Source organism: Physcomitrium patens, chromosome 22 (assembly GCF_059467195.1).
Source record: "Physcomitrium patens ecotype Gransden chromosome 22, ASM5946719v1, whole genome shotgun sequence".
Classification (NCBI taxonomy): Eukaryota; Viridiplantae; Streptophyta; class Bryopsida; order Funariales; family Funariaceae; genus Physcomitrium; species Physcomitrium patens.
In genome coordinates, this window is record NC_143431.1 from 3,282,984 (window position 1) to 3,355,072 (window position 72,089).

The 72,089-nt window shown below is 34.5% G+C and overlaps 4 protein-coding genes and 1 long non-coding RNA gene across 7 annotated transcripts; 1 reads left to right on the plus strand and 4 right to left on the minus strand.

Annotated features, from left to right (window-relative positions):
• The first annotated feature begins 23,800 nt into the window (after window positions 1–23,800).
• On the plus strand, window positions 23,801–25,941 carry LOC149986607 (uncharacterized). The gene is made up of 2 exons (XR_016500021.1): window positions 23,801–24,112; window positions 24,232–25,941. It is a non-coding gene; the product is annotated as an uncharacterized LOC149986607 (long non-coding RNA).
• On the minus strand, window positions 25,637–31,178 carry LOC112274802 (uncharacterized). Its single transcript, XM_024504570.3, has 6 exons — window positions 29,476–31,178; window positions 28,467–28,809; window positions 28,198–28,254; window positions 27,932–27,967; window positions 26,496–27,632; window positions 25,637–26,307 (listed from the first exon to the last, which is right to left on the minus strand). The coding sequence occupies exons 1-6, from the start codon at window positions 30,405–30,407 to the stop codon at window positions 25,711–25,713; spliced, it is 3,102 nt and encodes a 1,033-aa protein (XP_024360338.1). The 5' UTR covers window positions 30,408–31,178; the 3' UTR covers window positions 25,637–25,710.
• Window positions 31,179–44,251: 13,073 nt separating this feature from the next.
• On the minus strand, window positions 44,252–46,852 carry LOC112275373 (uncharacterized). Of its 3 annotated transcripts, none has more exons than XM_090246186.1 (4): window positions 46,775–46,852; window positions 46,107–46,306; window positions 45,197–45,823; window positions 44,252–44,687 (listed from the first exon to the last, which is right to left on the minus strand). In XM_090246186.1, exons 2-4 carry the CDS (start codon window positions 46,296–46,298, stop codon window positions 44,592–44,594), a joined length of 915 nt encoding a protein of 304 aa, XP_090102312.1. In that variant the 5' UTR covers window positions 46,299–46,306; window positions 46,775–46,852; the 3' UTR covers window positions 44,252–44,591. The 3 variants fall into 3 exon arrangements, with proteins under 3 accessions (XP_090102312.1, XP_090102313.1, XP_024361471.2); XM_090246187.1 differs by having other exon boundaries at window positions 46,662–46,852; XM_024505703.3 differs by having other exon boundaries at window positions 46,622–46,852.
• Window positions 46,853–47,672: 820 nt separating this feature from the next.
• On the minus strand, window positions 47,673–50,984 carry LOC112274839 (high-affinity nitrate transporter 2.1). The gene is made up of 4 exons (XM_024504640.3): window positions 50,038–50,984; window positions 49,470–49,788; window positions 49,143–49,308; window positions 47,673–48,994 (listed from the first exon to the last, which is right to left on the minus strand). The coding sequence occupies exons 1-4, from the start codon at window positions 50,294–50,296 to the stop codon at window positions 48,185–48,187; spliced, it is 1,554 nt and encodes a 517-aa protein (XP_024360408.1). The 5' UTR covers window positions 50,297–50,984; the 3' UTR covers window positions 47,673–48,184.
• A 141-nt stretch (window positions 50,985–51,125) lies between these two features.
• LOC112274840 (uncharacterized) lies at window positions 51,126–54,169 on the minus strand. Its single transcript, XM_024504641.3, has 5 exons — window positions 53,776–54,169; window positions 53,291–53,381; window positions 52,735–52,918; window positions 52,341–52,467; window positions 51,126–52,014 (listed from the first exon to the last, which is right to left on the minus strand). Exons 1-5 carry the CDS (start codon window positions 54,046–54,048, stop codon window positions 51,247–51,249), a joined length of 1,443 nt encoding a protein of 480 aa, XP_024360409.1. The 5' UTR covers window positions 54,049–54,169; the 3' UTR covers window positions 51,126–51,246.
• Window positions 54,170–72,089: the final 17,920 nt, after the last annotated feature.

Consider the following 72,089-nt stretch of genomic DNA (forward strand, 5'->3'; position numbering starts at 1 on the left):
TGAAGCACAATTTTATCATTACCTTTCCGAATTGTCAATGTACCACGGCCCAGTCATTTCGAGCTTTAGCTTGATATAACCATGGTCGCCCCAATAAAATTGGGTATGACAATATAGAGCTTTGCAATTAAAAAATAATATAATCAATTTTGTAGATAATCCCCACAATTATTGTATCAATATTTTATAAAATATCCATAGGTTTAACTCGATTGGAGTCAGTCATTCTCAAAACTACTGTAGTAGGTAATAAGTGATCCAAATCCAGTTCCTCCATTGTAGCAACATTCATAAGATTTACACTAGATCCTCTGTTTACTTGCACTCCCAATAATAACAGTCCATCAATTGAGACATCAATCGTAGGTGTATTCGGATCGGGATTCAAACTTACTTCTTGGATTTCTTTATTTCGAGATCTGTGACAAATTAATGAGAAATTCAAGATAGTTTGGCACTCAGGTGCTACCACCAATAGTTGCTTCATAGAGATCATGGGTTGTATGGTGTCCAAATCTTTTAGAATATCATATGGTTCTATATTAGTGGTAATTCCCAATGTCTGTTTCTTCTTCCTAGTCCTAGACACCGATGTAGGTAAATTGATTTTCTCTATATTGAAAATTGGTAGAGCTATTGGAATTGAATTTGACGGAGCCTATAAAATCGGTTCTTTCAACAGGTAAGATTGTTCTTCCAATAGAGCTGATATTGATTCCTTGGAATTCATGCCTCTTAGAGGATCTTTCAACGGAAAGGACGTTTTCCAAAATTATGTAGAGAATGAAATAGCTTGACACGGAACCAAAGCCTCCGTAATTGGTACCTCATTAGGGTGCACAATCGATTCAAGTCTTATAATGAGCAAGGAACCCATGTTAGGACCTGGATTGGATGTCTCTATAATTGGATCCAATTGGCCCTTCGCTTCAAGATCATTCAAATGTTGAATTGGTCCTTTCTCCTTTTGCTGACTTCTTGTAAGGATAGCTTGGACTACTTCTACCCGATGAACTGGTGAATCTTGAGGACCTTGATTTATCTCCTCCATTTTTCTTTGGCTTTGGATCTGCTGATCTTGATTATTGAAATTGAACGGAGCATTATATTGCTGATAAGTATGCCCCAACTGCTTGCAATTAGCACATACTAGCGCATAATCATCAATGGCTTTGGGATTGGGACATTCACTGGCATAATGACCAATCTGTCTGCAACAGAAACAACGAAGTGGTCTTCTTGTACCTCCATCCGACATATTGGGTGTCTCTACCAGTATATACCTATTAGGCTTGTTCCATGTAGGGTTAGAAAATGATCCTGATTGTCCCGTTTATATGGAGGGTACTTGGTTCGGTGACGCCAGTGGAGCATATTGCTGATACCTCTGCTGTTCCTTCCCATAGTTCTGGAGGTTTGATACAGACCCTTGATTAAAATTGGAACTTTGAAAATTATTGAATGTTTAATTTTATTGATTAGATCGATTTCCATTCCATCCATACGTATTTTTCATTTGAATTTGATTGACTTTCCATTGAGTTGGTGGAATCATAGTCTGATTATTGAATTATTGTTGCCTTTGTAAATGCCAGCAGTTTTGGATAGGGTGCTTTCCTCCGCAAAATGTACATTGAACACTCGTTTGTTTGGGTGATGGATATTCTGTATCAAAATGACCTTGTTCCTTACAATTATTACACCATACATTAGGTCTCGTATTAGAAGGCTTATGTCGTTTCTCCTTATCTTTAGCCAAATTCACGGCCAATTCTTCCATCTTCTTTGTTAGATTTAATAACAAGGCTTTATTTAGATCTTTAACAGTCGCATTTGTGAGCAACTCTGATTGTTGATAGGTTGGCAATGTAAAATAAGGTGTCATCATTATTGGCGCTATTACTTGAAGTGGTGTAACATTAATTGGTTGTTGTAACATAACATTCTTCACATTGGAGGTAGCTATTTGTGGATAATTATCCATCGACACATTTTCCGGTTGTATTTGTTGGCATCCTGAACTTGGAATCATCGTGGCCTCCACTGTTAACAATTGGTCATAATAACATTCTTTTCATACCCTTGCTCGTGCCAACGATGCTTCTACCGTAGCTGGTCGAGCCTCTTTTACAAACATTTCCAATTCTAATGGATGCAAATCGTTAATTAATATCAACAGTATAAACGCATGTGGCATTTGATTATTTGACTATTTACAAAGTATATCCACAATCCGGCCATAATAGGACTCTACCGATTTCTCCGCAAACATCTTGTTATTCATAAAACTTTCTCGAAGTCGATCTTCAAATCCAATTGGTCTAAAATGGGTTAGGAAGGCGTTCCTCAAGGCCTTCTAATTGGAAAATCTACCCACTAGTTGTCAAATATACCATTCAAAAGCTGTATCTTTTAAAGTTGCTGACAACCATTTGAACCAAATATCTTCTATTTTACCATTATTAGCTACGTAGGCTGTCAAGAATTGAGATATATGATGATCGAGATCAGAGCCTGGCCAACCACTAAAAGTAGGTAACGGTACCATACTTGTAGTTCGGTCTCTTATTGCTCCCATTTGTACTGTAATTGGTACTTTTGGCATTCCTACGGCCATTGGTGTTATCACTAGTCTCCTTACTATTTGAATCTGAATTTTTCTTCCTTTGGTTTTTCTTAGACCTGTAATTCTTTTTTTTTGTTCTCGTAGGCTATTTCTTATGTGTAATCACTCTTGTCTTTCTTTTGCTTGTCGATTAATTCTTTGATAATCCTCCTTCCCATGATTATCACTCATAATCTTTCATTCTTCTTTACAAAATTAATATTGCCTTGAATTATAACTCACATATTTGTAACCCTAAAATAGGTTCTTCTCACGTTTTCATTCAATATATGATTCCATCTTCCATACAATCAATTTCTAACATTTCATATTGTTATCATTTCTTCGATAGCGGTGCCAAAATGTTTTTCTTATTGTGTTCAAGCTTCAATAGACCAAAGCAATTGAACTAATAGAGGTGGGTTCGAATACGGGAAAAGACTAGTTATATGAATTGGGTCTGTTAGTGTTACAATTGACTGTACTCTGACTATCTGAAATCAATTATCAAACTACAAAACACCGAGGCTTACTATTTCGGTCTTAATTCAATCCATAATCTATTCTATGATTATCAATTCAACAATACTTCTCTCAATCACAATTCTTCATAAGCAAATAATAAAGAAAACAAAGAGGTAGCACCAAGCTTACCTCAGTTTATGACTCTCACAGTCTGGCTCTCGGCTTACGACTTTCACAGTCTAGCTCTCGGCTTACAACTCTCACAGTTTGAATCTCGGCTTATGACTCTCACAGTTTGACTCTCGGCTTATGACTCTCACAGTCTGGTTCTCACCTTATGACTCTCACAATCTGCCTCTCGATTTCTCTTTCCTCAACCTATTTATCCTACCAAAAGATGATCTGTCAGCTAGCGGATTCCAAAGGTTATGACCCTTTGAATTCTTAACCATTTATTCCACTAACAACCTACTGTTATCAGCTAAACTGCCTAGCCATCAGTCTCATTCTCAAGGTTGTCAATAACCAACCAGTAACTTACCACAAAGTTTATTTATCTATTCTACAATATGTAATTCTCATTAATTGAAAGATTGAATTTAATAAATAAGCATTGATTTTATAATCACAAGTTATTAGAAAATTATGTTGTAATGGAATATTTAAAATATAACAATAAATGATAACACAAGAAGTCTTATGTAATAAACTATGCTCAATAGAAAGATTTTGCAAAGTTATAAGGTTTAATAAAAATATTATTTTTATTTTACAAACTACTAAAAAAATGAAAGAATTATAAAAATTCCTATAAATTTTATTTTTTATTTTGATGTTATTTTTTAGCATTTATTTCTTTGTTTTAGGCATGTATTTTTTAATTTATCAACTTTTTTTTCGTCTATTTATAATTGAAAGTTGTACTTACTTAATTTATTTTAAAATTATAATTATTTTTTTTTGATAATTACATAAGTCTCTCTCTCTCTCTTTCTCTCTCTCTCTCTAAATATATATATATATATATATATATAGTTCAAATGTTGGTTTTATATTAACATGTTTTTTTTTTTTTTTTTTTTTTTTTTGTAATTAAACCAAAACTTGTAGATAGAGAATTAAATAAAATATTTCTAAAATATTATTATAATATTAATTTTCATGTGTTTAGTATGTTGATAAGATTATTAATGAAGAAATTCAGTAAGAAAAAAAATATCAACAGATGACTGAATTGTAACCAATTCATAAATTACATGTTTACATAAATTTTAGAAATTTATATATTAGAAAAATCTATATATTTTCAAGTATAAAATATTTCAACTTGCATTGAAATAATGTTACTTATGATGATTCTTAAACCCAATATATTTTATATTTATAACTGTATTTATTCTTACTTAAGTATTGAGATATTATTATTTATTTGATTGTCATATATTATAAGAGTGCATTTTTTAGTGTTTATTCAATTAATTTTCTTCTATTTATATATAATTATGATAGAGTGATAAATATCAAGAATTAGCTTGATGTAATTTGGTAATAATTATAATATTATTTTTGTCTTTTTAGAGCATAATTTTTTTATTTATATATCTCAATATTTGATTTTTTAAAAAATAAAATCCTTAACTCTAGTTTTAAGTTAAAATAATATATCATTTGAATAATTATATTTTAGAATTAAATATCTTTTGCAAAAAAAAAGCCATATAAATTTTCATGTATAATATTTTGTTTCTACTCAAAATACTTGCAATAACATAGCTATGTCTTTTAAAAATATAACATGCATAATAATTATTTAAGTAAAAAAATATATAAGTTTTATTTGTAATTTTATTAATAAATTTTATAATTTATATTTCATATTCTTTCTAATTTTATGTATGATAATTTTATTTTTATTTTACATATTTAGAAAATATGCTACAACATATAAATTATAAATTATTCTAAAAACATTGATTTTTATTTTAATTTATAATTATAATATTATGTAATATTTAAAATTAACATATATAGTTTTTATATAATAAACCTTTATATATATATATATATTAATAAACATCTATGTTGCTAGCTACAAAAAAGGTATAAAAGTTTAATTTACAATTGTTAAGTCTGCAATTGATCACTTCTAAAAACTTATTGACCAAGAAATATATATATATATATATATATATATATATATATAATAGAATTTTTTTATTTTTATTTTAATTAGTAAATATAATTTTAATTTATTAAAAAATTAAAATAGCTAAATCAAAAGAACTTCAAAATAATTTATATTTATAATGGTATTTTTTTCTTTATTATTTTGAAGATATAGGATCTTTATCATATTTGGAGAAGTGCATTGTGAAAGAGCAACATACAATTATCTATGTTCAAATGTTAAGATTCAAAGATCTATTCCTACGTTCTTTAATATTTATCTTTGAGATTTGTTAATAGTAATTATAAATTCTATTTTTATTGGAAATTTTCTTTGGTAAAATTTGAATAGAATCTTTATAGATGATGGACATAATATAATTCTTGGAAGAAAAGCCAATTATTCCTTGTAGTCTTGTCAAGGACATGAATCTCGAAGAAAGAAAATTCTCAATGTACTCTTGTGTCACTGAAAAGAATTAAAAAGTCACTCAAAGATGATATATTATTGAACTAGAATGGCTATTACCAAAGACAAGAAGACTAGAAAGTCTTGGAATAAGACTAAGGACTAGAAAGTCATTGATAAGAGTGAAGAAGGCTTCACTCTTGCCTCCATATATACTCTTAACTAGGAGTTACATGACGATATCCTATAGGACCTCTAAAACGTGTTGACTTTGCTAGCCACATGTCTTAACTTGCAAAGCAAGTTATCTATGTATGCACCACATATTTAGCTTGTTCTACAAGCTACTACATGGAATTAACTTATTGGCTAAGTTTCTATCCTATAACTACATCTAAAGTTAAAACTGCATCTATGAAGCTTTTAGGAAGCTTCTCTAAAAGACTTTATGAAATTAATCTATATTTATCTACTTCTACCTAATTATATAAGTAACTATTGAGATAAATGTATTTGTCCATGACATTATTTTCTTTTCTAGAGACGAGTTCTACAAACAATGATCTTCATATGTTGGGGAAGTCTAAGATGCGACGAATTATAAATACCACATATTCGATCTTTACTTTCTTTGAAGATAATTGATAGGCCTTTTAGCCATCCATAGTGTTCCCTACTAGGACAAGAAGACTACCCTATTATTTGGTTGTTGTTGAGGCCTTTGTAACTTCCTTCAAATAAAATATTTAAAATACCATGAAGAGTTGTTCCTACCTCTAATAAAATCACCAAACAACGAAAGTCTCTTCTAAGGTCGTGATACCAAACAAGTTGTATCTTGCCATCTATTCAAAGAAGGATATGTCATTCTTGAAGATCTTCATCTTAATTTTGTCAACTTGAAGGTTGTGACAATCGCAATATCTCATCTCGTAAGTCTGCAAATGAAAGTTCCTGAGTTAAAGCTACTAGTTGTTGATTCTCCATCTGCTTAGTATTACAAATACACATAAGCTACAAAAAAATATAAAAGGTAGAATGTTATCTTCCTTAATCTTATTTCTTTTATAGCAAAGATTTTCTATTCTTCATCTTAGTTTTGATGGATTTTGTTGATAAAAAGCTTCAACTGTCTTTGTTCCATTTGTAAGATTCTTTGATGGCTCTCATGTACATTTAGTAATATCATATTCTTACTAGTGAATAAGATATTTTAACCTATTTTGGCACTACCTTAAGTCTAAGACTTCTTCTACCTCGAACTCTTGATTATTACCCACTTCTGCAAGAGAAAGTGGCATTTGTCTTCTTTCAAAAATATTCATTGTCTTATACGACTCAAGAAGGGACACACAAAACATAGGGTGGATCTTCATAGGCTCTAGTAGATGTAACCAATAAGCAACAAGATTGATTTGTTCACAAATAAAAAAAGGTTCCAATCTACGATAGTCCAACTTATCACAAGGACAAGTAGTCTTAATATTGCGACAAAATAACCATACCTTATCACCTATATTGAATTATAGTTGCTCCTTGAAATAAGCATCCATATTGGTCTTTTGTCATCTTTGAGCTTCTTTTAATTGTATCTTCATTGTTGCATGTAGATTTGACAAATGATTTGTTAAATCTTCCGCCGCAGGATTACGAACTTTTAAAAAGTCTAAAGTATCAAGTCATGGATGATAACCATAATTGGTAAAGAAAGGTATTTGTTGAGTAGAAGAATGTAGTAAATTATTGTATGTAAACTTTGCTAATGGCAAAACAATTGTCCAATCATCTTGATGATAATTGATGGTATACCTCAAATACTGCTCTAAAGCATGATTCACCTCTTTCGTTTGTCCATTAGTTTGAGGATAAAAAGCTAAAAAAAGCTTTATATCCACTTTTAGAATCTTGAATAGGATTTTCTAAAATCTTAATATAAATTAAGTCATCTTATCTGATATAATATCTTTTGGCAATCCATGATAGCGATAGATATTGTCAATAAAAAGCTTAGCTATTTCTTCACCTGAAATAGATTTTATACATGATATAAAATATACCATTTTGGTGAAGTGATCTATGATTATAAATATAGAGATATATAAACCTGAGATTGAAAGATCCGTAATAAAATCCATAGAAACAAAAGATCATGTTTGTTATGAAATTGATAATGGTTGAAGAAGTCCATAAGGTTGATGGTGAGGAATTTTGGATCTTTAACAAGTATCACATCATTGTACAAATTCTTTGACTGCCTTTTATATTTGAGGCCACCAAAAATCTCTTGATATTAGCTCCAAAGTCTTGTTATATCCAAAATGTCTGATTGCTAGAAAATCATGATGAGCTTCAAAGATATGTAATCATGCCTTGCTTTCTAGAATATATAAGCAATCTTTGAAATATAATAGGTTATTCTTGAACTCAAACTTTGAAGTGTCATAGGACTTAGAGAAAGTATTCTTGATATCATAAATAAAAGAATCAGAGGACATATTTGATTGAATTTGCTTGATAAAGGTTGAATCAACAATCAATGTTGATTTTATTGCTCAAAGATGAAAATGCTCAAACTTCGAAAAAATCATTCTTTGTTGATCAAAAGATGCATCTTATTCTTTTGGTACAAAATAAGAATGACTAAAAAAGGCATCTAATAGACCTTATTATTTTTTGGATCGATAAATAATCTTGAAATTGAATCTTGATAATAACATGCTCCAAAAAGCTTCATGACAATTCAAAACATATACTGACATGAAGTACTCGAGGTTCTTATGATCTATATATATGATAATTGGACTTAAAGCACCTTCTAGATATGATGCCATTCTTGAAATGAATCAATGATTGCAAAGAGATTTTTGTCATGGATCTCATAATTAATCTTGATTGTTTAAAATTTCTTAGAATAGAAAGCTATTAAGTGGAGTTTTATTACATGTTTCTATTTGTGACAACACGGCACTTATAGCAAAGTCTGATGTGTTTGTTTTCACAAAAAATATCTTGGAGAAGTTGACACAATGTAAGATTGGTGTAAAAATGAACTCCCTCTTTAAAGCATTAAATGATGTTTGTGCTTCTTTATTCCACTGAAGTTTTTCTTTATAAGTCAAACGTGTAAGAGGAGCTACACCTTAAAAAAAGTTCTTGATAAAGATTTGATAGTAATTAGCAAAGTCCAAAAAGCATTGCACATCTTGTACTATTTTTGAATCTTCTAATCTATGATAGTTTGGATATTCTTGGGATCCATTATAAGGCCTTTGTTGGAAATGATGTACCCTAAAAAATCAACTTGAGTAGTGTAGAATACACACTTTTCTAACTTGGCATATAATCTTGCATCTTTAAGTTTTTGTAACATATAATGAATATGAAGTTCATATTCTTCTGTATTCTTAGAATAGATAAGAATTTCATATAAATAGTAAACAATAAAATCATCTAGAAATTCACAAAAATATCATTCATAAGATGTTGAAAAGCAGCTGGTGCATTCTTGAGTTTTAAAGAGATGACATTTTATTCAAAATATCCATACATAGTTTAAAAAGCAATCTTTCCTTCATCTTTTTTTTTTATATAAAAATTAAGTTATATACAAAAAAGCAATCTTTCCTTCATCTATTTTAGTATAGATCTTTCTTTGATTGAGTTGGTTAAAAAGTCCTAAAATCAAAGGCAAAGGATACCTATTTTTGATTGTGATCTTATTGAGTCATCGATAATCTACACATATCCGTAGAGATTTATCTTTCTTCTTCTCAAATAAAATAGGAGCCGCAGTTAGAGATTTAGAATGGCATATGAAGTTCTTTGCCAAGTTTCTATCAATATACTCTTTTAATGTAACCAACTCATTTCGCAATAAGCTATAGATTGGTAGGAATGGTAGTTGAGGTCTTTTTTGTAGATCAATTGAATAATTATAAGATTGATGCTTTAGAAGAATATTTGTATTCTTCTTTCCAAAAATGTCTTGGAATTCTTGACATTGGCTAAGAGTACTACTTAACAATTTTTTATCATTAGAAATGAGCGTAGTATAAATAAGAACAGATGATCTTTCTGTTGCAGCATGCATGAAAGCTCTTGCACCTACAAGTAAAGATTTAGATATACTAGACTTATGTACTTCTACTTCTTTAATTCAATCTTGGATTATACTATTAGAAAAGTTAAGGTTACGAGAAATCCAATTTATTTGAGAGTTATATTTTTCTAATCACTATAATCCTAAAATAACTAGATTAGAGGGAGATCTTATTACATTAAATACTACTATGCTGTTATGATCTTTAATTGTTACATCTAAAGGAACAATCTTATGGATAACATTTCCAAAAGACAATGAATGATCATCTATGACTTCTACAAGTACAGATTTAGTTTTTTTGACTAAAGATATTTTTCGATTTTTGATAAAATCTTTGTTTATAAAACATGCTGAGGCTCCTAAATTTAATAAGAAAAAAACTTTGTGATTTTTAGGTCCTAAATATACATCTATTATAAAATAAGGTAAAAGATCTAAGGAGAAAATAAGACCTTTACTAGGTATTCCTTGTGATTCGAGCCACACAGTCCCTATTGTAGCTGAAAAAACTTGTTTTCCAACACATTATCTTCTTTGATAATTGTGCACCTCATTTTGTAATTGCGTTGTTTTTTTGGACAATGTTGAGCACTCTACTTAGCTTCTCCATAATATAAATACAAATCCTCTTGTCGACGTCGAGTCTTTTCTTGCTCCATGAGAGGTTTAAAATGTATCATATTAATTTGCATTAGTTTTGGCCTTAATGAATATCTTTCATAAAACTTAAAAATTGCCGCCATTACTTGATTTGTTCCTCTCTAGCCAAGTATTTATTCTTGATGCCTTTCAAATAATTGATTATCATATACAATGGCTTGAGCAATAAATTGTTTCAAAGATTTTGCTTTTGACATTGTTAATAACAAATCTTTGATGCTATCCTTCAATCCATATCAAAATTGATTGATAAGTGCTTGTCATTCTAGTCCACTTTGCAAGCAAGGTTTTGGAATACAATAGCATATGTGGTGGTTGATTGTGATCCTTGTTGTAAAGATAAGAGTTTGATTTCTACTATTCATTCTTAATCACTTTCTCCAAATGTAGCTGTAAATACTTTTAAGAATGAATTTAAATCATAAAAAAGTAGTGAATCCTTTTCCATCAAAGGTGCAAACTAAAAAAGAGCACATCTAAATAGAAGTGCACCTATAAAGCCAACTTGAGCAAATCCATTTGCATATTGGAAAGGATGTAATCTTAAGTAGAGTTTATCTTGTTGTAAAAAATCCTCAAAATTTTGATCTTATTCTATCAAACTTCTCAGGCATAGTAATTCTTACTTCTCTTGAACTTATAGATGCAAGACCACTTGAATTTGGTTGTGAGGCTAATTGACTTGTTTCTTTCAATTTCTTAACTTCTTGATGTAGACTTTAGACTTCTTCCATAAGTATAGAAGTAGTACTTTCTTAATTGACATTGGTGATGGGTGAAGTTTCTACCTTAAGAATATTGAAAAGCTCGTGAAGATTTGCAATAGTTATAAATCTATTCTCGCTTCCACTAGGAGTAGCATCCTTGATCTTTCCTTCCATGGAGAACTCAAAAAAATTCCAAAAGTTAAATTAGAGGAGGGTAATCCGCAACCTTTAATAAAAATTTCTACCAAGAGGGATAATCTACTCTCTTTAAGGAAAAGATCAGTGTTAGAAAACAAGATTTTTTATTTAAAGGTGGATAGTTTGTAACTTTCAAAATACAATAATAGAAGTAGAATAATTCACTCACTTCTAAAACAAGATAAAAATAATATGTTAGTACTCTTATCAAAATGTCAAGGATATAAATCTCAAAGAAACAAAATTTTCAATGCACTCTTGTATCAGTGAAAAGAATTAGAAAGTCATTCAAAGATGATATATTATTGAACTAGAATGGCTATTTCCAAGGACAAGAATACTAGAAAGTCTTGGAATAAGATTAAGGACTAGAAAGGCATTGAAAAGAGTGAAGAAGGCTTCACTCTTGCCTCCATATATACTCTTAATTAGGAGTTATGTGGCGATGTCCTATAGGACCTCCAAAACGTATTGACTTTGCTAGCCACATGTCTTAACTTGCAAGGCAAGTTATCTATGTATGCATCACATAGTTAGCTTCTTCCACCCACTACTACATGGAGTTAACTTGTCCCACAAGCTACCAACATGTGATTAACTTGTTTGCTAAGTTTCTATCCTATAAATACATCTAAAGTCAAAACCACATTTATGAAGCTTCTATGAAGTTTTTCTAGAAGACTTTATGAAATTAATCTATATTTATCTACTTCTACCTAATTATATAAGTAACGATTGGGATAAATATATATATATATATATATCCATGATAAGTCTCTACATAAAAATCTTGCTTCTATAATTTAGTCACTAAGTTGTGTAATAATTTCGTATATTTTTTATAAAATTCTTGACATAGAGCAATATTTTGCAACAACATAATAAGACATTTGATCTTTAGCTCCAGGCAAAATGGTGGCTATATAGATAGATTTAAGTTATTCAAATACTTAATTAGATAATAATTACCATATTGAAACCCTCTTCTATATTTTTTATAATTGCATTCAAATAGATATACAAAACTTTAGAAAATTTCTCCATTGCATGTTTGTTTAGATCATCAACATTATAATTTTGTATAAATAAAAGTAACTTTTTGGTGAAATATTCATCTTCAAGGTTTTTATCTTCATCTAATTATAAATAGATAGCTTAAATTAATTCATTTGATATTAAACCTATATTCATATGTTTTAGAAGAAACATCATCATTTTTAATTGATCTATAATTATTGATCCATTTCTACTCTACAAATTAAAAATATTCTTAAATATATTATATAATAATATTGTATTATAAAAAAAATCTAAAAATAAATAGTCTTATATAATACATATCTTTAAGAGATTTTAGTAAATAAATGATTTTTATTTGATACACCTTCTAAACACATATTTTTGGTCAATTTATATACTTTAATATTAGTCCGAATTTTTATCATTACAAAGAAGCATCAAAAATTTCTTTTCTTAAGCCTTCATTGATAATAAGAAGAATTTACTAAATTTATCTACCAAAGACTATAATAATTCTTCCAAATAACTTATTAGTACTATTTATATCTTAAAGAGTTTTATTGATTGCTTTAACATAATAGCAATGTTGCATTGGTATCTTATTCTAAATGATAAAAACTATCTTTTTTAGTACATTTGAATATGGTGCATTCTTTGTAATATTACAAATGAAATCTTAAACAAGATGGAGAAAATTTTTCAACATAAAGTATGTAGTTTGTCCAACACTTAAAATTTATATTACAATTTTAGAAGAAATAATATATAAAATATTTTTTTCATTACTTCAATACTTCATTGCTACTATATTGTACACAAATGTTTTCTCACAATTTATTGATTCTTCCAAAAAATAAAGCTTCTTAAGATTGTGATCTACAAAAGTAAGAATATCTAAATATATAGTATGTTGTAAGTCCCACAAATTAATCTTAATTGGTGGATTAATTAAAAACATAGTTTTAAGTCATTTAATTATAAAAATATTAAGATTAGAAAGTATTTTTGACTATCCAAGTATTTATTATAATTTAAAAGTATTTATAAGTTACAAAAGTCTTATTAGAAGGAAAGTTATAAAAATAGAGTCTTAGTAAGTCTTTGAGGCAATTATCTTAGTTAGTTTAGTATTTTTTTATTGTTAAGTATTAAGAATTAATTATTGAGATCAATATCTTCATTGGCTCTCTATCTACATGTATTACTTATAAAATCCTATCAATAATTAGTTAGTAGTTAGAAGAAGCATGAAAAAGAACTTCATATCTTTTTAAATAATTATATAGAAAATAGGATTTTTAGTGGATTTAAATTAATTTTATTACTATAAAAAATAAAAAATATAGAAAAATATAGTCTTATATGGATATAATTATAATAGAAATATTATAGGATTTATTTAGAATTTACTTAGAATTTTTTATGAATTTTTAGAGAAAATTTTAAGACTTTGTGAAAATTGAGTTTTACCACCCTGAAAGCCTTTATGAAGAAATGAAGTAAGATTTGGAGGCTATGCAAGGTGTCTAGACTAATTGGATTTTTTTTGAACACCATGGTGAAGTCAAAAATCCAAAAAAATTAATTTTACTAGTAGAAAATATGAGGATTAGCAGCTAGTGTAGTCCTTATAGGAAGAGAGGTACACAATTCCCATATGGGTTGTAGCACCTTGGATGTAGGTAGGAAGATAAGACTAAGGCCTCAAAGCCTCTTTAGACAATCCATATACACTACTTATAAGCCTTGGTGAGGCTCGAACTCATGATTTCTTAAGCAAGTTATCTTTGAAGTAAAAACTATTCACTAAACTTTTTTATTATTTACATTCTATCTTTAATCTATTATAATTTATTCATAGTAACTTGGAATTACATAATTTTTATATCATTGGAAAGATTAAAAAAAAATCTATTTAAAAATATATTTTTTATTTTTTACATTTATTTTTTAATAGGTAAAAATCCAATGAATAGATTGTGACTTAGTATTGGATGTTTTAATTACTTGATTTTTTTTCTTTTATTTGTATTGTGGCTTTTCTTCTTTGGTTTTTTGCCAATTTCTTACTTCACTTTATACCACCAATTACAAAGAACTCTTAATTGATGCTATCTTGTAATTAGGGTTGAGAAGTGAAATTTACACTCACATGTGTTTTTCATCATTCAACTTTGCTACATGTTCTTCTACTATTTATTTTAGCTTGTCACAATTCCATGCCATATACTCTATAATTATTTGATTTGTAATATTTTTATTCTAGTTCTTTTATTTTAATTTCATAAAGAAGATATTATCTATAATATAATATCTATCTTTTTATTGGCCTTTCAATTCTATAATTTTGAATCAATTGATAATTCACATTATTATATATATTTTTTTAAACTTATCCCATAGCTCTTCTAGATGTATAGATAAACATTAAAGAAGAATAATAGCAAACAATGTTCTTAATTACTTCCTTGTTTTCATTATGAAAGCCTCTTCCAAGCAAGTTTCTATTCTTTGTCATCCTCAAACAATTCCATTTCTAAGCATGCATTCTTAAAACTTGGTTGCAACATTTTATTTGTAGTATTTAAATCTTCAAATAAACATGGTCTATTTACCACCATTAGAAAGAATTGAAGATAGAATCAACAAAATATAACCTTCTAATTACAAATCTAAATTGACTTATTATCTATTTCTTTGAGGTCTTTTTTGTATAAAATATTGTAGAAACTCTTGAGACTTGTATTGCCAAGCAACCTCCAAAGTTTCATATATTTCAAAAAATATTAAAAAATTTGTTGTTGTTTATTTTTCTTTCTTTTTTTTCTTTTTGCATCATTATTTGGATCAAAAAGTACTTAATGCATTTCAAGAAAATATAATATTAATTAAATCACATTTATAATTTCTTCATGTATTTTTATTCCAAATAAATGTTACTCTATCTCTAGAGCTCTAATATATTATATATTAATATATATTACTTAACCTTATTCTTATCATTTCTAATTTGTATTTTTGTACAATCATGTCCTTTATAGATATACTTGTGAATATATTTCACAATATAGACTAAAGTACAAACTTCAATATTGATATGATAATTATATATTTTTCTTCAGAATAAGATTGTATGAAACAACATCTTGGTTGTCTACAACATGATTGCTAATATTGAAAGTTCCATCATTATTTCTATGATATTTGAGATAGATATTATCACCTATTAATGTTACTTTTTTATATCTTTTGAATAATTCTTTTGGCATATTTCATCTTTTATATATAGAACTTATATATTTCAAGGTTCACATGAATCATAAATCATATAAGTACTAATTGCCTCAAATAATAATGGATTTTTTTTTTTAATAGGAAACTTTACACAAACAATTCTATCAATATTGGCCAAATCTTTTATTTTATTTTTTTGTTCAAAAAAGACAGAAGTGCATATATGGAAGACTTTACTTTTGTAACTTAATAGTATCCTTTCTTGCAAGTACATGTCCTAAAATGTGATGTTATAAATAAATTCAATTAATGGACAAGACTTGAGTTTAAATACTCTTGCTATAAAGTTGAGACAATTTTCTAGATTTTATCTTGGAAAGAATGTACTTGAGATTTATGGCCATTGCAAATTTGTAACCATTGTACCAAATATATTTGGATATTGAAAGTACCAAGTAATAGCCATAGAATCTTAAAAAATCTCAAATTGGTTTCTTCTACTTTTAATATGAGATGATGAAAGAATTATCTTTTGTCCTAAATTTTGCATGTTAATTTTTTGATTTTACACATTTTCAAAAATATGTGGTAATCCTTGATATATATATATCTACATATAATCTATCTTCATTTATATTAAAGCATCTCAATCAATTTTATTCTATTGATGTGCAAGCATCTACAATAAATTTTTATAATAACTTTCTATGTCATAAGATAGTCAAGTATTCATTATATTGTAGAAATACTTAATATGAATAAAATTTTATTTGAATAATATATGCAATGTATATTTTTTTATTTTTATATTTATTGGAATTTATATCTCTATATTTCATTTGGTTATGCCATCCATGTTCTTTGCATGAAAAAATAACATAGTAGAATAGCAAGTATGCAAAACACCATTCATGAATTTGTTGCAATATACTTCTTTTCTATTAAACAACTATATCTCTCATTCCTTCTACCTTTGTTCTATTGCACAGCATAATAATTGCAACCTCATTAGAAGTTGAAAGTTTATAATATCTTTTCTTGATTTCTTTATTAAAATAAAGATATATGTATATATCATCACCGTTCACTCTTCTTTTTCTTGCTTTGGACAATGTTTCATAAGTTTGTCAATAAAATAGAATAAAATATATGATGTTCTTTTAAATATTCTTAAAACTATTATATTGTTTTAAGTAACAAATTGCCATTACGTGCCATCTTTGCTTCATATGCATATCAAGATCATAAATGTAAAGTTGCATATAACTTACTTCTATACCTTGTTCTAATATAAGAGTATCCATTTGATGCCAATGCTCTCCAAATATACAAAAGCTATATAGACCATATCCTTATAATTTAGTATTATTGACTTTTATACTAAGAGCAATAAATGCATATACAACATTATATTGTCAAATAAGCTTTTGAAACTCCTTACTTTATTCATCTTGCCCATCAAGTATTTATCTAATTAACAATAGAAGATCTTCAAGAAACAGAAGTTCAACAAGTTCAACAACCAGAAGTTCAACTTTTCTAAGAAGACAACATGTATTAGATTGTAGATTTAATTTTGTTGATGGCATAGTTTGCTCATCCATCTAATAGAATACCATTCAATGTGGATATTGAACGTCCATATTTTTAACATTACAACAACCTTCCAATCTTTTTCTTTCATTATGATGTTAATGAAAAAATTGATCTACTTGTTTACTAGTTTTTATAATTACTTTAAGCTCTTTCTTGATTTTTTTTGACGTTTTTGGACAAGTCCTCTGAGATAAACTATTTCGGCTCTTCTTTATGCTCAATCACGTTTCCTATGCTATTATTGAGCAATTTTTATTTAATTAGTTTTGATCATTGTCAAAGTTAGACCACTAACAACAATACAAGTTCAACCACATAGACTGAGTAAATTTGTTACAAAAAATAAAAAAAACAAACTTGTAAGCCTCAAAATTGTTTTCCAATAAAATTCCCATAAAACCACATTGCTCAAGTATTTGAACAAGATTATATAATACCTGTAAAATAAAAAAATAAGCACATACAACTTAATTAATTAAATTATAATGCCACAATGCTTTGACAATATGTTATAACAATACAAAAATAAAGATCTTATATCTATGTATCCATATTAATCATGTTTAAACATCTTTTTACAATGACTTATTATAAAAAACAGGTTAATTTTTTCAAAACATTATATTTTACAAACCAAAATGAATAAAAAAAATAAAGAAATATTTAGTTTTTTTTATTGAAAATTATTTATTGCTTTATATATACAAACAAATATATGTATGTATTTACACATATAAAGTTGAATATAGAAAATTTTACATGAAAGCTGGAAATGAAATTCCAACAATTAGGTTTTTTTTATAACAGTTGTTGCTGTGGTTGAAAATACTTTTGAAATTCCAATAATACCATATTTCTCAAGATTACATAGTATCTGTCAAACAAAAATGATAGTAGTTAGAACTTGAAAAATATTTACTACTTTACACACACAAACAAATATATGTATATATTTACATGTATGAAGTTGAACATAGAAAATTTCACATGAAAGTTGGAAATGAAATTCTTAAAATTAGGTTTTCTTACAACAATTATTCCTCTAGTTGATAATATTTTAAAAATTCCAATAAAAAACCACGTTGCTCAAGAATATTGGTGAAAATTCAAAGGTGCTTTTCAATCACTAAAGCATCACATTGAAGTAGCAAAATCAAAGCAGATTTTATTGCATGAATTCCATAAGCTCAACACGGATTTGTTCTGTACAACACATGCTCAATAAGTTCTTCAATAAAAACCTAATTATAAATAAAAATGAGTGCATGAAATGACTGAAAGTTATAAATAGAGACCAATGCAAAATAGTTTTTTGAAAATATCGTCTCAAAAAATTCTTGAAGATGCTAGCATGTTTTGGTCTACCTAGTGATAGATGTAGTGATATTGAAAACACAGTGAAGACACCAACATGTTTTGGTCCACCCAATAATAGCTATGATAGCTGAAAATTCGTATACCCTTTCAATGAGCTTGGGGATGCAATCTATGAAAGTAAAGCACAAAAACCATAGAAGAAATAATTGTATTTTATATTATCAATAGATGATTCTTTATTAGTATTAACCTAGTGTTGTATATCTTATTATTTTAAGTTGAAATAATATTATATAATATTATCATACTATTATATTAATATATAATACTTAATTCTATTATATAATGTTACTATTCTATTAAACAATAATTTTTGATAATATACAGCTAATTGTGATTATGGTTATTATTATAATAACTATGATTACAGTTATTACATTTATTATAATTGATCATTATATCAATTCAATTATACAGATCAATTATATCAATTATATTGTATACATAATTCTCTATTAGTAGTGTAAAATCGATATTATTATCACACGGTATTTAATATTTTATAAAAATTCGATAATACAAAGCTTCAAATAATAAAATATTTTTATTATTAGTAGTAATATTTTTATTATTAGTAGTAATATTTTAATATAATAATATTATTAATATTCAGCTAGTAACGGCTGACCTAGTGTTGTGTTTATTCTTAATGCATTCGTGAGTTGCGTAAGGTACATACGTAGAGCTTCAACAAAGATGAAGAATGACAATTAGCTCCACATATTCGAGCTGAGCTGAAATCTTTATGGTGAAGAGTTTATCTTAAGCTTGCAAGGAAGCAAGCTGCCATAGCATAGAACACTCGTGTAAAACTCCAGCTACCGCACATCGTAATCTATGGAATGATGGAACTCGATAATTGCATAAACCGATACAAGTTGAGTCTGTCAGCTCCAGTTACAGTCGCTATTGCACCAAAACAAATCTTGAGCACTCGTGCAGTTTCACCGAAAACTATTTTTTGATGTCGTCAAATTCTTGGTTGAAGAAATTGATTTTGAGGTAGCTAACAAGCTTGATCTTCACAGTCCTGGCGACGACGCTTGCTATTGTCAAGTTATAATGTAAGCTCAATATTTTGATATTGAGGCGCGGTTCTCCTTTTTTTAAATATTCAGAATTGAGAGTAAGTGTATCATGAATGCTGATGCTTTCTTATTGCTGGATATTACAGAAAAAAAAACGTTACTATTTCTCATGTGCTTTCCCAGCTTTTATCGTTGTTTCAGCTTGGATTGAATAATATTTTCCCTCACTCGCAGGATCTAGGTACAGAAGAATTCAAATAAGATACTTTTTGTCGACTGACGAAATGGAGAGATCATCTGAGAAGGAAAGTTCAAGCCGGAGTTGGCCCTCAAAAAGGAAGTCGAACGATTTGAGGATCACATGATCAGCGGTTAGATTGGTGTAACGCATGCTGTAAGACTTTAATTCAGATCTTGCACAACAAAAAATTGGACTACGCAGTGAAAAATCAATATAGTTTATGATCCAATAGTGATTTATACAACAATCATAAACATTCCTAAACAAATGAGGACAAAACAGGCTTTTAGACACCCTCACTAAATCCCAGTTTGAAGAACCTGCCCAGTCTGTTGAATTGCTGATTACTATTCCACATTGCGGATTCTTACTTTTCGCTGAGGTTCTCAGAGATTCTCAACCTTTCCAGATTATCTAGGGTCATTTCTGTGCAAGGGAGCTCTAGTTTCTCCTCACAATGCATTGACGAACAGACGAAGAATGTAGACGCCGCTCAGTCCGGGAAAGTCCCAAATGAGCTGTCTTTGTTGTGACAGTCGTAAATGGGTGCAGCAGATATCTGAAGTAGTCTTGTCTCGATTTAAATTAGCTTAGCAATTGCTTGTTCCGTGAGTACGGTTGAGGGAATGTGCATTCCGCGCACCTCCGAGCCTCGCCAAAGTGTTCAGGTTCAGATTTGAAATTTTGGCTCTACATCAAACCGTCTTCGTGTTCTCACTTGCGCTCACTTGCGCTCACAGTGCTCCTCACTTGCGCCTCGTGTTCGATCACAATGGATTCCATTGCCCTTGCTCGCCGTGGATCGGATTTCTCCCTTGGATTGACGGCACTCTCGAGGTCGACTGCGCTTGGTTTTCATGCATCAGTCGTCGCTGGATGCTCGACCAAGTTGCTGATGCGTCTGAGGAAATGCAGTTTCTGAGGTGCTGTTCTGCATGAAACAACACCGAAACCTTCGCCAACCGCGATGCAATGTCGTCTAGGACTAAGCAACACTTCGATGCAGGAGTGAATTTTCCGATGTGGTTGTGTTGTACGAATTGATGCAGTTCAGGGTGTTGATTAACGGCCTTTATTGGAAGCGTCAAGGGACACTTTTGGGGTCACACAGAAGCCTCTTGTTCACCTGAAACTTAGTTGACATTGAAGTAAGGTTCCATAGCTTCGAGTACATCTCTCGGTTTAACATATAATATCACTCCTAATTCCTGGCCGAAGTACTATTAAGCAGTCTCAGCAGTGAGGGCCGGTTCTTCTCAAGTCGTACACCCATTGCTGTTGAGTAGAAGGATTCAAAATTCAACACAACAAAGCGTGATGTATGACTTACATACCCCTCATTCATTCACTGTCGCACATTGATTACCATGAAGATGATGAGTGAATGATAAACATTGATACCCATTCTATTCAAAACTATAAATGAGATAACACAATTCTAGCTAGCAAGTATAGAGTTTGTATTCTCTCTTCCAAGGAGATATTACAGAAGTTGAATGTGCAGAGCGAACAACAAACCTATTGTAGCAAATATTGTAAAACTCTGCTATCAAAGCAACTCCAATATTAGATTATACACATTATAGTTGCAAATGATTAAGTCTTAAGTATAAGCATTTTTAAGAATAAATAAAAGGTTGTAAAAAAGAAGTGAACTTGCTTGTACAACATGGAGAATCATTTGCCACAATCAAAATTGGGAGACTTGTGAGAACGTTTAGAATCAATGTAAAAGGGCACTTTGAATACACGAAAGACTGGTTACAACCATTTAAAAACGAAAAAATAAAAAATGATTAATAAAGAAAATTTAGTGATCAATGAAAAATAAATTTAAGAATATAATGTAAGTATCAAGAATCAATCAATTCAGATTGCATATTGCTCTGGGTTGAGGACTTAAAAGGCATTTGGAGAACACTTGAGAAGAGTTTAGTGACATCAACTTACTTTTTTGAATCCGTATCTTCATTATCTGCATACAGTGATTGAAAAATGAGAAAGAATTATAAACAATCAAACATGTCATTGCATAGCTATGCCCTGTATTTGAGGTGAACTGGGTAGATGCAACTTGTAGCCTAACAGGGCACAAAGAATAAACATACACAGCCATTTTCACTACATGAGTACTTTAAAAGGTTGAATGATAGCCAAAATAAACATGAGAGTCAGAACTTTTCGTATTATTTCAGAGATCTTGTAATTTTATGCAAAAGGCCAAACGAAGTCTGCCTGTGTTGGTCTCAGATCACGAAGCAATTAACGTAGTTAACACAGCCTTTGAGCGGTGGTTGGAAGCATTGGAAAAGGCTAACTATTCTTACAATTCTCTTCCTCTTAACAGCCACACCCTTAAGTGAACCGCCATTGAGAATCAATACGATTCACCAGTAGCAGAAACAAGTTTGAAGCATATATGAAAGATAGAATATTCTGAGTATTATTATCCACATACCTTCGCAACACTCTGAATGCAGAATGATGAAGAAGATGCGCAAATAACGATTGCATCCACTCCACCTCACCTCCACATCCAGGTTAACTAATCTTAACTGATCAAAGCAAATTACGATGGCATAGATGAGGATTAATTGGAAACATTCACATAACACCATAATACAGTACTCGTTCCGTTGTCAACAACTTGTAATATTGAAGCATAACTCTCACAATACGACGATGAAATCCAACATCAACCTAGATTAATATACAAGACAAGCAAGTACGCTGAGAACAAGCACACGGTGTAACTCAAATGGTGTAAATTTTGTCAAACCAAATAGCATACTAACAAAGGAAAAATTGTCTCTGCGTTCTATAGGAAGCTGATCTACAAAAACTAGCATGTTACACGAGCGCAAGGGGTACGAACTGCAGCTTTGGTGCTTTGTTCTGCACCAATTGGTGTCGAATCCCCCTTGAACGTCCATATTTGGACAAATTAATTCTTTAGATACAATAAGCCTAAAGTAGGCTGTAAAGGACGATGATGTTGCAAGATGTGCTAAGCACAATCGTTCCTTCAGAATTCGGAACTCTAAGAGAAGTCAAGAAAGATGCGAGATCATCCTTTAAGACCTGTTCTCGGGTATACTGGAGGCGCGGATTTGTACAGGGATCGGTCTTCCAGTGCCTGAGCCACCGCAGCTACTACAAGTCATCTTCCCGGAGCCGCTACATGTACTGCATCCGACGTCGTTGTCCGACCACCTTGTGCACATACACGGCACTTTTCGAGTTCCATTACAAGTTGCGCACTGCCTACCGCCGGCCATAGGTTTCTGCTCGTCAGCATCCAAGATTGATTTGATCATCCACGCGCCGGCCAAAATCGACGCACCTTGGACCACCTGCACCACCGCTCCGGGAGACATCCTGCTGTCCTTGTCGTTCCAACAACAAATTTGATGTCGCTTCTCCTCGTTGGTGATACTTGTCTGTCTTCCAAATTTCGCAGCAAAACTACTTTACACAATATTCTTCCGAAACAAATATCCTGCACAGTAGGTGCGTACTCCGTAAACTGGTGCACTCAAATTGCGAACAACAGAACTATAGATGAATTGCTGTTCGAAAAAGAGAAGAAATCGTAAGATCAACACTCACTACAACAACACGTCTCCCCTGTTTTCTCCAACGACTTAAGCCACTATTACTCTGCCCTCCATCTACGCTTCCAAATCACCAATCTCTCAGAGAGGATCTGAAGGATTCTCCAAAACGGCGTTTCGTGAATCAATGACTACCGCAATCGTAGGCACACACACAAAAACCTCTGTACAGCAATCTAAGCAACCAAGATATACTTAAAATAGCTCATATTCTACACAAAATTCGCCGCGGAAGGTCCAAGCTCCCTCTTGCCACAGTATCTTTATACACGCAAAGTTGAATTTAGAATGCAAACGATAGAATCGGAATGATAGTCGCTATTCGCAGACACCAGGGGTTAATATCTGGGCAGCCCCTGACACTTTCCAAGTTCTGAAAGCTAACCCTGACCAATGGCTTCCGCCGTCGATCTTTGGTGATTTTGCCCGTCGGATCGCACCCTCCAGAAGCCGATAGATATGTCTCCTCGACAGGATCTCAACGGTGGTAGTGGAAATTTGTTGAAAGCCGTCAGATGCTGGAGGTAGCTGCCTCCGAAATGGAACGAGGAAGAAACTGCCCCAGATTGAACGATACCCCTGGATTTTCATCCCAAGCGCCAACACGTCAAGCGATTGTGAAACGTGGTGGTGAATGCAGCGGCCCTCGTGAGCCGTGGACCACAGCGCCAACGCCTGGAAATTTCACCTGTGAGTAATGCTTACTGGAAAAGAAATTAGGTCTTAGAGTGAAGCCGAGGTATGTTTCTAATTGAGATAATTTGAACTAGGAGCGGTCGATTTAGGTTTTTCTCTTTTTGAGTTGGCAGATCGACAGGAACACGGGCATGCATTGAGTTTGTGGAAAAGATTCAGCGACCAATCTGTGCGGAGGGCGAGTGGAAAGTAGCCAGAGCAGCAGGGGTACTCCAAAAGGCGAAGCTAACCTGGCGCTTGATGAAAAAGGGTAGGGAGATTTGTGAACGCAGAAGAGGAGGCGAGCGGGCTTAGGCGGTCCAGCAACAGGGGCGCCGCGTGCACGCCGCAGCAGAGAGAACTCAAACAGAGTGGCGAGCTCCCGCGTTCTGATGGTGGCACGAGGCGGCTTCTGCTTGTCACACTCGTCGATTCCATCAAAACAAACATCGGAAATCTGAAGAATAATAATGAGAACATGAATTCAGGATACAGTGAAACTAATATTGATCTATGATTCGTGCACCTTTCTAGTGTTGAGCTATTCCATCTAGGCACCCTCGTTACTAACTATGCAGAAAATTCTCATTAACTCCGCCGTCTTCGATTCCGGTTGTACTTAATACATACCTTGAAAGTTCCGTATAGTTCCTGTAACAACAAAAGGATTAAGTAGATGAACCATAGTCAAGCATCTTGTTAGCGTTGGAGGAGACATTCACGGTAAAGAAAAGCGGTAAATAGATTTTGTGGTTGACTACAAAGAAAGATCAAAAGGGTTGCAGCACAAAGAAAAAAGAAAAGGGTATTGAAAACGCGGTTGCCACCAGCTCAAAGGCAAACAGGTACGGCTTCACTGAGAACCCTGGAATCACTTCCAAAAAAGTGTGTAGCTGATAGCCAAAAGTGGAAAAAGCACCCAAATATAGAGCTGATTTGGCCCTCAGTGAGAGCTTGAAGCAACATAAAAAAACATTGTTTACACAAGGTTATGAAAAACTGAAGTTTGTGTACAGGACAAATTTTAGTTACGAGAATAACGAGAGATTTACATATGATTGGTGGCAAATAAAGCATAAATTGTATCAAGTGTCAAATCTACTAGTTCTGCCTAAACGGATAATGGAACCTGCCCAAGTTGTATATTACCCTAAATGATAGAGTCCAAACACTACTTTCGTAGGTTACAGAAAGCGTGCATACGAATTCGCTCAAGAACCTCAAATCTTTGAAATTAGAATTTAGTAACCCAAATATTACAAAACCAGAAAATGGGTCATGTTTTGTATGCTGGCCCTGAAAACGCTCGTCAAAAGGCTCAGGACAGATCATGTCATGACCCAACTCCAAGGGAAAGCCTCATCATGTGATCCAACTGCTGAGAGGCTACTCGGAATCCTTACATTGACCCATCCCCCTTGGACAGGATATCAGAGGAATTGATTTACATCAATCTAGTTGCTATACTAGAGAAAGACAAGACATAGAAGGTTAACTGAACGAATGAGCTGTACAATCATAAGTGAAAACACAGGAGAGTGAAAAAAAATTATAAGTAATTCTTTTTTGAACTTAGATGTTCCTACCCAACCAACATGAAATCGTGTCTAAAACTACAAGAAAAGAAAGTGACAACATTTCCTGATCTGCGATTCCACAGGCGAATACACAAGGTTCCAGAGATTAGAACCAAGTACAAGCACAATATCTCGAACGCGTGCAAAAGGGAAAAGCCCTGCCAGAGTCGGTAAGACCAACACTATTACCACATGGAAACATAAGCGGCGCAGCCATGGCTTCACGTAATAAGGCTGTTGGTGACTTCGGCTAGTGGCACTGAGAGGGGCTCCATTCAAAAATCGATACAAGGTTGACGTGAAGCACGCTGCAGATGTGTGCACAAGGCAGAATGTTTCCCACACGAGTAGCCAATGATAACCTGAACCACCCAAGCTATCCACAGCAAATTTTCCTGCCACCCCACAAATGCCGCCTAAAACGACAATGAGAATGGTTGCGGGCATTGCCTGGCTGCTGCTGCTTACACTCTTGCGGAGTAACGAGACTGCAACGACAGAGATGACTCCCAACCCCAAGAACATCCGGGCTGCCACTGTGACCTCACACACGAGCATGAGAAGTTGCGAAGTCATGAGGTTGAGTAAGTTGACAATCATGCTCAATCCAGGAACATACGAGTTGCTGGGCTCCTGCAAAGATATCACAACTTGATCATATGTAAAAAAAATTTTCTTTGAAACATGATTTTTTCCTTCTGGTGATGCAACAATCCATTAAGAGTGCTCGAAGAGCTCCATTAGCAATCTCAAAGTTGACTTATCATCCAACAGATATGAGCAAACGGGGCAATATTGCAACAGGGTTCCTGGATACTTACATAAACAATGGGTTGACAGACCGACACCACATTAATAAGATGATCATAGGAATATCTCCACGCGCCAAAGAAGAGAGCACAGAGCATTACACACAACCCTGCCACCATTTCATCGGCACATCTCCTTGAAAAGTCCGCGTAAGCAGTTGACAACTTCCGATACTGAAACTCTGTTTCTTTGAGGTCAATCTTGTTACGGCTTAGACCCACATCCTCTCTCATGAGACTATTGGTCTCAGATGCAAGGTGCAAATTGGCCTCCTTCAAGTGGAGATCCCGAAACTTGTAAGTAAGCTCCATCTTTCTCAGATGCATCTCCTGTCGCCTCAGCAGCACCTTCTCCTGCTGATATTGAGTTGCGCCTAAGTGCGAAAGGCCCGTCTCAGACGCACCAGCAAGCTGTCCAGGTAGCGGATCTCCAAACGGCTGCATTGCAAGTCGTTGATCAATACATGCACTTCCTTCGTGGTCTCTGCTGTTTTGCTGACTCGCTGATTGAGAAGCTACATCCTCTATACCCCATATATTTGCGAGTTGCTCTAATCCACCCCTCCCCCATTTACTCCTAGCACCATTTTCATGCACCTCAGATCCCCCATAATTTTGTTTGCGTTCTACTGTGTCGTGTTCTGATAACCCTGCAGATGTATATCTCAGACTAGAACTCACATCGCCGAATTCCCCAGATATGTCCTGATTAAGAGGGCTGGAATATTCACATAAAAAGGGCCTATTCTTGGAAGGATATCCTGGTGAGACTCTGCCAGTATGCATGATCTTGGCCACCTTTTCAGGTTTTTTGGATGAGACACTCAACTTACTGAACTGCTCTGTAAGTTGTGTTGCAGAGTCAGCACTTCCACGTCCAAAAGAATCAGACCCAAATATTGGATCCATATATGCCTCTCTGGAAAAACTTGTTAAGCTGCTACTGTCATCCTCCTCATCATCTGTTCGTCGAAATAAACCCCTGGAGGGTGCGTCAGTAAGCCATAGAGGAAGACTCCAACTCTGATTTAGTGAAGGACGTGCATGACTTCTGCTGGAAGCGTTACGAACAGTTCGAAGAAGTCGATAGGTACTGTTAAAAGACTGCTTGAATTGCTCCACGAATCCTGGGCATCCACTGCCCATTACCTGTATGTGAATGACCCAGAAATTGGTAAGTACAGCACAGCAACTACGTGCCACGCGTGGTGAAAAGCTTTCATCACATTGCATTTCCGTAAACATAAACCAGTACTAATCGCCAGCTTTAACATTTTACACAATTTCTCTACCTGGATAAATAACAACGTATTCAATAAACTTCATGTTTAAGACATTCGGCGTGCTTGTCCGTGGTATTGTGTGCTCTACAAGCAAGAAATATTAAGTTTATGGAATATGAGAAAAGATAAAATGAACCTGTAGAAATCTGAGCATGGATGCTTTACCGGCAAAAGTGATTCGGTCATTGCCGCCTCAAGTAGCTGGACAAGAAGACGAATCAAAGTGAGAATTAAACTCACATGGCCATTTTACCACCTGGACGACTAAAGATGCCCGCTGATGCGATTTAGTGCATAAAAAGTACAAACATGGTGACCCTACTTTGCCTAGGAGAAATTGTCAGATTTCCTAACACTTTGTCAGCCGCCAGGTAGTAAGAAAACATAAGTAATTTTGCAAGATGTTATTTAGACTTTGAATTATTGCGTACCCTAGATAATTTATCTGCTGTTCGCGGCGTCCTATTGACAGGATCCTGCTCCAGCACCTGCTAATTCGCATGTACATTGTTTGTCATTTGAGACATGGATTCCAAAGGATTTCAACAAAATAGACAATGTAATGTTGCTGAATGATCCCGATTGTGTTGAATACATCAAGCTACAAAACGATTTGATAATCAGCTGTAGTAAAAATGAAAACCTAGGTAAAACAGAGAGATAATCGAGGTTTGAATTTCTCGAAGATAGAAAATTTCACCTCGGCCATAACAGTAGCTATCGCCATTCCAAGAGGTGCTGACAGGCTTCCAGCTTTCACGTTGGGATAAGCCATGTCGGTATTTGACGATGCGCGGCCAGTCATTGAAAAACCTGAAGCAGATGGACACGGGTACTCCTCAATCCGCTCACTTAAAAGAGACTGCTGCGCTTTTTCGTAATCTGATTCCCTTCGTTTCTTTCTCCAAATCAGCGCTACAGCAACACCAAGACATGCAGCCAGCTTCAACGCGTCCATTACGTTTTGCAATCTCTTAGTCCGTCCCGTAAAAGTCGCAGTTTCAGTAGGTACTTCGATGTGGTCAACATCCTCTTTTGGTACACTGCAAACTTGCCAACCCAAACTTCAGAATCGCAGTGTGCAATATAAGGCAACATAGATAGGACATATACAGTGAAATGAATAAATTCAAATCAACTCACACTATTGAGTCATATTTACGAGATTGTTACCCTTCACAGATAAAAACCATTCACCTCTACTGCGTACATCATGGCTTCTACAACAAGAAATCCAGCAATAGTAGCTCAATATATGATAATCAAACTGAATTTAACATCGAAGGAACAGCACCAAGATCTACAACTGATGGGTTTAAAAGTTCTTTTAGATTCTTGATAAGTTGGAAATTTTCATGTACTTCATGATCTGAAGAAGCCCATGTTGATTAAGTCCATAATCCCAACAAGCTGGAGAGAGTCAGAGAACACCGGAGCAATCTAACCCTCCAGGCAAGTCCTATTACAACCCAATAGGACCTCAAACTTTTACAAACTGCCAACTCCTAAAATATTATAAAAAAAGACCTTCGAAAAACTAGTGGTCTGTAATCAGCGCACAAATAAATTTAAGAAACTCATAAATTTAGTCTAATTAGGTCAGTCCAGTGTAAAATCATTGCATAGTATGCAACAGCCCGCGTTCTCAAAGTAACCATAAATGAGAATAAAAGTGAGATAAATTAAACTAACAAAATTCCAATGCTCACTTGCACTGCAGGTTTTCTGAATCATCTGAGACACCATTAGTGTCAGCCTCCCCTTTCGAGCCTGAACTCCTAGCATCTGCTGCACCTCCATCGGCACTAGTACCCGCTCCAACACAGTTTCCATGCAAGGCTTGAGATTTCTCCGTCTCCTCTGACATTTCGCTATGAGATGGCGGAGGTCGAAGATGGTCAACCTCATCAGTCTTCACACCATAATGCGAACTTAAATCAGAAGCTGCAGTGGCACTAGATTCATGAACCTCTGACACAGGGGCACCACCAAAAATTCGTTTCTCATCTGAAAAAGGGTCATCAACAGACGTTGCAGTAAAGATATCCCCAACAGTCTCTGAAGTTTCCACACTTCCTGAATTCTTCTCAAAGCTCCCCGCATGACTGCCTTTCATAGAGGCTCCCCCCAACGGATCAAAAGTCCCTATATTTAAATCCTCAGAGAACTGAAGCGAACCTTCCACCTTCACATGACTGCTCGATTTATCCGTGCTGGTTCCCGAGTGCTGCGATTCTAAGGGTTCGTGGGTTGGAGACTCAGTTGCGGAGACTTCTTCAAAGGATTCCAAACAATCCAACCACCTCTCAATAGCATTACCCGTTTCACTGTTTCGGATGCACTTCGTAAGCTCATCGAATTCCAGCACTTGCTCGTTCCATGTTGACATCACCGGATCAGGTAAACTCTCGGAGTCCATCTGCCCTGAATGTAGAATCTCGACTCCTGGGTCCATTTGAGGACCTCCTGTACCCAATTCAAGGTAATCATGTGGATGTCGCAATTCAATTTCGAGATCATCATCAGGAATTAAAGATGGTATGGACAGGGGAGGCGTCAGATTCGAGACTGCTAGCAACGAGTTAAAATCTGCGAGTGCAAGGAAAGCGACGAGCAGAGGTATGACAAGGTGATGCTGCATCTTTCTTCCTCAAACCCCCAAAGATGACGTCGCCCACAACAATACTGAAGTGTACACCAGACCAACACCTGTCCCTGAAATTGACGATGAAAAAATGTTTTCCCTGATCCTACATGACCAATGAAGCCGCAGCTACAGAACGCCACGGCACACCGCGGATGCAACCATCGCAAACAGATGGCGCCACAATCTTCTCGAAACCCTGACTTTCGAGCTCCTACGCCGTGTACCCACATACCTTAACTGAAAAACACGAATACAACACTACCCACTGTTTACATTTTTCAACGCAATCCTGAGGCAATCTCAATTGTCACACTCACAAACACACACACACACACACACACACACACACACTCTCCCTCTCTATTACTCCCACTCTCTCTCCCATTCAAACCTCGACTCTCATCGGTCATATGCTATCCAAATAAATTACTTCGCCGTCTTCAGCACCACTCTCAAAACGCCTAAACCCTTCCACAGACGGAAACAAGCAGCGGCGATCGCAATCTCAGCTCAAATAATCACAGGGACTTCACGATTGGAATCAGAAAACGAACTTGCAAGGCCTAGCTAATCCGTTACAGAACTATTTCTATCTGTACAAGAAGCAGTAGAAAGCGGCGGCAGCGAGGTGTGGCCTCATCACAACAATGCAGGTGGGTTTGGTGCGAAACGAGCTATGGCGGATTCAAAGATTTGAAAATCAGTGGAGGGATTGGGACGGAGAGCGTGGCGGGGCGGCAATCGGAGGAGGAGAAGGAGCCTGTGCTCTCAAAGGGCGGAGACAGGCCCCCCCGCTTACCGGGCCAATCGCCCACGGAAATGATGACCACACCACTGTGGATGAATGATCTTTTTACTCTAATGAGTATCTTCATCCTGTCGCTTTATCATCTCCTCAGGTAATAGTTGTGAAGTGCTTGGCAAGGTGAAGAAATAATTTATAATCGATATCTTTGTATGTGACATTAGAATTGAATATATGTATATATATATATATATATATATATATAAGACCGCATAGGTATAAGATAAAGAAACAAAAATGCAATTTGTTTGGCTATTGAGAAAGAACTCTGAGAACTTTGGGAATGCAAAGCAGTTGAGGTTGTTGGTATTGTTGGGATTTTGAAAATTGCATCTTTGCAAAACCCTCCTCCTTAGATCCTACACCCTTGAGGAATTAGAACTTGAAATTTTAATCTATTTTTGGAGAAATTCCTAAAGCTTTTTGTATTTATTTTTTAAGTTTTATTTTTAATTTTCCTACTTCAGTTGTGTGCAAAAACCCTAAAAAGATATCTAGGTGTGGCAGTTGCACGGGTTTGTAACCAAGGTGACACCATGATCAAAGTACACATGTGTGCGGGTCTTTCTAAGAAGATAGACCACAAGGTGACGATTAATGAGGTGACTTGATCCAATTCAAGAGCTCTACATTATACCTTCATGGTTGCTATTGATTCATTCTAAACTCGATGCTTATATTGCCACATGCAAAGTTCTCATTCCTTTTGATAGGCTAAGTATTTATGAACATTGTGAATATTGTCTAAATGTGTCAAGATTCAATATTTTTCTTTTTCTTTTTCTTTTTCCCTCAAGTATCAATTCTTAAGGTACAAATTTTGAATTGCATTTGGATTGTTCTTTGTTTTGGGCTGTAATCATTCAAATATAAGATCAATACAATTTGCGAATAATTGACAATTTTTTATATGACTCTTTTTTGTGTCTTAAATTTTTACAGAGAAGAAGAAGATGAAGAAGAGTACCAAGAGTGCATCAAGTTGCAGTTAGCTGCTCAACAAGAAGACAATCCGGAAAGGATCAAAGAAGAAAGTAAACATCAAAGGCAAGTAATTTAAAAAAATATATAAACAGCAGCATCAAGAGCAAGAGCAACAAGAGACAAAAGTGGACATTTTTGAAGACTCAATAATCAAGTGAATTATTAAAGGGAATCAAAATCATTTTTGTATTTAATTAGGTTTGATATTAATTTGGTTATGCATTGAATTTTTTTAGGATCCATTTTTTTCTTCTTATAAGTGTCTTTGATCAATGTATTTCAAGTTTCATTTTCACTATTTTCAATGTTGAAATAGTTTTAATTTAATTTTTTTTTTAAAAAAAGAAAAAAAAAATTGATCTAAGCTGCAATTGATAACATTGTACCTTTGAAGATAGAGCAAAATCCACTTCTAGCTCTTTATGAAAACAAAGAAATGTATGCTATGGAAGAAATTCTTAATAGAATAGGAATTAATTTGGAGAAGAAAAATGTCATCAATAGAAATACTTAGAATAAGAATGCACCAAAAGTAAGTAGCTTGGGACTCTTTTTAGAAGCTAGAATTTTATGATTTAGTCAATGGATTCTCCATCTCCTACCTTGAATTTGAACTAAGACCATGAAAGGTGAGATTGCAATATACATAATTATTGATATTCCTTTTATTTTGTGCACATGCTCAATTTGGGCTATTTCAGTAGAATTTGATGTGCTAAATTTTGTATGATTGGTGATACTAGAATTTGACAGTTTCTCCAACTCAAGATCTCTTACAAGAAGATGGTGGCACACATCCTTAGAAAACTCCTCTATTAGAGGGTTTCACGATTGCAGCACTAAGCCTATCCAACATTCAAATATTAGCAATATATGAGTCAATGATGTTCAATTCTATTGACAATATAAAAGAAGCTATACAAAAGTTGTTCAAAACTTGTAAGAATAAAGGATTCATAATTAACAATGAAAGATAAGTGAAGGGCATGGTGACATTACGAGACATCTTGATGCAATTTTCTCCTCCTATTGTACAGCCAACTAATATGAACATTGGTGGATTCTTTGACATTGTCCTAAGGCAAATTGATGCTTTTTTGGACCATAGCTTTGTCATCATGCTCAATTAGAACTAATTCTATAATCATATACACAAATTCATTATAGCGCTACCAATATGTGTAGGGATAATATATGACAATTGTCAAAAAAATTGATATATCAAAGAAAGGTTGTTACATATATATATATATATATATATAAATATAAATACAACTAATTTTTTTAAAATAATTTTTTAATTAAAATAAGTATATTAAAAAATAATATATATATATATATTAAAAATAAATTATTAATATTAATTTTTATAATCAAAATATTTACAATATAGTATTGAATATTAGCTTGATATCTATTATTTGAAACTTATAAAGAATACTATTTGATATGCTTAATAATAGTTAAATTTACAAATATTTTTATTTGATTATTTTTTTAATATTTATTGCAAAAAGTCAAAATTATATTATGTTATATATATATATATATATATATATATATTTGTGCATAAAATTATTTTTTATGATATTTAATATTTTTTAATATATATAATTTCTTTTTTTAAACTAAAAATTTTAAATAAAAACTGCCAATTTTTTTAAAAAGTACAAATAGAATCATATGAAATAAAGTTTATTTAAAAAAAATAAAAATAGGAGAATCATCTCTTAAAACTATAAAAATTATACAGCTTGTATAAGAGTCTATTAAATTTATGATAATGCTTAGTCCATTCTTTGGTGAGTAGAAGAGGCCCTTAGCTAGAGGCACATAGATAGTGGCCAATTCTCACGCAAGTAGGACAGAGGAAGAGAGATTGAGACACAAATGAAGAATTGAGAATGTAGATTGAGATTGGAAACATGAAAACAAGAGAAACAAGGACAAGGGTGCAATGATTCTTCATTCATGATGGCTCAATTTAGAAAAAAATTAGGTCGCTTCATCATTTCGTTATATATATATTATATCTATAATTATTTATAATATATTCATTTATTTAATACTTTTTTAATCAAGTATATATATTATATATATAATATATATATAATATATATATAATATTTTTGATTGTCAATATAAACTCTAATATAATGATAAAAACTATTTCGGATTAAATATCAAAGAAGAGCATTTAAAATAAAAAGCTATAATAATAAAAAGAAATGTATATAATAGTAATATTATTTAATTTAAAAATTTAAGTTTCTATTTATCTATTAAATACGATTACAAACTTTATTCTAATCATTTTAATTTTTTTATAGCAAAAATTCTATAGTGTGTAATAAATTTAATAATATTTTTTTTAGATCTTCTAACAAAATATTTTGTTATTTATTTATTATTAATGTTAATATAATAGAGCTTTAGAACTTATTTTTTAAAAAATAGAATTGTGGATTTTATTTATTTATATACTTTGAGGTAGATTTTTCACTCAAATTTTTAACAAGTTTGTGCCTTGGTTAGTAAGAATCAGACATTGAACAACCAATTCACATAATCAAATGTAAAATTACATGATCCAAAATAGAGTCTAGAGACGTCCTCACAAAGATTGAACTTTCTTATGAACTGCTCAACTTGTCCTAGCCCGCACCAACATTTGACTTGTCAATAATCTCCCTTTGGGGCCTTTCTACATAAATTATTCAATCATCTAACTAAAGAGATATTAACGCATTTAACAAAAAATCTTCATAGAGAGGGTTCTATTGACTTATATAGTCATGTAGAATGAGATGTATGAGAATCATCAAGATTTTGAGGAACTACCTTTTAATTCTTCTTGAGTTAAATCTAATCCATAAATTAATCCTGATTTAATCTTAGGATTTCTTTCCAAAATCCTCATTAATTACATAAACAAGCTTTTAAGTTACTACAATATTGGCACCAACTACTTTAGGCAGTCCCAAGAGTTGTCATATTTTGATGTATTTTAGGCTATTTTTATTTTCTTTTTTTGTTATTATTTCACCCCTACAATTTGATACATATTTCATTCCATCTTACTTTTAAAGTATATCATCCATATTTAAATAGAATAATTTCTATAAAAAATAGTATTATATAAATCTTTTCAAAAATTTATAAATAATTATTGATGTCTTTTTTATTATCTTATATTATAACCAACTTATGCTTAATTATTGTGATTGTTGTACATAAAGTTTACCTAAAATAAAATATTCTTAAACAAGATTAATTTTAAAAAATCTAAAATTTCTCTCTCTTTCTTGCTCAAATATATATTATTAAAATTTTTTTAGTATAAAATCACTCACTAAAAAATTATCACTTATATACGTGTAAGTGTATATAGCTATATATATATATATATATTTTTCTTTCACATAGTGTCACGGACATATGCATGAAAGCCAGTAATTACATATATAAATAGGTAGAAGTAAGTAAAAGTAGGTAAAAGTAAGTTAATTCTATAGTATTTGGTATGGTAGCTTCCTATAAGCTTCATAGATGCTGCTTTGACTTTATAGGTGTCTTTAATTGACTTTTTGGGATTAGAAACGTGGTCAACAAGTTGGCTATGTGCCACACATGTTGTTAGCTTAAAGACCAAGCTAACTATGTGGCCCACACATAGAAAATCTTACCTTGTAAGTCAAGGCATGTGTTCTACAAAGTCAACATATATTGGAGGTCCTATAGAATGTCATCACATAGCGCCTAGTAAGATAGTATATATAGAGACAAGAGTGAAGCGTTCTTCACTCTTGTCAACTCCTTTCTTGCTTCCAATCTAGTTTCAAGGGTCTATAGTTTTCTTGGCTTTTGGCAATAGTCATTCTAGTTTCTTTCTTAACACACATATCAAGTTATTTCTATTTTTTCATCTTTCTTTGAAAGAAGTCTCACTTGCTAATTTGTCTTTATCATACTCTTGTCCCTGATAGATTGACAAGAGTACACTTACAATATCAGAGCTTTGTCTAAACTTGATTAGGAATGGATTACTCTTTTTTCTTGATAAGATATAAGCATATTAAAAGTTGTGGATTACACTCTTCTAAACTGATATTGTCCTTAATATTTTCTTTGTTCTCAAGTCCTCTCTTCTATTTAACTTGAGCGATATTAGACATCTTCTCTTTTCTAAGTATTATCATAGCAGAACTTGCTAAAATAAAGAGTGCAATGGTACAAATGCCACAGCAATTGAAGAAATTAATGCTTGCGATGCATCAACTCAATTTACCACCACAAGGAGCAACAAAATTGGCAGGAAGTGAAGATATAGAAATGATTGAAGCTGCTTCAACATCTGCACCAAATCATGTCCCTTCTCTTATGGTAGAACGCCCTTGTAGTATTACAGAATCAAGAATTGTCCTACCCGAGAAGTTTGATATTACCAAATCAAAGTTTAGAGGATTTATCAATCAAGTACAACTTGTGATTGAACTTCAACCCCAAAGCTATCCAACTCCAAGATCACAAGTTAGATTGATTGGTATGCTTCTTTCAGGTTGAGCATTATCATGGTTTTTATCTTTTCTTGAACGATGAGATCCAATATTGGATAATCTAGAGGCTTTTTTAGTAGAGTTTTGATCCATGTATAGAAAACATGATGCAATTTGTGTTGCAATCAATAAGATCCGTATTTTATGACAAGGCAATCAATCAATAATATTATATGCTTCACAATTTTAACAACTTGCAACTGATATCAAGTGGAATGATACTACTTTCATTAGCCAATTTCTCTATGGATTACAATATGAGGTAAAAAAATTAATGCTCAACTTACCTGATTCTCAAACATTGAGTCAAGCAATTGACTTTGTTGTGAAGTACGACAATCATCTTTTTGAATTCTGATATGAAAACCATACAAGTGAACCTCAACGTTACTATAATTCAATAGCAACACCAACACCTCCTCAACACATACATTCGAAAGTAGAGGATATGCAAATTGATGTAGTATGTTTCAAACCTCTTACTGAGTAAGAAAAGACTCATCGTCGTTAGGAAGGATTGTACTTATTTTATAGATAACCTAAGCACACTACTCAACATTATGCAAAGAAGCGACGCAATTATAAAATGAGGAGTATGGTGATCAAAGGAAATAGCATGTCGAAAAACGAATTTGTCTAGCTACAATAGGGACCATGCGGCTGGAATCTTGTACAATGCCTAGTGAAGATCCTATCCTCTCCTCAGAACCCTCTCCATGTTTTATGATAAATGTTATTCTAGGACCTAAACATCTCAAAGCCTCTCCCTTGCTAGATTCAAGAGCCTCAACATGTTTCTTAGATGAAAAATTTACTAAAAGACATAACATATTTTTAATAAAGAAAACTAAATCTGTTCATATAGAAGTCATACATGGTCATCTGTTGTCTTCAAGAGATATTACTCATGAAATCCTTCCTATAGAAATAGCAACTAATGGTCATAGTAGCTTTGTAATATTTAATATCATTAGATCTCCTTCTAATCCAGTCATTTTAGGTTTATCATGGCTAGAAAAATATAATCCTAAAATAGATTGAACTTCTCGTAGTCTTGATTTTTCTGAAAGTATAACTAAGAGTGTAGGTAATGAAGTAGAAAGTCATAAGTCTAGTATAATTAAATCTATATTTATAGGTACAAGTACTTTCTTGCATGCTACAAAAGAAGGATCATCTTGTGTCATTTATGCCATACTTGTTTCCACTAGTGGAAAGACTTCAAGTCACATTCTAAGCCAATATCAAGATTTTGAAGATGTATTTGAGAAAAAGAATGCAGACACTCTTCTAAAACATTGTTTCTGTGATTGCTCAATTGACCTTCAAGAAGGAGCACAACCGCCATTTGGACCAATCTACAATTTATCTCAAAATGAGTTGGCTGAACTCAAGGAGTATATTGAAGAGAATTTGACCAAGAAATTCATATGCCATTCCAAATCTCCAACAGAAGCTCTAATTTTATTTGTGAAGAAAAAAGATGGATCATTGCGGATGTATGTTGATTATCAAGGACTCACCAAAATCACTATCAAAAATAGGTACCTGCTATCTTTGATATCTAGACTCCTTGATTACTTGAATCAAGCTAAGATCTATACAAAAATAGATCTATGGGGAGCATATAATTTGGTATGCATAAAAAAAAAAAAAAATGATGAATGGAAGACTGCGTTTCGAACAAGGTATGGACATTTTGAATACAATGTCATGCCTTTTGAACTTACAAATGCATCAGTAATATTCCAACATCTAATGAATGATGTCTTTCAGGAGTTTTTAGATGATTTTGTTGTCTGTTACCTAGACGACATCATAATCTATTCTAAGAACTTAGAAGAACATGAACTTCATGTTTGCCAAGTATTGTAAAAACTAAGAGATGCAAGACTCTATGCCAAGATAGAAAAGTATGTATTTCACACTACTCAAGTCGACTTCTTAGGATACATCATTTCAAATGATGGACTTATGATGGATCCTATGAAAGTTCAAACTATTATGGATTGGAAGATCTCCAAAACGGTAAGAGATGTCTAATACTTTTTGAGATTTGCCAACTACTATCGGATCTTCATCAAAGACTTCTCTCAAGTTGCAACTACACTTATACGTTTGACTTGCAAAGACAAACTTCAATAGAATCAAGAAGCAAAAGTAGTATTTTGAAGCTTTGAAGACAGCCTTTGTTTCTGCACCAATCTTGTATCGCGTCGATTTTTCTAAGCCATTTTTTTTAGAAACAGACGCATCAGACTTTGCTTTGGGTGCCGTATTGTCACAAATGGGAATAGATAATAAACTTCACCTAATAGCTTTTCATTCCAAAAAATTTTCAGCAGCCAAGATCCAACTATGAGATCCACGATAAAGAACTTCTTGCAATCGTGGATTCGTTTCAAAAATAGTTCCATTATCTAGAAGGTCCTTCTAGCCCAATCACCGTGTATATGAATCACAAGAACCTTGAATATTTTATGTCAACACATGTTTTGAATCGTCGCCAAGCCCGTTGGAGTAGGTCTTTGTCAAGATTTGAATTCAAGATCACTTATCGACCATGAAAACAACAAGGTTTGTCAGACGCACTCTCTAGACGATCTTACCTTGCACCAAAAGAAGGAGATGCTACTTTTGATCAACAACAAATAATTCTCTTGAAGCTAGAGCATCTTCATCTTCGAGCAATGAAATCAATACTAACTGCTCATTCAACTTTCATTAAGCAAATTCAGTCAAGTATGTCTTTTGATCCTCTTATTTGTGATATTAAGGAAAATCCTTCAAAGTCTCATAATACTTCTAAGTTTGAATTCAAGAAGAATCTACTATATTTTGAGGGACACCTATATGTTCTAGAAGGTGAAGCTCAATTACGTGTTCTTCAAGCTCATCATGACTTTCTATCAGCAAGACATTTTAGGTACAATAAAACTTTGGAACTAATATCTAAGGACTTTTGGTGGCCACAAATGTAGAAAGCAGTCAAAGATTTTGTACAATCTTGTGATGTTTGCTCGAGATAAAAAAACTCCTCGTCATCGACTTTATGGACTTTTTCAGCCATTATTCATTCCAGAACAACCATAGTCTTCTATCTCTATGGATTTCACCACGGATCTCCTAATTTTAGATTCTTATGACTGTATATTCGTGATATTAGATTATTTTACGAAGATGGCATATTTTGTACCATGTACAAAATCTATCACAGGTGAAGAAACAGCTAAGCTCTTTCTTGATAATATCTATCGCTATCATGGATTATCCAAGGATATTATATCAGATAGAGAAACTCAATTTGTATCAAGATTTTGGCAAACTCTTTTCAAGATTCTAAAAGTGGATATAAAACTATCTTCGACATTCCATCCTTAAAATGATGGACAAATGGAGCGTATTAATCAAGTTTTGGAGTTATATTTAAGATGTACTATTAAGTACCAACAAGATGATTGGACAACTCTTTTGCCATTGACAGAGTTTGCTAACAATAACACGGTACATTCTTCTATAAAATAAACACCTTTCTTTGTCAATTATGGTTATCATCCACGACTTGATACTTTTGACTTTTCAAAAGTTGATAATCCTACTGCGAAAGATTGAGCAATTCATTTGTCAAAACTATATGCAACGATGAAGGTGTAGTTAAAAGAAGCTCAAGAATAACAAAAGGTCAATGCGAATGTCTATCAAAAGGAACAACTACCATTCCACATGGGTGATAAGGTATGGTTACTTCATTGCAATATCAAGACCACTTGTCCTTGTGACAAGTTGGACTATCGAAGGCTTGTGCCATTTTCTATTTCTACACAAATCAATCTAATTGCATATCGTTTACATCTACTGGAGTCAATGAAAATCCATCCAATATTCCACGTATCTCTTCTTGAACCATACAAGACAGTGGACATATCAAGAAGAAAACAAGCTGCACCTCCTTCTATAGAAGTAGACAATAATGAAGAGTTTAAAGTGGAAGAAGTCTTAGATTCAAGGTGACGACAAAATAAATTAGAATATCTTATCCATTGGCATGGATAGAATATTAGTGAATGCACATGTGAGCCAATAAAGAATCTTATAAATGCAGCAAAGGTGGTAGAGACTTTTCATCGATGACATCCATCAAAATGAAGATGAAAACCTTCTTTATAAAAGAAACAAGATCTAGGCAAGATAACATTCTACTTTCAATCCTTATTTGTAGCTTCTTTGTAGTTGTGACGCTTAGAAAATAGAAAAACAAAAATAAGCGGATTCGACTCAAAAGCCTTTATTTGCTAACTTATCAAACGAGACATTACGATTGTCACATCCTTCAAGTCGACGTAATCGAGATAAAGATCTTCAAGAATGACATGTTTTTCCTTGAATAGATGGCGAGATACTACGCATTTGGTATCACGACCTTGGAAGGGACTCCCGATGTTTGGTGATTTTACTAGAGGTAGAAACAACTCCTGATGGTGTTTTAAATGTTTTATTCAAAGGAAGTTATAAAGGCCTCAACAATGACCAAATAATTGGGTGGTCTTCCCACCTTAGTATGGGACACTACCGATGGTTGAGAGGCCCTATCAATCATCTTCGAAGAGAATAAAGATCAGAGTATGTGGCGAATACAATTAGTCGCATCATAGATTTTCTCAACATATGATTACCACTTCTTGTGGAACTCGTCCCTAAAAAGGGGGGTAATGTCACGGACATACGCATGTAAGCTAGTAATTACAAGTATAAATAGGTAGAAATAAGTAAGAGTAAGTAAAAGTAAGTTAATTCTATAATATTTGATATGATAGCTTTCTAGAAGCTTTATAGACATTACTTTGACTTTATAGGCATCTTTAATTGACTTTTTGGGATTAGAAACGTGGTCAACAAGTTGGCTATGTGCCACACATGTTGTTAGCTTAAAGACCAAGTTAACTATGTGGCCCACACATAGAAAAACTTGCCTTGTAAATCAAGGCATGTGTTCTACAAAGTCAACATATATTGGAGGTCCTATAGAACGTTGCCACGTAGTCCCTAGTAAGATAATATATATAGAGACAAGAATGAAGCCTTCTTCACTCTTGTCAATTCCTTTCTTGCTTCTAATCTAATTTCAAGGGTCTATAGTTTTCTTGGCTTTTGGCAATAGTCATTCTAGTTTCTTTCTTAATACACATATCAAGTTATTTCTATTTTGTCATCTTTCTTTGAAAGAAGTCTCACTTGTTAATTTGTCTTTATCATGCTCTTGACCTTGACACATATGTGTTGTTATATGTCAAAACTTAAATTTTTTAATAATATTCATTTATTTTTTATTACATTTTTTATCTTATATTTTATAAGTTTAATTTTAATAATTATATTATATTTAATACTATTATGATATCAAATTAGTTCAAAGATTTTTAAAACCTTTAAGAGTAGAATTATTTATATATTTCTATAATAATTCTTGATATTTATTTAATTAAAGCCATCATTTATTCAAAAAAAATATATATATATATATATATATATCTATATATATTCTATAAATATGTTAAAATATTAAAAATACTTCTATATGATTAATAATAGTAAATCTATCCTCAAATGTAATAAAGTATCATTTTTTTTTTTAAAAAAAATAGTCAAATTCTAAAGCCCAAATTGCTTGTTGCATAAATTTTGGCACATCCCTTTTTGAGCATATTTTGCCTTCTCTTTTGTTAATTTCTATGTTTGTAACACCTTAATGGGAACCATGGTAGCAAAGCCTCCCAATGGATAGTTTTAGAGGTTACTAGGAATCTTTGGAAGCTACATTACTACTATGTCAGAAGCAATGTTTATCACCACTAAGATAGAATATATATAGATATATCTATATAATATATATATATATATATATATATCTATATATATTCTATATATCTATATATATTCTATATATATATATCTATATATAAGTTGTCTTTTTTGGTTTTATAATTGGATGTGCATCCAAGTTGCATCTACTGACAAGATGGCAACATTTGTGTCCATGTTAGTGTTAATAGATTGCTTTGTGGACAATGGCCTTTCTTTTTGCTGTTTCCTCCTCTGAAAACCCATTTCTTAAACACCATTTTGAGCGTAGCAGAGTTCCGTGGTGAAATTTGAAGCTCTGGTTGTCGAAGCAGTGAGAACGCTGCAGTAGATGTTGCACCACAAAGCTCCATCGACTGATCACCAGGAAAAGAACACGGTCTTTGCTGTGAAGCGATTGATAATGACGACTTGAATGATGGATATGTTGTTAACCTACCCAAACCCTAGTTGTAGCAGTCAGCACGAACAGTCTTGCTCTCGGTGCACAGAACAATCTCGTACAAGACCGGAGAGAAAGGGTTGAAAGATCTGGCTGGATTGCTTGGTTACTGTCACTGATCGCGATACAATCTTCTTAGGATTCAATATCTGATGCTGTTGAAATAGACTTTTCTTAAACTTTCCTGTGAATGTGAAGTAGTTTCGGCAGGATCGTCGGCCGTGGTGGACGCGATCACGGCGTTCAGATGAGAAGTGGCTGGGCTTAGTGCTGGTGATCAGGTTAGAGGAGTTGCTTCGATTGGGCTTGAGCCAATCATGTTGGGTTCAGGAACAGGATAAGGTTTTCGTGACCAATCGCTTGTGCATTATTCCTATCATACAATCCGGATTAGTTTCATGTTTTCCGATGTGGACACATTCGCGAAACTGACTTCGTAAAGAATACAGAATAGGACAGTACTCTTGACAAGTTGAAAATTTGCGCCATCTGCTGCAACCAGTGTCGTGTTCGACTTGAATTTTGTATCAGATTGCATGATCTATTCGCAGCATTCATGAACGGTCAGCATTCTAACTGACTGATACACTAGAAAACAAACGCATGCATACGCGTCGAATCCTGCTGGATGTGCCAGTTACCGTGGTTTGGTTGTGCTGCAGCTGGCACGCGTTCTTTGGTGATAAGAAATGTGAAATGATGTGCCGACCGGAGCAGCAGAACTTGTCCAGTCATTTCTCCAGATGGAAAGGTTTCCGGTAAGTTTACAGATCATTAAGAGAATGATTCGAATTGAAACGTAATATGTGTACAATGAAACGAAGTGGCCAAATGACACGTCCCATCCTTTCTTCTCTGAAGTACTATCATTTCCTTTTCTATCGTTGAAAAAGGTCGCTCTATTTACTGTTCAGAATGTCGATTAGTGATCCTCCTCGTTTTCTGCATATGAAGATGGTGGGTTGCGCTTACTATCAGTGATGTCCACATCACAGAGAATTGATGGAATTAACAGTTAGATAGGAGAGTCCAGCTTAACGTTGCCAATGGACATTCATTAGAGAAATTTGTGAAAACTGTAGGTTGGTCATAAAACCTCATCTTGATGCTGCACATCCTCACACATTACGTAATACATACAGTAGCAATGGCGAAGTGATCAAATATTTCCATAGAACAGAACAGCTAAATGTGATGCTTGAGAAAAATCAATTAACTGTTACAAACATGTACAAACCGTCGAACACGTCGCAACGATGAGTCGCACTGCGAAGACTGGAAGACAACAATGATCCATCTATTGGTCACTTCACAAACAGCTATGTGCAGGCCCGCATGAGCTTTTTACAAAAGAAACAACTCACGTCAGTACCCGATGAATTGGTTCATCAGGTGCTTTCCCAAAACTCTACTCCAACTCATATATCTACTCAGACCCGCGGCCTTGCTCTACCCAGAAGGCAGAGGTACAGTACAGTCCCATGGTCTACAGGTGCTCGTCCTTAAGCTACCTAAAAAGAACCATTAAATCCTTACTTAGTGGCCACTGGGATGGTGATGATGTCTCCAGCATCCAGAGCGTCTCCAACAATAATGCCATTAGCAGCCTTTAACGACTCTACTGAGACCTGTTGCAAAATAAAATGGAAGTTAGAAACTGATAATGCACACACCAAGCTGGAGTACCTGAACGGGCATGAAAATTTCCAAGTCAAAGAACATTCCCCTATTTCTCAATCACGAAGGCGGAGATAGATGATGACAGATTACAATTCTCATGAGGATAGATATTCAGTATTTGCTAGTTCGCGTGCGTATTTTGGTCGCTCTTTTTTCTTCCCTATTTGTATTCAGCCACATCACATTTCGCAATCACAGATAGTTACCAGCTCCCACTCTCTTTGGAAGAGACCGGCAATTACCAGTGAAAACTGATGTGACACGCACTACATGATGATGGAGGAGAAGAACGAGAGGATATTGAAATTCAAGATTATGAGCATGATGAAGAGCCATAGAAGAAAAAATAAGGCAAACGCAGCTATTCCATCTCATTGGGGAAGGCGCCCTATGATAACAATCTTGTTTGAACATACTTCCCGAGAAACTTCAACAGGTTTCGATAAGAGACGCTTACATTGTACTTCCGAGACAAGCCCCACAGTGTGTCACCCTTTTGGATGGTAACCTGCTTGCCATCAATCCTCTTCTTTGCGTCTACGCCTTTACCGTAAAGGTCCCTTCCAGCTTCTTGCACCTTCTCTTTCTTGTCCTGAGTGAATCCCTTAACATTGTTGCCGGCATCCTTCAAAGCGCCCTTGGATTCCCTGCCCTTCTCCTCCACTGATCCTTTCAGACTCTTAGATTTGTCCTCAAATGTGCCCTTAACATCATTAGCTTCGTTCCTGGCCTTACCAAAGAAGCCTCGTGTCTGCTGCTTTGCTTCATTGGCCTTGCTCTCAACTTCGTTCTTCGCTCCCCACCCCCTGTTCTCCGCATCATTTCTAGCGGACCGAGCCTTGTCATCAATCTGGGCGGCCTTGTCTTTCACGTAGCCCTTCCCTTCTTGAGCCTTATCCTTGACGTATTCCTTTCCTTCCTGAGCCTTATCCTCTGTCACGTGAGCACCTCTGCTGAAGGTATCCTGCACCTTGTGGCCTACATCCTCAAGCTTGTGAACCAAGTTACCAGCAGCATCCCTTATCCCTCCCTTGGCCTGAGATGCCTTATAGTCAGCGGCATCTTTCGCTTCTTGGGATTTGCTCTGCAAAAAATGTAACTATGTCTGATTCAGCACGCAAACTTAAGCATTGAGAAAAACACGAGTACTCTGTACGGATTCGACATAATAGAGCGCTATGAGAATTCCCACAAAAGCTGATATCAAATGTAAAAATATTTTCTTCAAGCAATACTGTCGATCACAGCTACGCGTAAATTAATGCTTATATGAACTAAAAGCACTAACATGCGCGTGGTAGACGATCAACCTCATGTGGGCTCAACTTGCAGAGAAAGTGCCCCTTCTAAAACCAAAAACAATTTACCTTTGTGGTATCAAATGCATTCGAAGCATCCTTCTTGATTCCCATCTCCGTGTTTACGAGAGGATGATCCTTTCTGCTAAATGTCTTGTACAAACCCCATGCAACGCCTGTTGCCACGACAACACCAGCCACTTTAATGATGATCTTGTTCTCATCATTATTCTTTCCACCCTTGGGACCTCCGCTAGACATATTGATGGCTGCATATCAAACACAAGTAACAAGATTTAGTATCGCTTCCAATGAATACAAGCTCCAGATCATCACACAGACATGCACACTACGACATAGACTATATAATCACCGCCTATACTAATAATAAAACCCACTCCAGCGCACACAAGACCGCGCGTTTCCTCGGTCCATGCTACCCAGCTCGGATCACACCAACTCCCAAGAATACCCTCGCCCCGCTGAGAAACCGCAGAATCGCTCAAGTAAGCTACGCTACGTCGCAAAGACCATACACCACCCATTTTCAGACAAACTCAAGCCTATAGCAAATATACACCCACCCGCTACACAAATGTTTCGAGCACCAGGGCAGAAACCTACGCGGAAAAGAAACGCCAACAAAAAAAATCTCTCAAACCCAAGATACACCACCAAGAGTCTAATGAATGCACACCTAACACCGAAATACGACGGTGCGCAGCGAGAACACTCACCTTATTGATCAGAACGGCTATGTGGTGCAGCAGACGGCGGTGTGAAGCGAGTGTGGAGGTGTGGTGGGGATTGAAGCAAAGGGGTCGAATACAGACGCAGGGGCACAAGATAGTTAAATGTTGATGGTGCAGCGCATGCCGGAGTCGGAAGGGGGAAATTTTACAAGGGGGACTGAAGGACGGTCTTCTTTGCTGCTGCCACGAGTTCATATACCGCCGTGCCGCATGGCACCGCCCTATTGGCCATTTGGATCGCGCATCCGCGGCTGCCCCATCGCGCCCCGTGGTGTCGTGTGAACCCAGCCGCATCCGGTACCGCTCAGAACCGTCATTGTGCCGTAACTCTCTGTGAAGAGTGCCCTTTTTCGGCTCCAGCTCGGTCTCTACCAAGCCCTGTCGAATGAGTGTGGCCCCAGTGAGGCTCACGTTCGGTCGCGCAAAGAGCGGGCACTCAACTTGAATCCAGTCATCTATTGAAGTGGGTTGTGGGTTCCCCAAGTTGGGCCCCTCTTGCAGCAGTTGCGCTTGCGTTAATTGCTGACATAAGCAGTAAATTTGAATGACCCATTCACAATTTTCCTACTCCTCTGATTTCAATTCTCACGACGTTTTCTGTCCAGTTCTTGACGAGGTCTATCGGAAACTCCGATGCTATTCTCGGTAAGCTGCACTCTGGCGGTTTATTATCTAGATGATCGTGCCTTACACAACAGTTTTATTGGTTGACTGATGGAGTAAACATGCATTATGATAAGTTGTTGCTTTGGAAGCGAGTCATCAGATTAGATGATGGAAATTGTGAACCTGCAATTACTGACAACATTCCCCTCATCCCAATCATTCAACATTGATTGTGGCTGATGCGGTCGAGGTATGTGACATCGTCCCAAGACGTATCTGGCAGTTCAAAACTTTGATCATTGAATGGCCAACTGGTGGTCGCGAGAGATGATTACATGTCCCTAATCAGGCCATTCAGAGAATTCTACAAAAACTAAATAAACAGGCTTCGAACCGAATGTGCTAATCGAAATGGGAAAAGACTCCTGTGCTCGCCCAAGCGACCATCCCTAGAGACTAGGGTTCAACGTATTTGCGTTCAAATTGCGACAATTTCCACATCCCTCACGATTGGACGCAAAGGTTTCGTCACGCAAAAGCACTGTGCAAATTTGTCTTTCATAGGTTCCCTATGTCGAACGTGTTGCTAAAGCCACGGTTATGAACCCCTGCCACGATTCGCCAGAGATGATTGATTGTGCCGCTGGCCATTGAAGCATCTCTGAGTGCGAACCATCGTGGAGACCAGAACATGGGTTCGGAGTTTCGCCAAGCAGATGTGCTGCGGCGAATATGAATGAATGTATGTTGTTCTCGTTGTTTGTTCAAACTCTTGATATCGCTTTGATCCTAGTGCGAGTATGACTTCCACATCGAGAGGCCCAGTTCGGCAGGAGGTTGGTCGCCCTCCGGATCGGAAGAGCTGGCACCGGCATGGTTGCCACGCTCACTGCGAGAGTTGGTGGCGAATTTCAAACTTGGCAAATGCAGCCCTTGCTCTTGCTCTTGAGCCGTCCATTCGGAGACATAGTAGTCTTCTTCGGAGGCGCTCTTGGAGGGTGGAAAGAACATACTGCCCCACTGGGGGAACCATATCAATGTTACTAGCAAGGTGCAGCAGACAATCATAATCCCCATGTACACAAGTCCCTCTTCCGTGTGATACGAGGACGATGTGAAAAACAGAGATTGCGTCAACACGGAGCCCACATTCCCTCCTGCCGCAGTCAATCCGATGATCACACCCAGCGACCTCCGAGAGACGAAGGGAACGATTCCAAAAGTAGCTCCACAGGCAGCCTGGACAAAGATAGAGAACAGGATCATGGAAATAATCGCACCGGTTAAGTTGCTCATTTTGCCGAGGATGATGCACAAGAGCCCTCCTAGAGATTGCACAGTCCACAAGAACCACAAGCGGCCGCGCATTCCTAGATAACGTCCGGCAACATCTGAGAGATATCCACCGGCTGGACGCGAGTAGATATTCATCAAACCAGAGGCCGCTGCAATAAGCCCAGCGGTATTGAGGTTCAAATTGAAACGGTCGTAGAAATATTCGGCGATGATGTTGTCGACGGTCAGTTCAACCCCAAAGCTGTAGCCGTAAAGAATGAAAAATATCCACGTTTTGTAACTCGTCGATGCGAAGTACAAGACCTGCCATCATCCTCAATCCGGGATATCAGCAACTGGCATACAAAGTTCAACAAAAGGTCTAAATACTCGTTGGCATCCTGCAGTTCATTTCAAGTTTCAGGCAATGCAGAGATGTAATCAGGTAACAAATGTGGTAATAGTTTCAGACCCTGAGAAATCCTTGCTTGACATCTCCTCCTTGTTTCTGGAGCTGTGCGTGGTCTCCATCGGGAAGATCTTGACCAAGACATAAAACCAGGAGTCCTAAGATAATGTGCATCGATCCCGGTACGAAAAACGCCAGTCTCCATGCTGTGAAATCTGGGTGATGAAAGCTGAATGACATTCACACAGGACATTAATAAGTAAAGCATGTGCCAACAATCAATCGAGGCTAGGCCTACACATTTTACGAAGAAATGACTCACGACATGCGTATAAGAATGCCTGGATGAAGACGTTTAGCCATTTTTCAGTCACACATTAGTGAACTTACCTATCTCGAAACAAGGCGAATATCAGTGGCATCATAATTTGCGTAACGCCGCCTCCGAGATTACCCCACCCGGCAGCAAGGCCATTAACAGTGCCCACAATCTTGCTGGTGAACATGGAGCTCACCCAGTATTCGCACGAGACGAAGGTTGCAAGGGAAAATCCGATGAAGAATCGGCAGATCATAAAGCCCTCAGCATCATCAACAACCCCCATTGAGAACACGGCTGGTGCATTGACCATTATCAGAAATGCAGAGCCGTATCGTGGCCCCACCAGATCGCACACTGTTCCCATCATGAGCCGCGACAAGATCGATCCTGCGAAAGTCACAAACAAAAAAATGAGCCATCTTCAAAACATACTTGAATCGAAGTCAAAACATTCTTAGTAACTGAAGAGAGTCCAATGATGTCGGTTAGACGGTGATTGAACATTACTCATTGTCACCATCAAAAGGCCGATTTCGTTTTCTTAAACTGTTTCATGACACAAACTCAAATCAACGTGTCAAACAACGACTTCCACAATGTAAAGCAATGACGTCGCATTCTCTGTGCATGACTCACCGGAAACAGATGCAACGGCAGCTTGTCCAATGTCAGATTTGGTCATGTTCAGGTTGTCACGGATGATGGGAATGAGTGGCGGCGCCGCGAATGTAGATAGAAAGCAAACAAAGAAGGAGATCCAGGAGAGATGAAACGACCGCATGTGCGGCTGTGCGAAGCTGAACACTTTAACAACTTTGGCCTTGTGCTCGGAATCGACAGGCAGCAAGAACTCGACATCGCCAGAAGCACGCATTGAACCTCCTTTGTCCGCCATGATAGATCTCACCAGTTCAGTTGCAACTTGCTCAGATCTGCACAGCGTCGACGTAAGACTCTGCCAGTGCACCCAGCTCAGGCATCACTGAGATTGCGAACGAGGATAGAAACTAACTCAGCTGTTTTCTACATCAGGCACAAATTCGACAGCGTTATCACCAGTTCCCTGCTGCTTCTCAGATCGTAACTCTACCGACTTTGATGTGGGAATTGAGGAGCATGTGGGAGCGGATTTAGAACTGGCGTTCCAGATGGAACTTGAGAGCTTGATTTATTTGACAGCGTTGAGGGCAACTGCGATCCAAGCTGCTGCAACTCGACGCCGGTTTCTTGTAGGAAGACCAGTGAGGCGGCGGGGGGATGCAACTTGTAAAGACCAAATGCGCATAAATATAGAACTGAGGGCCCTAATGTAATGTACTTGACGTTAGCGCAGTTACTTTACGTGGCGCCTGGTTTGAGACTAAGTTGCGGAGGAACTGGAACAGCCAGTCATATAGTGTGAAATCTGCACTTTGCCAAGCGAGTCGCCAAATTCAAATTCGCATCAATCTATAACAAGTAACATTCGAGGCTATACCGGGTCGAAGCAGCAGGCCACCGATTGATTATCGAAATCACAAACCTAGTCTGCCTCTTCCTATAGTTTTTCCCGTTCCCTTATCATGTGCAAGGCATGAGCGTAGATTTACGATAGGATTTTCTAGTCTGAAATGACTTCTGGACGTGCAGATAAACCCACAAATAGCTGATTCTCCAATGAACTGGCCATTGCATGACTGTGCGGTGAGCACCATATTTTAAGGATGAACTTGAAAAGCAAAAAATGGAGGCAAAAATCACAAGCGTACTGAATAGAAATGACAAATTAGTTCAGTATGATGTCTCCCAATCGTTCATGAACAGATGAATAAGAATGTGGAAAGGACAGGCCATCACAGAGAGCATCTATTTTCTCGACTGGCGACCATCTGCACCGTAATACTGCCTCGTAGTTTCCTTAGAAAATTCGGCAAATGTACAACCATCCTTCCATCGTGATGCCAACAGGGGAATATGCGTCTCTAGATTTGTGGCAACTCCTCCAGCTTCTAGAGCTCGTTCTTGAGCGGTCCCGGGCGGAATAGACAAGCTTCTGTCCCAAGCAGGTTGCAAAAATACCGCCATTGTTTGCCGACTTACGTCTCTGTCCGAAGTGGGTCGCATTACACAGTGCGGTCTTGCAACGAGTTCTCCCCCCGAGAGCAGCTGAGCGGCGTCGCCTACTTGAACTATCAGGTAGTCGGAAGGTATCGATACAGATGTGGTTCGGCTGTGGGCATCCATGACTCGTAGGGATGAGTACCCATCAGGGGGTGCGCATTCTTGCATGCTAAAATTCAAATCCTGCGAGGATGAAGACAACTGTTGTGATCTTGACGAACGAGGTTTCTCCTCTTGAATACTGCGATTGTCGCATGATTGTAGCTGATTGGAATCACCCTCTGATAATTTATGATCAACCTTCCAGTGATCCCCATTTACAGCTGGTTCAGTCCATCTTTTAGTTGCGACATCTGGCTCTGAAGGAACATCCCGGGTGGGTTTAAGAAAGAGAGGTGAAGTTAGAACAGTGAAGATGCCATAGTCGCAGTGCCACTGCTGCCACAGAGTTGAGACCCCGGAATCTGCAGCTGCATTCCAGACTTCTGAGATTCTTGCTTTGCTAGCATTCTTCTGCAAGCACATTAGAACACAAGATCACTCCGACTTCGAAACCGACACAGAAATCTTTACACTTTGGAATCGACTTGGTGATTAAAAGCATGACAGTTCCAAGCGTCGATTACTAACATGGATCATGTCAGTCGTAGAGAAGTCACGGTTTGAGCAATAGTATCCAAATCAAGGGGATTTACCCACCAAATGGGGCAAATGAGGTAAAGAGAACTGCATTAATTTTAAATTGAGATCAAACACGCCGTTCCCTGAACAAGAATGAGAATAAATCTCAGAAATGACCCAGAATTGTGCATCTACGTAAACAGATTAAATGAACTCACATTTTGTTTCTGCGTCTTCGAGTTCTGGAGAGAGCGAAGGATATCTTTCTCCAAAAGAGAGTGATAATGGATGAGTCGACCCTTTGCGGTACCTGACTCGAGAATAGCTTGCTCCAAGCTAGATTCACTAGCCAAAATGAATGGTTCATAACACATAACACCTATAGTCAGACGCTTGATCCTTCATGAGGTGAAAATAGGAAAGCAAACATACTGACACCATATCATACGTATTTGACATTTGTGGAACAGAATTCTGCAACACACATGCGAAACCATGCCCTACGACCTCCTTGCAATTAAATCACTGTCTTATAGATCTATAACTTTGTGTTCGCAAATACGGTTACTAATCAGCGAAGTTAGATCATCTACAATAGTTTACTGAGCTCACCACAGGCCCGCGTGAGACTGATAAGCATCAAAAAGTCGAGCAATCAGCAGCCCCACCCTCACCATGCACATACCCAGCTGTTTAAACAAGTTTCCAAGTTCACTGAAACTGTCTCCATGTGCACACCGCTGAGCCTTCTGATTGTCATAGATATCCTTCGAAATGGACCCAATGTTGTCGAGCTCTGTGTGGCACAATAGGGCACTCTTTATCAACTACCTTCAAAAGCCACTCTTTGTTAACTGCATACAGAAGCCAACGTAGGAAATAGACTGTTCGGCACAGTGAGATCTTGCAACAACTATTGTTAATCAATTGACCTAATAAAGCTTCTATTTATAAACTTAAACCCTAATGGCTTCACAATGGAGTCTTCGTGATCTAAAAGGGCAACCAATAGTTTAAGGCAAATAAGAAAGCAGAATTTTGTCGAAAACCTGAGCTGTTAAAAATGGAAGAGAGGGATCTACTTCGGGGCGTTGAACACGACAGAATGGGTCGTTTCATCCACATGCCCTACTTAATTTCGCTGCGCATGTTGCACATGGCGCCATACCTAGTAGACTTTCGAAGCGAAGTTGGGCTGCAAATGAAGAAACTGGTCGACCTGGATCTTTTAAAGGCACGTCCGTTCCCAACCCGTGCTCCTGCACAAGATAAAAGAATCAAGGACGACCTGCTGACAATAATCTGTGCGACTTTAACAGGACATTCAGAGACACCGAATGACTTCGAAGGAAACAAAATGCGGAAAGACCCAAATCCGCAAACCTCCTGCCCAGAGCGCAATCCCACATGACAGTCATTGCAAGTACCTCATCTACCGACGCTATAGCACTAAAGACCAATAATAAAGCTCGCAAAGCAAAGCAATGGCGTGAAGACTCGGGACATTGGACGGTGAAATCGGATTCCGCTTGGGAATGACAAACAAGACGCTCAGCAGACAACAAATTCTGTTCAATGTGACCCGTTCAACGCTGAGCCATGCCCCAATACTAACAAGCGCACATGGAGGCATGAAGGCGAGGTATTGGGCACCTTCAAAATCGCCGCGCGTTCCGAATTCGGCATGAGAGCAAGCTTCTGGGCGAGGGGAAGAACCTGCTCACGCAATCTTGCATAATTTTCCATGCCCCTCACAGCGACGAATCCCTCCCCAGCTGGTCCCATGGCCTCCACGCAAGCTTTCGCCAGCGAAAACTCTGGTTCCTCATCCAGCTCCAGCGACGCGCCATCGCTGCTGGATTGTTCGAGCTTGGGTTGAGAGGAGCGCGAAATTGATACAAGGAGGTTGTAATCGAGCACAAGCATGGTCGGACGGCGAATCCCGACCCTCAATTGCTTGGGATTTCGAGTGCATGCGGCTTCAGACCCCGGGAAGCATCCAACTGAAGCTTTAGCATGCACAGGAACCAATCTTCTGCTTCCCAATATAAAGGAATTCAGTTAGACTTCCGAGGCTGTTGCAACAAGCACCTACTATTGCAATTATTCATCTTTGGATGAATGAATGTGGAATGTTTTTGTTTTTTTATTTTTTTTTATTTTTATTTTTTTGTATTTGGATGTAATTATATGTGTTTGTGGTTTGGTTGAATCAATAATAGGACATTTGTTGCAATTAGCTACATACTTATGCATGCATCTAAAATGATATATATATATATATATATATATATATACAGATATATAGAAGTGATATTTCATTGAAAAGGGATGGTACAAAATAAGAAATAATAAGCTAGTTTGTATTAGGGCGCTAAAGTATTTATACTACATCAATAACTAAACCAATCAAGAGAGTTTTAATCTCAATGGATGGACTATATAGATGAACTTAGTTCACAAAGGATAATACATTCTGTTACCCCCTATTGAGCTCTCAATCAAGCGACTCTAATTGTGTCTTTGATAATTCATTTTAGTAGTGAGAGCACATCAATAGTGGAGTGAGCTTTTCAATTGTGGAAAGAACACATCAATCAAGAAGTAAAAACATCATTCATTATGAACAATAAATCATTGATTGTAAGTATTGTAATTTTTATATCTTGTTATCTTTTTGTTTTACTTGAAGAATTGTTGCTTTAGTAAGTGTTTGTTTGTAGATTGAGGCTACTTTGTTTTTGCTTTGGTCTAATGTGTTATTGGTGAAACAATTGTGTGACCTTCATGAACTTAAGTCTCGTATAAAAGAAGAATCATGTTATGAACCAAGGTGTTAATGAAGCCTATGGACACACTAAGGCATGATGGCATTGGAGTAGATGGAAGGGCTATCCTTCACCCCGACATTTAAGCCAACTAGGGTAAAAATTTTGTGGAAGTTGATAGATTGGTCTCAAATGTCTCAAGGAATTTACAAGGGAATTATATTCAACTATAGAACTAAGAAAGTTTTCAATATAGTTTTTTAATTTACCTACACCATTACAACAAAAAGAAACAACCAATATGGCATTAACTATTAGACATAGTAAAGCATGATTGCTTAAGTTTAAGGACAAAGGAGATTCAAATATTTACATTAAGGAATTTAATAATATTTTTTAGGCTAACATGAAAACAATAGATGAAGACAAATTAGTACTTTTTTTAGTAATACTTAAGAAAGAATACTTAAGTGGTATACTCATTATACTATAAGATAAGTTATTTCTTGGGAGAATCTTAGAGATGTATTTATTATCTATTTCAAAGAAAAGAAGAATTCTTAAAAAGAGTAATACAAGTAGCTAATAAACTTGTCCCTCAATTCCATGACCTATTTAGAAAAACATCATTCTTAAATGGGTTAAAAAGAAAAATATGCAAATATATAGCTTTATTATCAATAGATACTTTGGAAGAAGCTTTACTATCAGCAAGAAAAGTTGAACTAAGTAACATATGAAGGAAAGATCTTATGATACAAAATTTGAAGATTTATGTGAAGATTCAAATAAAAAAGAAAAGAAGAAAAGTAGAAGAAAGGAAAAAAAAAAAAAGACTATTAAAGAAAATTTAAGGGAATTAAAAAAAACTAAGAATATAATAACAAATAATAGTAGTATTAACAAAGACAATGAAGATGAAAGTAGAATTCTGCTTGAGTTTATAAACTTAGATAAATTACACAAAAAAATACCTCAAGAATGGGCTAGTAAAAGAAGAATATACAAAGATGTAAGTGAAGAAGTACAAAAATTACAAAAGAAATATAGAAAATTCTAATTTTAGAAGAAAATTTACCTAAAAATATTGGAGAAATATTAATAAGTCAAAATATTGAAGAAAGAGAAGCAAAAAAAGAAGAAAATATTGAAAAAATAATTGGAGATATATTTCAACAAACAAAAGCAAATATATCTATTGAACAATTATTGGAGTTAGCTCCACATTGCAAAAAGAAGGTGATAGAGAATTTCTTTTTAAGAATAATTTTGAATCAAGTATATCAAAAGCTTATGTTGTAAGTCAAGATTATGATAAAAAAAATGTCTAGAATAACTATTAAAAATAAGGATCAAATTATACAAGATGTGTTATTAGATAGAGGCTTAAGAGTTATATTATCACAAGTGAATTATGCAAAAAGGTGGATTATAAAAAAAATGGCTGATCATGGAAAAGTAAATTCAATGGGAAGTATCAGAGATTTACAAATTTAAGTATGAAATTTTACTTATAACATTACAATAACATTTTTGGAAATAGAAAAGAAAATTCAAAGCTATTCCATGTTGTTAGATCAACCATGGTTTAAATAAGAAAAGTCCAAATAAGATTAGATTAGAAATATTTTAATTATTTTTTTAAAAAAATAGAGATAAGAAAATAAATATTTTAAAAATTCCAAGTCTTTTACTATTAAAACGCCTTATACACTTGAAATTTTATGATTAAGAAGGATGTTTGATTAATAAAGAATAAATTATTTATCAAGCTATACCTTCATTTCATCTTATAGCTTATATTTAATTATCTAGAATTAAAAAAAATGTTCAATTATGATTGTAACATAATAGAAATGATGTTCTAAAATTATACAAAACTTTAAAATAAAAAAAGAATAAACCACATAAATTAATTGAATTAATGGTAGAATAAATAAAATATCTTGATTATTTCTATAAATCAAGGACAAAAGCTAGTGAATTAGATACAACTCTAGCTACAATGGCAATTAAAGAAAAATCTATTCGAAGTTGGACATTCAATGAAAAACGCCAAATAGATGAAGTGAATTTAGAAATTGAAGCTCAACCAAAAACTATGAAAATAGAAAAATAAAATAATGACGATTATAAGAAAGAATTGATAAGATTGTTAAGAAAATAAAAAGATTCTTTTACATAGAGTTATGAAGATTTAAAAAGAGTGCTTGCTCACATTTTTGAACATCAAATTGAACTTGAACTTAATGCTTGTCCAATTAAAGAAATAATATATCAAATGAATCCAATATATACTGCTAAAATAAAAGAAGAAATTGATAAATTATTTAAAAAAAGATTTTTAAATAAATAGATCAAACATAATGGTTATTTTTAATAGTAATTATTCCTAAATAGAATGGCAAACTTAGGATTTGTTTTGATTATAGAAAATTTAAAAGAATCACAAAAATAGATTCTTTTCCATTATCTTTTACTGATGCAATATTTGAAATAATAGCTAGATATAAATTATATTTTATGTTAGATGGATTTAGTGGTTATAACCAAATATCAATGGTTGTAAAAGATCACCTTAAAACTTATTTTTATTATAGAATGGAGACCATTTGCTTATTAAGTAATACCTTTTGGTTTGAAAAATACACCAACTATATTTCAAAGAGCAATTATGCATGCCTTTGTAGAGTATCTAAATAATTTCATGTAAGTTTTTTTTTTAATGATTTTAGCATATATGGAATTCAAGTTGAACATTTAAAGTATTTACAAAAAATACCTTCAAAGATGTTAAGAATATGGAATTAGCCTTAATCCAAAAAAATGCATCTTTACAGTTACTTCAGGTATATTATTGAAAGACATTGTTTGTAAAGAAGGACTACTAGTAGATCTAGCCAAGATACAAGCTATCATTGCTTTACTACCATCAAAGAATCTTAAAAGAATGCAAAAATTTAAAGGTTCTCCCAATTATCACCAAAGATTTGCATATAATTTTACCAATATAATATAACTATTGAAAAATTTAATAAAATCTAATATAAAGTATATATGGAACATAAAAAATCAACAAGCTTTTGATTTTTTTTTAAAAAATTAAAAACTACTCCAATTTTAATCACATTATTTTGGAATAAAATATTTCATGTACATTGTGATGGTTTGAATGAAATAATTGGTTGTATTTTGGCTCAAAATATATTAGGTAGTTAGACTCACTAATTTATTATGTGAAAAAATTACTAAATTAAGCTAAAAAATTATAATACCATGGAAAAGAAAGCATTAGCAATAGATTATTTAATTCAAAATTTTTGTCATTATTTGTGAAAAAATAATTTAAAATTTTATGTCAATTATCAAGTATTATTATATTTAATTAATAGGTTAATATTTTAAAATCAAATAATAAGATAGATGTTATTATTGCAAGAGTATGATTTTAAAATTGTTTATAAGCCAAGGCATGAACATGTCATGGCAGATCACTTGTCCAAAATAACCTCTAGAGAAGCATCCATTGATGTAGTAGATACTTTTTTAGATACAAATTTATTTATGATCCATGTTAATTTAAAAAAAGACTACTATCCATTAACTTTCATAGATTAAAGAACACCTTTTATTGATTTTTTGATAATGGATGACTTATTATAACTACTTCACTTAATGTCAAATAAAAAATTGATATACAAAGTCGCTACTTTTATCTTAAAAAAAAAATTAATAAAAACTTGTTTAAATAGAACAAAAAAAAATTATTTAGCAAAATTTTCAATGTAGTGTTTTGAAATCTAATAATTGGAACTAAGTTGTCATCTCTCTTAAAGTTATCATCTTCAATTTCTTCTTCTAATGTCCTATCTACATTAATACTAAAGACATGGATTTCATTGATTTTTGCAATCTCCAACATATCTTTCAAAAAATTAATTGATTCATAAAAATCAAATTTGGAATTTGGATGATTGTTTAGCCTTTATCTAAATTCTCCATCATCCTTCTAATAATAAAAGTTGAAACTTAAGATTTTTATTTTCCTTGAATATTAGATGATTGATTTAACGACCAATATTAATTTTCCTTGTGTAGTAAATTGTTGGTTATCTTCTAACAAATCAATGAGATTGATTTTTCTATGATCAAGGATTGGTCATATGAAGATTTTGGTTCTATTTTTGTATAGACTAAAGATAATATGGGGCTTATTTCTTCTTTAGTTGACTATGGCTTTTGAATCTTTTAACCATAGCCTATTAAGCAATAAAGAAAAGAAATCCTTTGTTGTATGCATTTGAATGAAATGATATGTCAATGCATATTCTTCTCCTTCAATCTACAGCTTACAATTTTCTATTTGATCTATAGAAATAGATGGACTTTGATTTTCCATCTTCATAACAAAGGAAGATGGACTAGTGATATTCAGTCCTATTTTTTCTATGGTTTGGAAGGGCGTTATATTCAAACCACTTCTATCATCTATAATAATATAAGATATTATTTTTTCTACAATAAAAACCTCAATTTCAATTGCTTCTATCTCACTTCATTTTGTATAGGCTTCTATTTTTGCCACAACCTTAATCTTGACCCTTCTTTGATTTTTCATGCAAATACAATTTTTAAGTGCCTTCCTAACTATTGGAGAAATAGCCAATAGTTGAGCAATAATAATATTCACCTTTAACTTCCTAAGATCATCCCATAAGTTATAAGTTTCTATGGTGAATTCTTTTCCATTCTTATATTATTGAAAAATTTCAACCATAGAGATTTTAGAATCTTTTCAACTATAATTATTTTCGATTAATACTTGACCTGTGTTTAATCCTAAGATATTAAAAGGATAATTTTTCTATGAAAAGATCAAATTTTACAAATTTATATGTATTATTTTGAGTTTTCTTAATTTTATCTCTCGTGACTTATTCTAAATCCAAGAAACAAAATGGATTCTTTGACACACTACTTTCCTCTTTATAATAGATAAGTAAAGATGCAGCTTGAGATTTAATTATTACTGCTAGGATTGATATCACAAGTAGGTTCTTTTCTTTTGATTGTTTTTTTCAAAGGTTATTAAATTTAATTCTAAAAACAAATTTAATTGATACTAGATTAGGCAAAATTTTGAATAGCTTGCAATTCTCCTATGGGTTGAAATACAAATCTCACATCTTGAGATCTTTGACCTTGTTTTGATTGATTAGAAGGATTTCAACCTTGATTAAGATTTAAAAAAATGTATTGGAAATTCATTTATAATCTACTAAGCACATTTTGATTTTGCCTATTATTTTTGTAGTCATAGTATAAATTTGGAGGCTTCACATTGTTATTTATTAGAGGTTGTCATACTCCCTTAAAATTGTGAAATGATTGTTGAGGATAATTACCAAGTGAAAGTTATAAAAGAACCATTCTATCTAGTTTTTTATAAAATTTAGTAGAATGATTACTATCACAATTTCTACATTCTATGTTAGGGACCGTATACAAGACAATGATTCAAGACAAAGAAATGGAATAAGCTCAATATTAGAACAATAACTAGATACAAGGCAAGAATGTCTTGGCTAGACCATAAGAAATAAGTGTCAAGGACATGAATCTCAAAGAAAGAAAATCCTCAAAGTACTCTCGTATCACTCAATAAAACTAGAAAGTCACTCAAAAATAATATATTATTCAATTAGAATGGCTACTGCCAAAGATAAGAAGACTAGAAAGTCTTGAAATAAGACTAAGGACTAAGAATGCATTGACAAGAGTGAAGAAGGCTTTGGTCTGCAAATAAAAGCTCTTGAATTGAATGTGTTGGTTGTTGGTGCTCCATCTCATCACAAATACATATAAGCTACAATGAAAGATAGAAGGTAAAATTTTATTTTCCTTTGATCTTGCTTCTTTTATAGCAAAGGTTTGTTATTTTTCATCTTGATTTTGATGGATATCGTTGATGAAAGTCTTTAACTTTCATTGCTGTATTTGCAAGATTCTTTGATGGCTCCCATGAGCGTTCACTAACATCATATTCATGCTAATGAATAAGATATTCCAACCTATTTTGGCACCAACTTGAGTCTAAAATTTCTTCCACATCAAATTCTTGGTTATTATATACTTCTATAAGGAGATGTGGCATTTGTCTTCTTCCCAAGATATTCACTGTCTTATACAACTTTAGAACAGACACGTGAAATATAAGGTAGAACTTCATAGACTTCGATAGATATAATCAATACGCAAGAGCATTGATTTGTTCACAAATAGGAAAAGATCTCAGCCAACGATAATCTAATTTATTACAAAGACAAGTAGTCTTGATATTACGACAAAGTAACTATACCTTGTCACCTATATTATATTGCGGTTGTTTCTTACGATGTCGTATTACATGCTATCTTACTTGAGAATGTACCAAGCGTCTGGCTGTAGGAGGTAGTATGGAGATTCGCTAATATTCAAGCAGTCTATCGATTTTTGATTGTTAGAATATAAACGATTGTAAGAATATACCATAAATCTATACGGATGTCTTTCGACTACTTGCCGAAATCCTTTTTGCCCGAGTTGGTAGATCTCTAGATGTTACAGAGAACCCCGAACAACACAATCTGCTAATCTCTGATACCGCTTTATACTCACGACCTTGTATCCACTGACTGTCTTGTTACATTAACCCAAAAACTTTCATTCACTCCACATACTCAATCCTATAGACACCCTTTTAATTCTTCAATCACAGACGTAACTTCGATTTTACAAAACAGTCAAGAGTAATCACATCCACTTCATTAAAACTCCGATTCACCAATACAACACTAACTTTCAGCAACGATTGCCTCAGTCTTCCCAAAATCCTATGAAGAAAAAAAAACCCTAATTCTCTGTCTTTTCCCCAACCCGAAGCATGAAGCTAGCTCTCCAACCCTTAAAACCTTGATTCTCCCCTCCTTCATTTCTTAACCTATCCTCCCATTTAACCCTAATTCTTCTCTCTTTCAAACCCTAGCCTCTAAATTTCTTCAATCTTCCGTCTTGGATCCGAAATTGGCTCTGCCGTTAGAGCTTTCTCCTCCATTTTTTGCCTTTTAAAAGGTTCTTTTTTTGGAAACAACGTTCCCTCAAACGGCACAGAGAACAGGACAACCTGAAACGGAATCAAAACTCCCGTAATTGAGACCACATTGAGTCGCTCGACCAAATCAGGTCTCATATTGGCTAAGAAGCTCGTAGTAAGACCTGGATGTTCCCGTAATTGGGTCAAATTGGTCCTTTGCGTCAAGCTCGCTCAGTCATCAATTTAATCCTTTCGATTCTGTTGACTCCCACTATTGGACTCGAACGGAGCATTTCGTTATTGGTAAGTATGCCTTGACCGACTGTGATGAGGTGTCTGAACTGGCCCCTGAATATTGGCACTGGAATCGGTCGTTGCTCCTAATATTCGAGGTAACTGAATATTAATAAAAGTCCCCTTTCTTTATATTTTCACGGTATACTCGTGTTACAACAAGACATCCACCCCCTCTGAACCTGTGCATCCTCTGGTATGCACCAATTTATCCAATTGCTATTTGATTTATAATACATTCTCTATGTCTTTGTCCAGTTCATCTTCGTCACCTTCATTATCCAAATCACTTTCATCTTCTTGCTGCGTACCTAACTTGCGTAATTCTCCTTCAATATTATATAATCTTTTTCTTTCTTTTCTTTTAAAATCATCAATTTTCTTATACATAATATTTCCATTCTCCAAAATACCATTAAAACTCGCATCAAAGGCACCTTCATTTCGCGAGAGTACCTCCTCTTTTGTACCTCCATAATCTCGCTTTATAGTGGTACCTCCCCAAAATCCTTAAATCCTTCAACAATCTTTGGCAATGGTTTTTCCCTCAACCTATCTCGATTCCGTTCATGGTTAGGAGGTACTGTTAGAAATTGTATAGCTTTCCTCCCATCTTCGCTACGTATCCTTGCATAAACAAAACCATTGTCAAGTACTTTTGTTTCCATCTATGTTGCCGTAATATAAGATTGTCCTAAAATCAACGGATAAGACGTTATATCTTGAACAAAGAAATGTTACTCCGTCGCAACATCCCTAATCCGAATTTTGACATCTGGACAAGCTCCATATAATTCGCTCCATGTGTTATTAGCTGCTCATATTGCCCATCTATGTTCCATATCGATTGGCCATTTTTGCTTCTTATAAAGATCTTTAGACATCAAATTTATTTCAGAACCATGGTCGACTAAAGCAACAATTGATTCTTCTATATCTCCTACTTTTACCAATACCTCAATAGTTGCCCTTGCCCAATGCTTTCGAATATAATGACTCAAAGTTTCTATTTTCTTATCACTATAATCTTCAAAACGTACTCGTTGATTATACCCATTCTTTTCATTTGTTGGTTGCTTGTAACCAATATCAACCTCTTCTTCATCTTTATATATTCTTGCATCAATAGCATGACTCATTCCAGTTTCGTCCATTAATTACCTCTTTTGCTTAATGCTGTCAATGATAACATCGTGAAACTCCTTCTTTGCAATTTTCAAAACTTCTTTCAATGTGAATTCCACCTTAGCATTTAATATACGTTCTTCCAACACCCCTTTCAAATTTGTTGCCGCTTCAATATCAGAAAGTAGCTATAAGGAATTGATTTGCCCTTATCTTTTGTCTCCCTTGTTTTTTCTTCCAATGATGCTGAGGTATCCTTTAAAGGCAATTCTTGTGAAGCTACCTCTTGAGCCTTGTCTCCTCGAGTTTGCCTCTTAGAAGAATTTCCTTCTCTCGTATCATCAAAATTTCCTCGTCTCTTTTCTTCCATCAAAGCTTCATGTTGGCTCTTATCAATATATGCATGAACTGAAAGAGACTCAACAGGATCCTCTCAACCTGTTGCACCTCGTATTGTAGCTGCAGTCCTCAATAACGCTTCTCGAGGTAATTTTCCTTCTTGCATTGTAGAAATGGCAGAAGCCCAAAACTCACTAGTTTTCGTACTTCTATCAAGGTCATCATCTACTCTAGCACCATAACTTGGACTTTCTCGTGGTGCTGTTTCATGCTCTTTTAAGTAATCTTGAACCAAAGCTCTCATTCCTCCCTTGCCAAAATTGATTTGAAGAAGATCCTCCCTATCTTTTAATGCTATCTTTCCATCTTTCCAGCAAATAATTCTTTGCCGTATCATATTATTAAATTCATTGCAATCTTTCTTAGTGTATGAAGCGTCATCACACCAAATGCATCTTTGTACATATCCTTGTTTTGAAACATTCTTCAAATTTTTTGTAGAAGTATTCTCTTCAAGTCTTACGAATTTGATTTGAAGATCTCGCATTCCTTGTATAATTTCTTCCATCCTCATATCTGCTTTCTTTGATAAGGATGTTGAAGGTTGAACTGTAGGCATTGTTGGTGGTATTGTACGTATTGGAGCTTTGGATGCTTATACTGTTTTTAGAATATTGCTCTTATCCTTCCTCCTTTCTCTTTTTGCAAGCAACCCCACCGCATCTTCAACGTTCTTTTACTTTGTTGTCAATCCTTCATCTTCTTCTTTGTCTTCAAGATGGAGTTTCAATTTCCCTTCCAATTCTCCATCAGCAGCTTAAAGAAATAGATCAACTTTGTTCAGTTCCAATGTCAATTTTTCTACCTTCGATAATTGAGAGTACTGCCTCTCAAATTCTCTTAGTAGCTCTATTGCTTGTAAATTCTTATTAGGCCATTCAATCCATTCCAGAAAAAGCTTTTTAGTAACGCGATCAGCATCCTCTAAGAAATATTCGTCTTTCAATGCATGTAAAAAAACCTCCCATGAATTCCCATAACGATCCGTAATCAATGTAATATGATCTCTTATCTCCGGTATCATGGCAAGTCCAAATAATTCAACCATTTTCTTCTCAAAAACCCGATTTAATTCCATTTCACGAACATAACATCTTAAATACCTTGAAATATTCCTTCCATCAAATTGATCAATTTTATTGACCACTGCTTGCAATGTTTTGGTTGCCAAAACTTCCTTTCGATCATTGCTTTACTATTGCTACATTGATAATGAGAAGGCTTGAAACATACTAGTAATAGACAGATCCATGTATATATCTTGTCCTTTAGAAGAACCCCCACTAGAAACTCTTCCCAAAGATCCTTCAAAATTTTTATTTTCGTTCTCCATAAAAATAAAAATAAAATCAAACGAAATCCAATACCTTCCACCTCAAGCTTTCGTGTCGGGTTTACCACCTATGTCGTATTATGTGCTATCTTGCTTGAAAATATCCCGGACGTCTGGCTGTAGGAGGTAGTATGGAGATTCGCTAATATTCAAGCAGTCTATCGATTTTTGACTGTTGGAATATAAATGATTCCAAGAATATACCATAAATCTATACGGATGTCCTTCGACTGCTCGTCGAAATTCTTTTTGCCCCAGCCAGTAGGTCTCTAGACATTACACAGAATCTCGAACAACCCAATCTGCTAATCTTCGATACCGCTTTATACTCACGACTTTGTATCCACTGACTGTCTTATTACATTAACCCAAAAACTTTTATTCACTCCACATACTCAATCCTATAGACACCCTTTTAATTCTTCAATCACAGACGTAACTTTGATTTCACAAAACAGTCAAGAGTAATCACATCCACTTCATTAAAATCTCGATTCACCAATACAACACTAACTTTCAGCAACGATTGCCTCAGTCTTCCCAAAATCCTATGAAGAAAAAAAAAACCCCCTAATTCTCTATCTTTTCTCCCCCGAAGCATGAAGCTAGCTCTCCAACCCTTAAAACCTTGATTCTCCCCTCCTTCATTTCTTAACCTATCCTCCCATTTAACCCTAATTCTCCCCTCTTTCAAACCCTAGCCTCTAAATTTTTTCAATCTTCCGTCTTGGATCCGGAATTGGCTCTACCGTCAAAGCTTTCTCTTCCATTTTTTGCCTTTTAAAAGGTTCTTTTTCCGGAAACAACGTTCTCTAAAATGGCACAGAGAACAGGACAGCCTAAAACGGAATCGAAACTCTCGTAATCAGAACCACATTGAGTCGCTCGACCAAATCAGGTCTCATATTGGCTAAGAGGCCCGTAGTAAGACCTGGATGTTCCTGTAATTGGATCAAATTGGTCGTTCGTGTCAGGCTCACTCAGTCATTAATTTAGTCCTTTCGATTCTATTGACTCCCACTATTGGACTCGAACGGAGCATTTTGTTACTAGTAAGTATGCCCTGACCGATTGTGACGGGGTGTCTGAACTGGCCCCTGAATATTGGCATTGGAATCGATCGTTGCTCCCAATATTCGAGCTAACTAAACATTAATAAAAGTCCCCTTTCTTTATATTTTCACGGTATACTCATGTTACAACACGACAACGATAAGCATTTGCGTTGATTTTTTGTTGTTCTTGAGCTTCTTTTAATTCTATCTTTATTGTTGTATGTAGCTTTCATAAGCGATTTGCTAAATCTTCTGCCATAGAATTATCAACTTTTAAAAAGTCAAAAGTATCAAGACGTGGATGATAACCATAATTGGCAAAAAAAGGTGTTTGTTGAGTGGAAGAATGTACCAAATCATTATATGCAACTTTACCAATGATAAAAGAATTATCCAATCATCTTGACGATAGTTGATGGTACATCTCAAATACTACTCTAGAACTTCATTTTCTTGTTTTTTTTGTAGATGAAAAGCTAAAAAAAAAACTTTATATCCACCTTTAAAATCTTAAATAGGATTCTTCAAAATCTTGATACAAATTGAGTCTTTCTATCTGATATAATATCCTTTGGCAATCCATGATAGCAAAGTATATTGTCAATGAAAAACTTAGTTGTTTCTTCACCTGTGATAGATTTTGTACATGGTACAAAATGTATCATCTTGGTAAAACGATCTACTATCATGAATATAGAGTTATAAGAACCTAAGATTGGAAGATCCATGATAAAATCCATAGAAACAAAAGACCATTGTTGTTCTGGAATGGATAACGGCTGAAGAAGTCCGTTAGATCGATGATGAGGAGTTTTTGATCTTGAGCAAACATCACAAGATTGTACAAAATCTTTAACTGCCTTCCACATTTGTTGCCACCAAAAATCTTTAGATATTAGTTCCAAACTTTTATTGTATCCAAAATATCTTGTTGCTGGAAAGTCATGACGAACTTGAAGAACACGTAATCGAGCTTCACCTTTTCAAATTTATAGGCGTCCTTCAAAATATAATAGATTATTCTTGAATTCAAACTTGGAAGTATCATGAGACTTAGAAGAAGTATCATAGATATCCTGAACAAGAAGATCAAAAGATATGCTTAATTGAATTTGCTTCACAAATGATGAATCAACAGTCAATGTTGATTTTATAGCTCGAAGATGAAAATGCTCAGGCTTTAAGAGAATTGATCTTTGTTGATCAAAAGATGCATTTTCTTCTTTTGGTGCAAGATAAGAACGTTTAGAAAGAGCGCCTGATAGACCTTGTTGTTTTTTGGATCGATAAGTGAACTTGAAATTGAATCTAGATAAAGACATGCTCCAATGGGCTTGACGACAATTCATGACACATGTTGACATGAAGTACTCGAGGTTATGGTTTGTATACACAGTAATTAGACTTGAGGTGCCTTCTAGATAATGACCCCATTTTTGAAATGAATCCAGGATTGCAAAGAGTTCTTTGTCATGGATCTCATAATTAATCTCGGCTGCTGAAAATTTCCTCGAATGGAAAGCTATTGGATGGAGTTTATCATCTGTTCCCATTTGTGACAACACAGCACCTATAGCAAAATTTGTAACGTTTATTTCCATAAAAAATGTCTTAGAGAAGTCAACACAATATAAGATTGGTACAAAAATAAATTCTTTCTTTAAAGCATCAAATGATGCTTCTGCTTCTTTATTCCACTCAAATTTGTCTTTACAAGTCAAACGTATAAGTGGAGCTACAACTTGAGAAAAATTCTTCATAAAGATTCGATAGTAATTAGCAAAGCCCAAGAAGTATTGCACATCTCGTACTGTTCGTGGAATCTTCCAATCTATGATAGTTAGAACCTTCTCAAGATCCATCATAAGGCTTTCATTGAAAATGATGTACCTTAAAAAATCAACCTAAGTAGTGTGGAATACACACTTTTTCAACTTGGCATATAATCTTGCATCTCTAAGTTTTTGTAACATGCGATGAACATGAAGTTCATGTTCTTCTGTATTCTTAGAGTAGATTAGAATGTTGTCTAAATGGCAAACAACAAAATCATCTAAAAATTTCCAAAAAACATCATTCATAAGATGTTGAAAAGCGGCTAGTGCATTCGTGAGTCTAAAGGCATGACATTATATTCAAAATATCTATACCTAGTTCGAAAAGCAGTCTTCCATTCATCTCTTTCTTTGATACAAATTAAGTTGTATGCTCCTCATAGATCTATTTTGGAATAAATCTTTGCTTGATTGAGTTGGATAAGAAGTCCTGAAATCAAAGGCAAAGGATACCTATTTTTGATGGTGATCTTGTTGAATCCTCAATAATCCATATACATTCGCACAGATTCGTCTTTCTTCTTTACAAATAAGATTGAAGCCCCAACTAGAGATTTAGAATGGCGTATAAAGTTCTTTGCCAAATTCTCATGAATATACTCTTTTAATACAACCAACTCATTTTGCAATAAGCTGTAGATTGATCTGAATGGTGGTTGAGCTCCTTCTTGTAGATCAATTGAACAATCATAAGATCAATGTTTGGAGAGAATATTTATATTTTTCTTTTCAAAAACGTCTTGGAATTCTTGATATTGCTTAGGAATACCACTCGACTTTGTTTCACCATTAGAAATAGATGTAGCATATATAGCAAAAGATGATCCTTCTTTTGTAGCATGCATGAAAGCTTTTGCACATATTAGTAAAGGTTTGGACGTAGTGGACTTACGTATTTCTATTTTGCTAACACGATCTTGAATTATACTATTAAGAAAGTTAGGATTACGAAAAATCTAATCTATTTGAGGATTATATTTTTCTAACCATGATAATCCTAAAATAACCGGATTAGAGGGAGATTTTATTACATTAAATACTACTACATTGTTATGATCTTTAATTGCTATATCTAAAGGAATAATTTCATGGATAACATTTTCAGAAGACAACAAACAACCATCTATGACTTCTATATGTACGGATTTAGCTTTCTTTATTAAAGGTATTTTTTGATTTTTGGCAAAACCTTCGTCTATAAAACATGCTGAGGCTCCTGAATCTAACAAGCAAAGACTTTGTGATTATTAGGTCCAAAAAATACTTCTACTATAAAACAAGGTGAGGGATTTGAGGAGAGGATAGGACCTTTACTAGGTGTTGCACATGATTCCAACTGCACGGTCTTTGTTATAGCTGGAGACACTCGTTTTTTGACACATTATCTTCTTTGGTAATTAAGCTCATCATTTAGTAATTGTGTTGCTTCTTTGGACAATATTGAGTAGTGTGTTTAGCTTCTCCACAATATAAACACATCCCTCTTAGCAACGTCAAGTCTTTTTTTGCTTCGTGAGAGGTTTAAAATGTATCATATCAATTTGCATTGATTTCGGCTTTGACAAATATATTTCAGAAAACTTGGGAGCTGCCACTATTACTTGACTTGTTCTTCTCCAACCAAATCTTTATTCTTAGCGCCTTTCAAATAAATAATTGTTGCTTGCAATGGCTTGAGTAATAAATTATTCAAAAGATCCTACTTTCGACATTGTTAATAACAAATCTTTGACGCTATCCTTCAATCCATATCAAAATTGGTTGATAAGTGCTTTGTCATTCCAGTCCATGTCGCAAGCAAGATTTTGGAATTTGGCAGCATATGTAGTGGCTGATTGTGATCCTTATCGTAAGGATAAAAGCTTGATCTCTACTACTTGTTTTCAATTACTTTTTCCAAATGTGGCCATAGACACTTCTAAGAATGAATTCAAATCATAAAGAAGTCGAGAATCTTTTTCTATTAAAAGTGCAAACCAAGAGAGAGCACTTCCTGATAATAGTGCGCCTATCAATCCAACTTGGATAAATCCATCAGGATATTGGAAAGGCTGCAATCTTAGATATAACTTGACTTGTTACAAAAATCCTCAAAATTTTGATCTTGTTCCATCAAACTTCTCAGGTATACTAATCCTTGTCACTGTCATATTTGTAGAAGCAAAACTCCTTGGATTTGGTTGTGACATTGATCTACTTGCTTCTTTTAATTGCACAATTTCTTGCTGTAGACTCCGAACTTCTTCCATAGGCATAAGCATAGTACTTGTATGATTCACGTTAAAAATACGTGAGATTTCCACTCTTAGAGTATTGACAAGCTCATGAAGATCTACCATAGTTGTAAACCTATTCTCACTTCCGTTGAGAGTAGCATCCATAATCTTTCCTTTTATAGATAATTCAAATAAATTCAAAAGTTAAATTAGAGGAGGATAATCCATAACCTCTAAAAATAAATCTCCACAAGAGAGATAATTCACTTTTTTTTAAAAAAATATCAATATTAGAAAATAAGATTTTTTGTTTAAAGGTAGATAGTCTACAACCATCAAAACACAACAATAGAAGTGGAATAATCAACTCACTCCTAAAACAAGAAAGAAATAATATATTAGCACTCTTGTCAAATTATTAAGGACATGAATCTCAAAGAAAGAAAATCCTCAATGTACTCTAGTATCAATGAGAAGAACTAGAAAGTTACTCAAAAATGATATATTATTCAACTAGAATGGCTATTGCCAAAGACAAGAAGACTAGAAAGTCTTGAAATAAGACTAAGGACTAGGAATGCGTTGATAAGAGTGAAGAAGGCTTCACTCTTGCCTCCATATATACTATCTAACTAAGAGCTATATGGCAATGTCCTATAGGACCTATAACATGTGTTGACTTTGCTAGCCACATGTCTTATTTTGCAAGGCAAGTTATTTATGTATGCACCACGTAGTTGGCTTGTTCCACAAGCTAGTACACGGAGATAACTTGTTCCATAAGCTACCAATACATGGTTAGTTTTTTGGCCAAGTTTCTAATCTATAAACACATCTAAAGTCAAAATTACGTCTATGAAGCTTCTAAGAAGCTACTCTAGAAAACTTTATGAAATTATTCTATATTTACCTATTTCTACTTAATCATATAAGTAACTATTGAGATAAATATATATATCTATGACAATAAGTTGTTGAGATTGACGATCTCCTCAACCTTGATTCATATATATGTTAGGTCCTAAGAAGCTTCTTGAAAAGTTTCTACAAGGCTTGGAAACAAAGCTTAAGATCCTTCTTTGGCAACTTTCTAAATCATCTAAAGCCTCTTAGAACCTTCTAGGATCTCCTATGACCTTTTAGAACTTACTTAGAATCTACTAGAACCTTTTGGAACCTTCTAGGATTTATAAGAATCTTCTTAGAATCTTTTAGAACTTCTTACAACCTTCTCAAACCTTCTTCAATTGTATAATTGTGACATCACCTCCTCCTCTAGCTTCGATGTCTCCAAGAAGCAATATTGCTACAAGTTAGTATATATGCAAGAAGTTAAAGATCTATCACATGGTGTCTGCTATATATTCTAGTTGTTTTTTACAAGGCAAATACTTCATAAGCCGAGGTAGCCATTGATAGTGCCTTAAGCCTTCTACTTGTGACCAAGCATGAACTTCAGATTCTTTGTTATGGAATTTTCCTGCAAACATTCTTTATGGGCATCTTCCATAGGCAAGTTCTACTTCAAATACAATTGCCAACAATCTATTACTAGATATCTTTTGACATCTTTGTAGTTTAGGTGGCTTTTTATCTCATGATCATTTTTGTGAGTAATTTGGTTGAGATGGTATGACCAGCAAGGTGTCTATCTCTTGACTATCTATATTACATAAAATAAAAAAGACTAAAAGAACTCTAAATATATTCTAAATATTTGATATAATTTTTTTAAATATTTAGAACCACTAACTTATACCATTCTAAATATTTGAAAAAATTATATCTTCAAAGATTGCCTCCTTTCTTTCTTTATGAGGCCAAGAATTAAAAATCTTCATGGTGAAGCTATCTTACTAAACTATTGTTC

What these genes read in the sequence shown, in the direction of transcription:
- LOC112274802 (XM_024504570.3), bottom strand. Translation starts at nt 30,407, where the DNA reads ATGCAGCATCACCTTGTCATACCTCTGCTCGTCGCTTTCCTTGCACTC. An exon ending in TCAGAAAACCTGCAGTGCAA is followed by an intron (nt 28,810 to 29,475) that starts GTGAGCATTGGA and finishes GCAAGTTTGCAG; the next exon opens with TGTACCAAAAGAGGATGTTG. An exon ending in TCTGTCAACCCATTGTTTAT is followed by an intron (nt 26,308 to 26,495) that starts GTAAGTATCCAG and finishes ATATCTTTGCAG; the next exon opens with GAGCCCAGCAACTCGTATGT.
- LOC112275373 (XM_090246186.1), bottom strand. Translation starts at nt 46,298, where the DNA reads ATGTCTAGCGGAGGTCCCAAGGGTGGAAAGAATAATGATGAGAACAAG. An exon ending in ATGCATTTGATACCACAAAG is followed by an intron (nt 45,824 to 46,106) that starts GTAAATTGTTTT and finishes CATTTTTTGCAG; the next exon opens with AGCAAATCCCAAGAAGCGAA. An exon ending in GCTTGTCTCGGAAGTACAAT is followed by an intron (nt 44,688 to 45,196) that starts GTAAGCGTCTCT and finishes ATTTTGCAACAG; the next exon opens with GTCTCAGTAGAGTCGTTAAA.
- LOC112274839 (XM_024504640.3), bottom strand. Translation starts at nt 50,296, where the DNA reads ATGGCGGACAAAGGAGGTTCAATGCGTGCTTCTGGCGATGTCGAGTTC. An exon ending in TGCCGTTGCATCTGTTTCCG is followed by an intron (nt 49,789 to 50,037) that starts GTGAGTCATGCA and finishes TGACTTTCGCAG; the next exon opens with GATCGATCTTGTCGCGGCTC. An exon ending in TTCGCCTTGTTTCGAGATAG is followed by an intron (nt 49,309 to 49,469) that starts GTAAGTTCACTA and finishes AATGTCATTCAG; the next exon opens with CTTTCATCACCCAGATTTCA.
- LOC112274840 (XM_024504641.3), bottom strand. Translation starts at nt 54,048, where the DNA reads ATGCTTGTGCTCGATTACAACCTCCTTGTATCAATTTCGCGCTCCTCT. An exon ending in AACGCGCGGCGATTTTGAAG is followed by an intron (nt 53,382 to 53,775) that starts GTGCCCAATACC and finishes TATCTTGTGCAG; the next exon opens with GAGCACGGGTTGGGAACGGA. An exon ending in TCGCTTCGAAAGTCTACTAG is followed by an intron (nt 52,919 to 53,290) that starts GTATGGCGCCAT and finishes TGTGCCACACAG; the next exon opens with AGCTCGACAACATTGGGTCC.